Below are 72,089 nucleotides of genomic sequence, written 5' to 3' on the forward strand. Positions count from 1 at the left end.
CTGAAATTCTCAAAAATAGAGCAATTTGATGGCAAAACTAATGATTTTAAGAATTTATAGAGAAGAGTTTAGACAGTTAAAATAAAATTAAAGCTTCAGTTAACTGAAAAGAAAGAAGCTTTGGTGGGTGGGCAACTTTGTACAGTACTATCCACAGTGGTCAGTGATTTCCTTAAACACTTCTGCTTTATTTTTATCTTGTCAACAGAATTGATATGTATCAATTATAGGAAAGAGCACTAAAAAGTGAAGTAAAAATAATTGTTTACTAGTAAAGGAAAATGTCCACTGTCTAAGCTCAGTGAAAATTTTTCTTGCTATTGTTTCACAGCTATTCCACTGCAGAGAGATCTTCCTCTGCATCTTTCAGAGTACTAACTCTATATGGTGCTGGTATTTTCTGTCTAGTGTAAATAATGTCTTGGGTATAATGAGTGAGGATTTCTTGAAAGGATGCATTCAGGTTTTTATTTTTGCCCATAAACTATAAATTCTGAGCAAGTGGATCCTTCTTTTGACAGGTTTATTTAGGTTTTTGCATAGCTTCTAAAACAGTCAGTCAAACCTGACATTTTTTGTTCTATGGAATGGAAAGAGTCTTAAATCCTATTAACTTATAATAACTAAAAAAAAACTGTGATATTGCTTATTTTTCTTTCGTTTCATGAAGGGATCTGGAAAGATGCAGAGTAGGGTCTGCATCTACAGTTCTTCCATTAAAAAAGAGTAGTTTGTTTAAAAATTGGGAAAACAAATGTTATAAAGTTTCCTAGAAGATGAATATGCTGCCAACTATTTGAAATGCAAAATTCTGCAATTAAAGGGCATCTTGAGGAATACATTGGAAGCAACCTTCCAACTCAAATGATTCTATAATTGTATGATTCTATGATGGATGTCTTTTTGGATCTTTGAACTGTTTGTTATAATGTATGCTATTTTTTATATACTAAAAAGAGCTCTTTGTCTTTAAAATATAAATGCTAGATCCCACTCCTGAAAATGACTAACTTCTTACTTTGGATAGTTAAGAGAATATTAGTCCTCTATCCCAGACACTCTGTGTAGAGAATAGTTCAATTCGATATTAGAGATATTTTAGTTGTCTTAGAGATAAGAAATATTTATCCTGGCAATTACTAGATCTAATCAAGCCATCAGATACTGCAGTAATGAATTTCCTGTGGAATTTAACTCACAATTTCAATAGACTTGCATGTATAAATATATGTCTGGTGACTTATTCTGTATGGTTTTAAATTGAATTACATTCATATTGTCTTTTATACTAAAGCGCTGTGTACCAATGTTTAAATAATATGAGACTCTGAGGGGAAAGGGTTATAAACCCAAGATACTGTGTGGAAATTCTCAAATACTCTAGTAACATTATTTAAGAAGATAAAAGATAAAAGATAAAAGAAATCAATTAATTTCAAAGCAAAAGAGATATGGCACCAAACTTTACTGTGAGTTCCATTCATCATATAATCATTTTATAGACAGAATCTCTTAAGCCATCTATGGGGATTTGTGGTAAGATATCAGAAATGAAATACAGCTTATGCTTTGAATATCAGAGATTTATAGAATATAAGTATAAACTTGGATAAAAGTTCAATTGGCTGGAAAAATATATCCACATGAGTAAAGTAGACATGAAGGACCTGCAGGAGAAAACTTTGGTTATTGAAAGGTGAAAATAAATAAATAAATAAATAAATAAATAAATGTCAAGCTAAAAAGAAATACTGTTTTTAAAATTGATTAATTCATAGGACATGTGCTTATGTTTGAGTATATGTGTATAGACAAATATTCATATACAATACACAATAAGGATCTGTTCTTTTCAAATTAAATCATATGGAAATAGACTGCAAAATAGGTGAAGATGACAGGTCTGTATTCCAAAAGCAAGAATTTGGTTTGCTTTGTTACAATGAAGTACAAAAGGAATTGAAACACAATCCCTTCAACTAGAGCATACTTTTAGACATTTCTTATGACTACACATCCATCTATGTAATGTCTGAAATTATGAGTAAGGTATTACAGTTCACTTTTAATTCCATTCAGGGGCTAAATTTAGTAATGATTGCTTAAGTTTAATTAAAGGAAATTAGGTCTGATTTTTACTAAATGACCCTGATTGGTTTTTATCTAATTTTCCTGTACATTAAGAAAAAACATGCATGAGAAACTAAAAAAAATCTGTTGAAGTGCTATAAAAGCTACGAGGCTTATAAAAGTTAAGACACTGATAGACAGCCCTTTTGGGTGTCCAGGGAATTGACAAAAGGGCATGTGTTTAAAGTTTACCCTGGCAGGCAGCTAAGCCTTCACTCACTTGACCCCAGTAGGATGGGTAACAGAACTGGAAAGTAAAAGTGAGAAAACTTGTGGGTTGAGAAAAAAACACAGATAAAGCAAAATAGGTAAAGCAAAAATAGAGTGAGTATAGAAAATAAACATTCATTCTTCCCATCAGCAGGCTATGTTTAGCCATTTTCAGGAAAACAGGATTTTATGATGTGCAGCAGTTACTTGGGAACACAAATGCCGTAACTCTGAACACAACACCTTTCTTTCTTTCCTCCAGCTCTTATTGGTAAGCATGATGACATCTGATGTGGGACATCCCTTCGGCCTGTTTAGGTCAGATGCACTTTTCCCACACAGATTCTGATGCACTCCCAGCCTCCTCGAAGGGGGAAAGGGGAGTGTTGCATGAGAAGCAGAGACCAGCGAAGAATTCAGATTTTCCTTTTGGTGCCAGTGACCTGCAGGTAATATCGATCTATTTTCCATATTACTTTCAATTTTGTTCCCCTTGTGTTGACAGAATTAGTTTCAATTTATGATAGGAAGTAGTAAGACAGCTTTCTTCTTCTTCTTCTTCTTCTTTTTTTTTTTTTTCTTTTTTTTTTTTTTTCAGTTGCTTCGGGAGTAGATGCAGTGTGAGTGAATTGATTGCACCATTTATTTATTATTTTTTTCTCAAGACAGATGGAGCAGATGTAGAGGAATTAATGAAGCAACCACAAAATTGCAGGGGTCATTGGTGTACAAAAAACTATAAATTAGCTGGTTCTTATGGTAAATTACCTTCTACCTTTAAGGTGTTGGCATTTATAAATTCTGGTTTAACTTACGAAAAATAACAGCTTAAAAGCCCACGAAAGAAAATGTTGAAATCCCATCACCTACAGAATCTTCAGAAAAAAAAAAAAAAAAAAGGGCTGAAAGAACTTGTAACATAGTCATAAACATTCAATGAAAGCTATATAACCCTAAATTTCTTTTTGCATTTAGAAAAGTTGCCTGAACCAGACATACTGTAACAACTGTAGATCAGTTTTATATCTGAAGTATATAAGTAAACCAAATCATAATACTTTTGGTAAAATTTCTTCTTACTGTCTTTAAACAGGTAGCTATTAAGATTTGTATCGTGTTTGTAATGCAGTTCCTGCTCAGTACAGAAGCATTGCTTTTTTTCCTATAGTTTCTGTTGAGGAAGTTTTAGCATGAATTCAGAAATCTTATTAATCTCTTTAGCACAGTGCTTTGTACTACTCTACTTTGTGTCCTTGAAGTATTGAAGTGTTCAGTTTTTTCTAGCATAACATTCAGATTCTCCACTGTGTTCATGCTCCTGACTCTTTGCCTTCAACAGATTTCATTAACAAGTTTCTTCCTCTTCCATTGTTCCAATGAATTATATGCTCTAAGCTCGATCACCAATTGACAGGATTATAAAACCCATGGTTCTATCCCATTTATTCCCATTTCCTGTTTGTGACTAAAATATTACAAATCGAATACTCTTTTAGAACATTATCTAGATCCATGAGCACTATTATGACATTTCAGGGTAGGCTGCAATTGTTAATAAATACGCTATTATTAAACAGAGTAAACAGCACAGAAATATCCTCCATCAACTCAAGAAAAAGGCTAGAGATATTAACTCTGTCATTTGATGTTCCAGAAACTGAAAGTAAATAACATGGTCTTCTGTGAATATTATTAAGTTAATTATGATCTCAATATGTTGAATTTAGTGAAAAGTCATCTTTTTTTGCAGAAGGTTAAATGCATAATCTAAGAAGTGAGGTACTTACCTTAGCAATTCTTCTGGATCTAGCCTCTATTGTGTTTTAGTTAATTAGATCATTATGTTAGTGGAATAGATAAGATGATCATATGATTTGGAATATCTTAAGAAGTTTCACATCCCCAGCACAGTAAAAAAATCAATTCTATTTTTCCTTCATGCAGTGGAGGCTTTGAGTTGGATATTTAATCAGATGTTCTGTATTTTCACCTATCATTTACTTTGCCTTGAGATATCACAGAGTAAGGATATTTCTACTTTCCAAAAGCCCTTTAGCCCTTCATAATGGGTGGTAGAATATGAAGATCTTCCAAAATGTGGAGCATTAATGGGCATCTATAGTGATCAAGATAACTTTCTCCATATTTGGAAGTACCTCACTCTCTACTTTGGTGGACAGGTTGTTCAGGGAAGAATCAAAGAAGTTTAATTTTTATATTGAATTGAAGAAAAGCGTATACAAAATAAAAATTAGCAATTCTAAGTACATTAACTAACATTAAGGGAAATGGTGATTTCCACCTGGTGTATTAAACAGAATACAGAATCACAGAATCTTATGGGTTTAAAGGATTCTCTGGAGATCATCTGATCTGATCCCTCTGATAAAGACAATTCCTTAGAGCTGGTTGCATTTCATTGTCCATTTTACAGTTAGAAGCCAGATTCAGAGATTCTGAACTCTGAGAAATTGCAAGTAAAGCAATTGTTGTATACTTTACGGACATTCCCTGACTCGAACCTTGAAGAATTAACATATCATGAATTTCCACAAAGCATTTCTAATAGCCTAACAAACAGGAAGCTTCTCAAATAGCACTAAGTACAGGATGTAACAGCTGCTGAACATTTCTTCTTTCCTTCCTGTTCTTCTCTTTAAGAATTTAAATATACTGTCTTGAATGAGGTTGCTCCCAGAGTTAAAATGTAACCTTAGCAAGCTGTACAAACATCGCGGCCAAATATCAAAGTGTTCAGAGAAGAAAAGTGTATATTTATTTAAATATATATATATATATATTTGAGAAGGGAGTTCCAAAATGACTCTATGTACACTTGATGTCAAAGATGTGCATTCCAAATCTGTAGCATGCTTTTATTGGTTTATTGTAAAGGAATGACAAGCAATATTTGTTTTTCTGCTTTACTGTAATGCGTTATATTCTTGCTTCAGTTTCCATTCCATTTCTTCAAGGGCAGTAGTCTCATGACCCTTTTTCAAATATCTAGATTTTCAGTGTGGGTAGAAAATGTTTCTTATTAGGGCAAACAAGACTGAGAGATGTGAACATAGTCAGTTAAAATGCTCTTCACTTAAAAAAAATATGGGAGATGTTTCATAGCTTTTAATAAGAGATTTGGATCTTGTTTAGAGTTGTAGTTTCACTATATCAGTTTTAATGCTGACCACATTGCACTTGCAATAAAATGAAACTGCAAATATAATACCTATATAAACTGTTCTGCAGGAATGCTTTGCTAAGAAGATATTATTTATGCTGAGGCCATTCTTTCATTCAACAAGCAAAAAGTACCAAATAAAATCTACTTACTCTGCTGGTCTTGAATGTTAAAAATAACATTTGTTGATGTACAGCAGTTAATCCCTAAACTATGCCTATTTCTTCTGGATTCACTCATAATACATACTTGATTGTAAAAGTATAACATATTCTGTTCTGTATTGCCTAATTTAGTTGAGGGTAGTTTCCAAGAAAGAGAGTTTGATTGGCACAATTTATTTCAGTTCTGTTAACAAAACACAGAGAAACAGATATTGTTAAGTGTCATTACAATAATCAAACTTTTCCTTTGAAGAAAGTAGTTTTCAACTTGCATCACTTTGTCTGTAAATCTAAAGACTTTTGAAGCTGTTTTGGGATCAGTGACTAACAGGGCAGAAAATGAAAATGCAGAGCAGGAACAATATAAACCTCATGTGTTCCTTGTCTTTGAGAGATACACAGCAGGTCAGTGACGCCAAACAACTCAGCAGCTGTTAATTGTGCATGTGTTAGGGAAAAACTGTGAGATGTTCTCAGTAAAAAAGAATATAATCACAAGAGTACAATCAGCAATCAAAATGCCAGGAGGTGTATTTGGCCTGTTTAGGTAGGGAACAAATGTTAGTTCAGTTAAGAAGTTATTTTTCCTTATTGTTTCCTAGTAACAAATTCTGCATCTAAAATATGCAATATTTACCTGTTTCCTTATTCTTCACTACACTTTATGTTGCTGTACATGAGTGTGACTAAATTTATCATATTTTAATAACTTACTGAAAGTAAGTTTTAACTAGGAATGTTATTTAACATCAGGCAAAATAGAAAACTTCAAATAACAACTAGCCTGTTATCTAGAGGACATTTAGAATGTGGCTATATCTACATCAGTATAGTAGCTCAGATCACAAAAGGGGCATTTTGAGCTGAATAACCTTGTCATCCATTAGCTGTATTTTTGGAACAACCAATGTAATTATTTTAGAACAAGTGAAATGGATTCCCTTCTAACAGAACTGAACAGAACTGCACTCCAAAAGAGCACCTGGTATCCTCCTGGACATTCAGGTTACAGGCCAAGAGACAGGCCAAGATTTATAATGTGTATTGCAGGTGTTAGTTCCTCAGGTTCAATTTCTTTTTCTGCAGGAAAAAAAAAAAAAAAGATCATATTGCACTACATAGGCTAATATTGATAATGTAGCTTATTCTGCTTCTTGACATTGATGTAGTTGTACAGTTTTAAAACTGTACAAAATAGTGATAGGGTTCTATGATGTTACAGAAAAGCATATTTAATTCATACTTTTTAAATAATGGGAGAAGGTAACAGGCAATTATTTTTCAGCAATGTAACTCTTTTGGAAGTAGAAACAACCAAACTTTCTGTAAGCATTTAGGAGATGAGAAGATGAATAACAGATGTTTTGGATTTCTTAGAAGGAAATTGTATCGTATCAGCTTATCTCTTCACACTCATAGCAGGAAACTATGAGAAACATATCTTTAAGGATTTCATCTCATCACAAATTCTGATAAGGAAAATAAAAAGAACATCATTAAACTGTTATTACGTGTCTGCATAACTACTTAGAAAGCTAACTCCACAGATAATATTATCTATGCATTTTTTGTTGCCTTAAATAGTGTGGAAAACTTGAGATAGAGAGGGTGAGATAGAGCACATCTAGAAGAATAAATAAGTATTGGCTGATCATTTGAAACATTCAGATAAACATTCAGAATTTAATAATGTAGCGTTTGAACATTATTTATTCTGTATCCTGGATAATGAACCTGAAACAGACAAATTTTATTCTAGTTTCTTGAAATACATTGCTTTTCCCTTAAGAGATTTAGTATTGCAAGTTACTAAGGTGATATCAACATTAAGTATAATGTTTTGGTTTTACTGTCAGTTGGTTTTGAGTGTGCTTTTCTTTGGCGCCCCACAACTTGAAAAAAAAAAAAAATTAACTGAGTATTTCTTTCTCTAGTTAATAAGTATAGCAATGGTTTTAGGCTATACATACAGAAGCAATCTGTAGTCCAAACACTGAAGCTATTTAAAAATAGGGTGGACCAATTACAGTAATAAGACTTTCCCTGTGCCAAAAGAGAGAGTATACTCTCTAGCAGACTTTATATAGCATCTTAACCTAGAGAGTACTCTATTGGTGTCCCTGGAGGTGTTTAATAACAAGCTGGATGGGACCCTGGGCAATCTGATCTAGTGCTTGATGTAGCAGTTGGCAACCCTGCCTGTTGCAGGGGATTAGAACTTGATGATTGTTGAGGTCCCTTCCAATGCAAGCCATTCTATGATTCTATGATTCTATGATTCTATGATTCTATGATTCTATGATTCTGTGATTCTATGATTCAATGATTCTATGATTCTATGATTCTATGAGACTCTGCCAAATTATATACATGGCATCTATGAGGCTCTTTGAGAATGTCTCAGATATTCCACTACAGTCTTTTGATTCTACTTTCAGATCAATACAGATGTAGGCACATTTTTCTTCAAATGCTATCATAGATGTGAAAAGGAAAGACCTAGACATTGAGTACTCTTCTCCTATGCATGATGACCAAAACTTGTCTCTACCCTTAGAGGTTTCTCTTACTTCTGAGAAAATTTTCTTAACTTAAAAATAGTATTGCTTTTCTAAAACCTCTGATGTACATAATTCGATTTCCTATGTATCTTTTCTGTAACTACAGATAGCACTCTCAGTTTAGATTAAAATATTTTTCCTCTGCCAGATGTGCATATTCAACCTTAAAATCTGAAAGTTAAACCAAGATTTTGTTTGAACACTTTTTTTTTTTTTTGTCTCAAAACTTGCTTTCTGAGGCATTTCTTGTGATAAGACTCTGACTTGTCTAGGAGATGAAAGGATGGGTGTCGCTGTGTGGCAGCTGGCATCACTTTGTGGACAGTTTTACATTTGAAAGCATTTTTTTGGAGCTGTTTGCCTCTGGAAGAGAGCGCTCAGGGCTGTTTACTGGCAGAAGATCTGGCCTGTGACCTAATAACTTCAGCTTTGTGTGGGAGATTGGGAATGATACCATCATATCCTGTGAAAAACAGGATGCAGTTGGGTACCTCCCTGCTCACTCTTATCTGCTGGAAAGGATTGGAAGGGAACAAAGGAGTTTCTGTTGAAATACCAAAGCCCAAAGATGCCACTTCAAAGAGAGCTGAGTCGACCACTTTTGGACTTATAAATAAGTTTGTACAGTCATCGTTGTCATCATGATCAACTGAACAACTACCTCTGATGACCCATCACTATGGAAGATCAACATCTGCACTATGTGCAGTGCTGGACTCATAGTGGTGAATATCTGTCTTGCATTCTACAAAGACTACTTGCTTTTCTTTCCTATCTCTTTTCTATCTCCCACCTTCCCTTCCCCATCTCCTTAAGCAATTAGGATTTGTAATAGACTAGTCAGGCTAACATTTGACCCCGTTGTGTCTTAGTCTTGCCATTGGGTATATATGTATTAAAAGAACCACCTCTCCCTCCTATAAACTGTAGTGAGACAGAATTATCTTAAACAAAATACTATCTATCAAGATGGTAAGATTCAGGAGGTCAATTTATGGCCTCATTTATTCCTGTGTGACAAGATTACCTTAAATTATCTATTCATACGTACCTGTTTTCTTGGTAAGATTTCATAGGAGCACTTAATTAGAAACATACAAAAACTTGGTTCAGAAAGCCCAAGATGTGACATGATCTAGAATTCTGCTTGTAAAGTTAGCAGACAGCAGTATGAATATATTTAAAGTGCAGTGAGTTGAATAAGCCCTCAATTGTTTGTAATATGTACTCTCTAGGATGCTATCAGAACATTATTCAATTTCTGAATCAAGAGCTGAAGTTCTGAATCAAGTTCAGAATCAAGAATAAATCTGCCTCACTGGAATAAATGTTCCCTTTAGCTTTGGACATATTATATTTCTATCATCTGTGGTTTGTTCCTGAAGTAGGTGAAGCTGAAAGCCTGAGTAAAGCTGTCAGGTCAAAAATAGTAATACGGATTTTATAAATTTCTATTGTAACCTACCCAGATTGATTGACAGTTATTAATTTGCTGTTTTGAAAACCTTGAACTATCAAATTCAAATCTGTGCATTTAAATTAATGCTGAAATATAATGCTAAGTTTCAAAGTACATTGGAAAAAATTCAATAAATCAAGTAATTAATTTGTACCCTATTGGATCATTACCTTAAGATAATTTTCAAGCTACAAACACTATTACTAATTTGCATGTAAGCATTGCTATGTGAATTTGAGAATCACAATAAATAGATGGCTTGAGCATATTTTAAAAATTGTTGCAATGTGCAAAATGGGTCATCAGGCAATTAATTGAGAATTAAACAATTAAAAATTACATCATTGTAGTTGTCAGCAGAATTTTATCGCAAATTAATTTCTAAAAAATGCCTTATTCATTATTATTCATGTACTATATTTCCTTTGTCAATACAAAGATTTTAATAGTATTTAAAAAAAAAATAAAATTGAAATGCCAGATCGGGAATGTCTTATTTAGAGAACTTAACAGATAGGTGCCCATTTTGGTAGGACATTTTCACAACTGTGGTTGAGCACTTCGTCTTCCTTTCTTTGTCAAAAACAAAATGCTAGCAAGTAGATCATCTTCCTCAGATGCAGACTAGAGATACTTTTCACAAAACAGAATTCTAAGAGGCTTCCTAATGTTTCACAAATATTAACTATTTATGAAATTGTTACAAAACAGATTCTAATAGATTCTCTAATGCTTGAGTTATAATGGGAGATGAATTTATACAGTGGACAAAGAAATTTTATGAAAATGTATATACTTAAATATGCAGTTGTACTTCTCAGTCCCTTGAATCAACTCAAGATATACTCTGCCAATTTCTGAATCACAGGATGAGTTGTCCTCTATAAGCTATTTATATTCTCCCAATGTTCACATAAATCAGGATAGGAATGATCCCTTGCTATAAAAAAAAGTCTTGATTCTCCAGGACAGCAAGATACAATCACTGGTACTTCAGTGCTAAAGTCTTAACTTCCATGGCAAACAATAAACTGTGCAGCTGGTGATTACAGCCATACAACACATCTTCAGTTTCATTTTTGCCCCTTTTGTTCATTTGCAAGGAGGAAAAAACTCATATTCAAGTACAAAAGCAGTTTTGTACTATTGATAATTTAGAACTTTTGTTCTTGAAATTAAAACTATGATTAAAGTTTCCTATGCCCTTATTTTTTTTTCCTTGTTTTTATGGACGTTTTATCAATTCAACACTGTTACTAAAAGCTAACACTCCAGAAAAAAAAAGCAACATACAATCCAGTTATTTCATACCCAGAATCTGAGCATGTTCTTACACATCTACTGTATATACTACTATATATAACACGATGAATTTACATATAAAATATCATCAGAAAATATGATAAAAATCAAAGATGAAAGGAATTTAAGTGTGAATTATGAAGATTAACTAATTGAAACAAAAGAATTACCATATAGATCACTCCAAAAGTAATGCTCCTATTTATTTCCATAGAAACTACTGGGGATACGATGAGCACATCAACAGTAGTTGATTGATAGAGCAAATTCTCAGCTACAAAACACTAATTTTTTTTTTTTAGTTACCGTTAGTAATGAATTTTCACCAGCAATGAGCAAGAGCCTGCTTTCTGTGCTCATAGAATTCTTTCCCAGAGGTGACCCACTACTACTGTTGTCATTGCTGAAATGAACCAGTCACCCCTCACCATGCTCACATCCTCTGTTTGGTCTCCAGAAATGTTCAGCAAGCATAAGTGAGTGCAAGTGGGTTACATTTTTTTCTACATGGAGGAATTCAGTGACACACCTTTGATTCATACGCACTTCATATGAGATGCCATTCTGTCAGACTGCTCCTCTACTGTCATCTGTCACACAGCAACAGCATGTAACAGAATATTGGTGGGAAGGTTCTGCCTTTACTGTCATACCACCAACATCTACCCCTGACATCGTGGGTCAACATCATAAAATAGGAGGTATTGCTTTCAGAGAATGAATATGATTTGGACTACATAATAGGGGAAAATAAAAGTCAAAAGTATTTATTTTCTATGTAAGTCTACAAAGTGTATAAGAGCTCCTGTGGATACTCTGTATGCAAACATTTTCTAAACGTGTTCATTAAAATCATACACAAAAAGTCTTCTCTTAGATTTAGCATGACAACTACCTTGCCAAGAAAATGATGGGATTCTCACTATATTCCTGTTGTCACTTCCTTTAACATCCCCTATTTCCAAAATTATTTTGTTTTCCAGAAGGCCAAGTTTATTTTGGCTTTCTGTTGCAGAAATCCATAATGGCTTTAGATTATGCTGCATTTAAAATTTTAAGTCTCTATAGTTAGCAGTGCTTATTGCTGATGCCTATAACTTTTAATCTTCCTTCTGTTGGGTGAAATTAAAAGTGAAAGAACAGTCAATTAAAGATGTTTTCAGCTTTTGGAAATATGCATCTATACTTTTAGGGAGGTGACATTCCTATTGCCTCTAGATAAAATTTTTAGGTGCTCTGTGTTTATACAGATCTGTAGAATAACGACTACATGGTTTTTAGCCAAACATACATGTTCCAATACCGTGGTAAAGAGTATCCAGTTCAACACCACCCTGAATTCCTAAAAACAGTTTATTTCTTTTTCAGTACAGATATTTAAATAACATTTTCCACTTCCAACTCTGTTTTACGTAAAATGTATGTGTTCTGATCTTCTGGCTGACTGTTCAGTGGTTTGTGTCATGTTGTGTTTTGTCAGTCAAGGCAAGGTGACTGAAGCAAAGTGATATGACTCATTAACTACTAGAGATTTCAGCAGCAAACATCAAACCCAAATCTCACTACCTTCTTAAAACGTAATTGCTTTTTATTCTTGAAAATAGTGTTTTCCAACCTGTTTTTATAAAGGCAGATTGTTTTAAAATTGTCTTGGCATGGGATACAGATGGCTTTGACTTGTTTTTGTTTTGAAATGCTTAACACATCTCTAATTGCATGAAAACATTACTTAAGTGTTTGAATCTGCAACTTTATTTTATTTTGGCATAAAGTACAGTAGAAGCTTTAATAGCTTGTGATGGTGGAATGGAAATTAAAATGTAAATGTTCCTGTGTTAATAAGAAAAGCTTCTCATCTTAAACTGATTGCTTTTTTTTTTTTTTTTTTTTTTTTTTTTTGTAACTAGGAACACCATCAGAAGAAACAGAACAATGTAGCAAGAGGAATGAATCTTAACCATACCATCTAATTTGACTAGCACTATGCTAATTAAAAATTCCAGAGGAACAAATTGCTTTAACATTATTCACTGTTCAAAAAGATGTCAGTGTTATTAGAACCCAGATGTATATTAACACTTTTAATATAGTGTACAAAAAGAAGTATTTTGGTTTTGTGATTAATGCTTCTTGAAGACATAGGAAAAAATAATTCATCAGATTTCTTCTCTTATTATCGATGTCATGTTTTTTTCCAGATACAGCCAAGATATTTGAAGAGATTTTTTGTTTCACCTACTTTTCAGCACCTTCTAGTGGAAGGACCAGCCTTCAGGTACATTCCTATCTGACCCCTCTTAAAGTGATCCAATTCAACTTTCAGTACTTCTAGTGATTATGTGTTCCAACTTGACTTACTCTGATGGAACTGGGTTAGTATGGGCCATAATTATATACACATTCTGACACCTGAGAAGTTAGCAAATTCTGATTGTTAGACAGCTTTTGCCCCTCTCATCTGTATTTCTTTGAGTTGTTATATCAGTATACTTTTCTTTATCAGTTGAGAATACAAGCTGCTGTGGAGAGAATTCAGTTTGTTCTGCAACTGAGAAATACCCAGTAGTTGTTCGGAGCTCTTCTGCATTTCTGAAATGAATGAATTCATAGCAAATAAAAACAAAATGAAGAGTATTCTCCAACAATCTGTTATTGTAACCAGAAGCTGTTCAGGTGTGTTTGAAGTCTGCTTCTTTTTCATTGAAATTGGGATTTATAAGACAAGATGATTAATTAAATGATTCTGAGTATACACTGCAAGCAAGTTTTGAAGAAATTGTTAAAAAAAAAATCAAAATATGGACAACAGTTATTTCAGTATATATTTTTGTGTAATAGCAAACAGAAGAAAGTAGAACAGACAAGAGAATGTAATACTGCTTTTCCATCTACTTCAGTTTTGCATGTTGTGAAGGCTAGAGTAACCCTAGACTTCAAATAAGCTTGCAGTGTTCTCATAATAAACAGACTTTTTCTGGACATAACTGCCATTCTGGTTATAAGTTTATGGAATCCTGTACTTCTTGCATCTAAAAAGGTCCACAGAATTAGTAGGATACCTTCCTCTTCTTATACACTAGCACAAAGTAAGTATATGATGATTTGCTTTATTTTGACTAGGTGAGTCGAAAGCTATTTCCTAGTAGTTCACTGGGAATCTCAGGCATTTTGCATTCAAGATGAAAATATTCACATATGTTCGTGTGCAGATCTGCATTATTCAAATGGACTACAATTTCTAAAGTGTTTCTAAAGTGCTCAGTGAGAAAAGGTGCAGAAAGACAGTGTGGAAAGACATGCTGGATCTGAGGTGTAATTTCAGAGTGGGGAAAAAAAATGTAGGATTTGTAATGAAACTGATATCGAGTAGTGTAAAGAGCAAGCATTTTGAAGTTACTTGAACCTGATACATGTAAGGGTCTCTATGCTAGAAGCTGGCCTCTAGATAATCCATGATCATGAATAAAGAGGCAAGATCTCGTGGATGTCAACACCTCATACTCTGCATATATGCATTTCTAGAAATGGGAAAGTTCCATTGTTCTTCCTTGAGGCTGAGTGCCTGCACACAGCAAAGTGAGACAGCTACAGAAGCTGTCATGTGCACAACATCCCAGGTTAAAATGCCTGTTTCAGTATAGTTGATAAAGGCATAGTAACATCATCAGATCATACATTCATACATCCCATTCCAGTTTCTCAAGGCGAAGTTTAAAAAGTCATTCTCTTCTACCTTCCTGAGTACTTTTCAGTTCTTCAAACTCCTTATGAAAAGTTTCTTCTCTTCCTATTTCCTTTCAGATTTGTCTGTATGGACGTTTTCCATCATTTTTGTGATTCTTCCCTTCTTCACTTGGTCTGCAAGCTTCCTAGAAGTTCTCTCTTTCTCATCCCAGCTGTTTCACAATTTCAGAAGCCTTTTCCACAAAAAGCAAAATCTCCCCTCTGTTCAGAGGTTTCCAAGACTTTGCTGTCTTTGTTTATTTGTTTGTTTGTTTATCCATGGTCACCATAGTTGACAGGTGGTAGGCTGCCCCTCCTGTGCCAGTCCTAGGGATGTCTCAGCTGTTCTTGGCCAAAGCTGGGATTTGCAGGTGCTCTGTGGCTGAGTGCTCTACTAAATTCTCCCAGTATGGAGCTTTGAGAACGTTATACTCTTAAACTTGTTCATTTACTTTACAGGCAAATAAGTTGAAGTTTTTCTGAAGAAATAAATAGCATAATATTAAAACAATCCAAACTATTATTCACTATTTGTAAATGCAAATTGTTTCTTCAAGCCATTGCTTATAAACTAAAAAGTTTATCAAACCAAAGGCTTTTTGAAAAATGTATTTGACCTAGCAAACACCAAGTAGAGAGTAAATTAATTTAGATTAATACTTTTCCATGGAACGGAGAATTAAAACTGAATACTTACTCATATAATCAGAAGAAGGAGCCATAACCAAGAAGATATAATGAGATACAGTGCTTGAAGAAGTTTGGGGATCTTTCATTATTTACATAATTTACATCATTTTCTGACAATTACATTTTGCATGTAAGCCATCCAGTAAATTTTCCCCTTTAAATAGTTTTTTTTTTTCTTCTCAAATCTTCTCAAAAGAAATTCTAAGCTTCAGATATCTTCAAATATCACGTTATGAAAAGGCTTTGAGAGTTATTGCATCGTTTTATTTATACACACTATGTTTGAATTTTCATGATGTATAGCAAGGCTAGTATCCTAGTGAATACAAAAAATTAAATAGCTCCCTTAAGGAGGACAGAGCTTTCCCTTCACTTAAAGCCAAAATGGAAAATATCTGTGGACCTTGCCCAGAACGAAAAGAGAAATTTCTATCTACACTTCAATTGTGCTTCTATAGTCTTCTTCCAAAGATATGTATCTTCAGAGCTGACTTCTAATGCAGGCCAGGAATTGTAGTACCTCTGTTTGTCATAGCCCAAGGGAGGGAGAAAGTTCATTCCAAAATTTTAGATTCCTACTAGCATGGTTGTGGGCATGTGTCAGGGTCAGTAAACACAGTCTGTGCTCATGGATTTAAAATTGAAGGTGAATTTCAGCACTAAGTTTAATTTAGCCAATTTACACTTGGACTTTTGTACCTCTCATACTCAATATCATCATAATTTATATTCCAAAATATTTCTGTGGGAAATAGTTGAAGCATTTCTTGCTTTTTACTGCCTATAGTGCTTTTATCTTAAGAACTCATCAGTTATGAAAATTTTGTTTTCTTGAAAAAGGTTTTCTGGCAGTTCTGTGGTTGAAAAAGGAACAAGGATGAGAGAGTGTAAAGGAATGGGAAAATAGGAAAAGACCTTTCTTTCTAATGTTTTCAAAAATATTAGAATGGTTTAATTGTTCAAGGAACATTGAGAGAAAACTTCTGATAATAAGTGCCACTTGGCTTCTGTCTCCTCTAAAAACATATCCACTATTGATCTCAAATATAATGATGACATTAAACTGTTAAACTGCGGATACACTTATGTATTCAAAAATCTTTTTACAATTGTTTCAGGCCTCAAATAACATTGTCAGGAATTTCTTTAGCAGACTGTTCTTGTCCCTGCTCTCTGTGTGCGAGATTATATGCTACAAGAGTAAGAATGTATACAGGAGATTTAAGATTGCTTCATTTAATGACATTTTCCAATTTCAACTTCTGTATCATTTTATTTTTTTATTTTAATATAGTCATGGGTGAAAAAAAAAAACACAAAACACTCATCTTTGTGGGAAGAAGATTGCTTTCTGTTTTTCATATGATAGAGAAAAGTTTTTGTGTTTATACTGAAGTGATTGTAACAAAAACAAAATCCTGAAGGTGGAAGAATAGTAACAACTACAATAGAAACACTAGAAAAAATAAAATAAAATAAAATAAAATAAAATAAAATAAAATAAAATAAAATAAAATAAAATAAAATAAAATAAAATAAAATAAAATAAAATAAAGAGAAAATACCTTCTCTTTTCCTGTTCTGGAAATCCAGTTGACTTTAATGTCATCTGCATTGGTACAGGGAGAGCGTAGAAACATAGCAAAGAAGTGAAAAAATACAGACTGTTAGTTTTTGTACGTACGTTTTTTCCCATTTATCAGTCAGAAGCATTTTCTGCAGTAATAAATGAAATCCCAGAGATTAAAATCACAAGCCTCAACTGGTCGAGAAGAATCCTTTTTGTTAGTTTAATTTTGAAAACTGCAGAACGTACTAACACTTTTCATTTTTATTCCATACTGTTTAATGACTGTGTGCAGTTTCAATGTTAATACTTATAATTAAAATTAAGTAATAATCTGACACCAAGGAATTTCATATCTAAATGCAAAATGATGGAAAAAGTCTGCAACTGAGGCATTTCCACAAGTTCCCAGTTTTCAAAAAATAAGCCTTCAGGGAGCATAGGCCAACATTCTAAGCAGATTTCAAAAAAGCTATGAGTGAAAGAAACACTCTCCAGAGACTTGTCATTACAGCAGCAAGAAAATGAAAAACATTTCTGAGCTGTTAAAGAATTTGTGATGCTGCCTAAAGCTTTGTTATTCATTTTAAGAGCCTGATATGGAACACCTAAAATAAGGGTGATCATGATTTTTATTACTTACAGTAACAATGACAGTTTTATGAAAAGCATATCTGCCCTACCCAGAACACATACAGAAGCAAATTTCTTAAACTTGTATGCTTCATTAATCTAGTGCTACTGCACACAGAGAAGTGTCTGAATACCTCCTAACAGTACATCACAACAGCAGTGCAGAAGATCATTTCTTTAATATAGATGAACATTTTTTTGCACAAGGCAAACTATATGCACATCCACCAGTTACCACTCTTTGAGTAGATATCCCATGTTCCTGAAATTCAGCACAAATAAATAAATAAATAAATAAATAGATAGATAGATAGATAGATAGATAGACAAGTAAAATTAGGATATTCTAGTATCACATTTGATATAGTTAATTAGGAATTTCTACAATGACTCGATTTACTTGGGTAGCCCTCTTTAGATTCAAAGCTGACTCCTGTGATTACTGTCTTTCCAAACGTGTCAGCCATCCTTTTTTTAGTGAGAATAGATTGCTTCCTGACATCATTCAATGATGAAGTACAAAAAAAAACATGTCCCTGCTCATGCAGAATTTTTGCACCTCTGAGAAGTTATGTGTATGAATGTTTTTTTAATCCCCTTATTCAATGCTTGCAAGCAGTATCTGAAAGAGATTGCTCAAACATGGTCCCCAGAGTTCAATTAAAGTAGATGTTCTTGTCCTTGGATGTGATGTCCATAAAATCCTATTATATTGGAAATTTGCTGTGTTGCAGAAATCTTGCAGCTACCCCTCTTTCAACTTGCTGTCCATTGTCTTTGATCTAAGATTTCCCTTCAGATGTGTTTGGTTATTTAGGTGTCAGTAGTAGGGGAGGCTAAAAGTGCATTTCAGTGGATAGCCATAAATTATGTTTGCTCCCTCTTTTATTTTTGGAAAGTGTCCTGAAATTAATTGTGTTTATATGTGACTAAACACAGTTGTACACAGTAGTTAGCATATGGTAAAGTGTAGTTTGTGAAGACACAATTGCAAATTTGCAGGGCTACAGTTTCATTTACCTTGCACCACTGTAATCACAGCTCATATATGAGATGCTGATGTTCATTTGTTTGCATGAGGAAAAACACAAAACTTGTCTTGAATGTGCTTATTTATCAAAAAAGAGAAAATTTCTTAAATTTGAAAGTAAGAGTAAAATAAAAAACCTTTGTTCAACTCTGAATCTCTCATATGTTTATCTAAGCTCAAATTGAAATGTAAGATATAAAAACTTCCCAGTGATTTTCCTGCTGTTTCTACTCTCTGGAATTTTTTTTTCAGCCATTCTATTTCATTTCCATAGTCTAGTGTATAGCTTTGAGTCATATATCCAGTTGAGTTCTACCAATTCCTCTTGTACAATGTCTGGGTTTCCTTTGTATGAGTACTATCAAGAATAAGTGCAGAGTTTTTGATCCTTACTTTTTGTTTTAACATTCTACTTAGCAGAAAAAACAAGTTCTAGACACAAACTGCTGATTTTTGAGTGTGTGTTTTTATATGTGTTCTTGCTGTGTTAAACCTAGCTGGACATGAGTATAATGCTTCATTTTTCACACTTTGGAATTACATCTACATGAAAAAAACTAATTTTATTTTGCCACTGATTCATGTGTTAACAGGGTTGTAGAGAAAAATGTGATTAAAATGATTGCTCATATCTATGAAGGATTATGACAAAATTTCCTTAAGCTATTGACAATGCCGATTTGACCTGAAATAGGCTTCATTATAAACATAAATTTAACACATCTTTACTTATAATCTCTCTGGAGTGCTCATTAGCTCAGATGAAGTACTACACAAGTGCAGTTATCGAAATCAGGTCTAAAACTACCCAATGTCACATACAGATAGAATTCACCTGTATCAGAGGTAACTAGCTTTTAGATGTCTTAGAATACGATTCTGAAATGAATGACATTGATGTTCTCGTTAGTGTTTCCCAGGGAAAATGAAGAATCTCAGCGTACGAATACAAAAAGCCTGCAGAGCAAGAAATGCTGGGGTTATAACAGAAATTTTGTACAGAAGTAACTTCTCTCAATCTTTCTTACTTGCAAGATTTTCCAGGTCACATATCATCTTTGTCACTTGTCAATACCTTAATGATGTAAACATAGAGTGGTGTATAGGACTGCTTTAAACAATAAAATAGGCTCCTTCCTTTCTTCAACTTGAGAATAGCTAGGTATTTTACAACTTTGGGCAATTGCTATCTAAATAAGAATCATTTTTTCCCTCTTTCTAAGGGAATGAATGAAAAAAAAATCTCCTACTGTGTTGAATTTTTTCTCTTATCTTGTTTCTTCATCATCAGGATTAAAAAAAATAATAAAATCAGATGTTAAGGAAAAACACAGTATGCGTTATTTCGCTTTTTTTTTCATATGAGCCTTCTCTGAATCTAGAGGAATCGCATGGTACAAAACATTAGGTCCTAAGTCAGATTTCAGTCAGATTGCTTTGTAAACAGCAGAAGTGAACTTTCTACACTGTATTTAATACGTTTCTGTGCTCTCATGATCAAGATGCCCTCTTCATCCTTTGCCTCTGCTCTGATTTCACTTCGGAACTGAAACCATCCATTGGTAGGAAACTCTTTATGCAGTGTGAAGCTGTTTTCCTCTGTACTATTCAAGTCAGTACTTTAGGTGTCAAAGCTGTTTAGCCCTTGTACTTTTCATAATGGGCTTTTAGCTGAAGAGGTCAGGAGAAGCACACCACTGCATGCAATTACATTCATCCACCTTTCATGGGCTGTTGAATCAACAGCACTACCCTTAACTGAATGAAAAAGCACAGCCTTAAAAGGGAGAAGAAAGCCAATGTACTGACAGCATTAGGACTTTCAATAAATATATCTAAAATCAAACAAACAAAAAATTGCAATTAATATTTCAAAGATTTGGGTTAACAAAGAAAGCACAAAAATATTTTAAAGTGGTGCTAAATATGGCATTGAAATGTTGATGACAATTGCACATACATATTCATACAATTCCTACAGCATATCACAGATTACAAACAGTTTAAAAAATCAAAACAAGTACTTTTTAATATAAAATAACGTGTATTTTGTTATTTTTAAAACATTTACAATTTATTCAGAATACTTGCTACAGGTTTTAGACTTTTGTAAAATAGTTTAGTGTTAATTCTATTTATACTGAACAGAATAAGATGTGAACTTCAAAACATAACTTAAATAAAAATTAGTTGTTTAATGGGATGTCTTTTTCAGATGAGATCCTGCATTTAATTCAGTTAGTTTCAGTGTATCAGGGGTGATATGTGATTTGTTTTTTACAGTTCTTTGTTTTTTACAGAAATAAGATGATCGCTTTTTTTATCACCAAAGAATTTATTTTTTCTTAAGATCAATCACTATAATAGCAAATGTTGATAATTTTGATTACTTATGCAAAATGTTTTGCTCGGAAAATTAGATGTAGTCAGATATTCAATTTTTAAAAATAGTTCCAGGAAGGAAAAAAAAAATATATACATAATGATACAGAGAAGTCATGTTATATGTTTGAATTTACTCATTAGAATTGAGATTTGGGAAGTTTTTATGCCATCCATTAAATGAGCATTTTGAAAGCAGATTTTGACAGTTGTATGGCTATAATATGAATATATACAATTTTTTTTTTTATGGGGAAGAAGATAAAACTAGAATATCAAGACAACAAAATGACATAAGATTTAGAAATCTCTCTTCACATAGAAAGACTTAAATTGCTGTTTTAAGTCCTTCAAAATTAAGCAGTGCTTGATCATAGTCTAAAATTGCCTGTTACAATAGGAAAACGCCTATAATAGAGTGCCCTTTAATGTTTCAGATGAGCATAAAAAATTGCTGGAAGCTAAAGTCTTTAAAAGTTCAGACTATTAAAATGCATTTTACTGTTAACCATTAAAACAACTTATTTACAACTGTGGCATTTTCTTGAGATATTTCTTGGCTGCTGCCTAGAACAACATAGCTCGCACCCACTTAACCTGCTTTCATAATGGCCCATGCATTTAGGCAGGAAGTCTTTCAGCATGCACCGTGCCACCACTTGCAAAGATTTGGTCATAGGCAGCAGAAATAGCAGTTAGACAAAGAAAGGGTATCATAAATATATATGCACATTTATACATATACATATATATAATTATTTATTTCATAGGTTGTGGATAACTCAGTTGATAGCAGACTCATTTCTTTTGCATGCTTAAGCGGCTGGACTGCAATTTAAGGTAACTCATTCTTTGCTGGACATGAGGATAACTTCTGTACTCTAATACCACTTCTGGAAGTTCTTACTTTTTACTGTTGGTTCCTTTCTTTCTTTTTTATTCTCATACCTCCTCACAGCACAAATAACTTCACAGAAAGCAACTAGTTAATCTGATAAAATAGCCCTAGACCTAGGATGTATTTCCCATCTTCTCATCTTTCTGTTGCAGATATGCTGAACTGCAGATTTTGCAGTCTTTTTCTTTCTTCTCTTTATATAAAAAGCTTTGAATATCTTCATTGTTTTCATTATGAAATATTTTGAAAAAAAAAAAAAGGTGAAATATCTGATTTTAATCACACTCACTTCAGAAAAGTTTGTCTGCTTTGTTTTTAAGCACAGCATCCTTATAATGATGCACAGAGGTCATTTTTAGAATAATTTTTCATTAGCTGCATATCTTGACCAAATGCAGTTGTTTCAACAAGCAACAAGAAGTTGTGTAATTACAACATTACCTTGCATAACTGGTGTATTAATAACTTTTCAAAGCTCTTGCAAGATCTTGGTGAGATAAGTATAAATTGGTGGTCAAAAGAGATTTTTTAAGTAAAATAATAAATATTAAAGGAATAATATATTGTAATATTATTATTTATTTACCAATATACCATGAAATATCTAATATGTGATTTCCTTACAGCATCAACAAAGATATTTAAGAGACAAAATATCTATGAATTCTGGATAACTAACTCATTTTCAACTAAAGGTCAAAATGGTTGTAAAAAATCAACAAATGTCTTTTAATTTTCTTTGAGAAAGCATCTTCCTAGTTGGACATAAGTAAATTTACACAGAAGTGACCTCTGACTTATAGTTGGAGCTCAGGTATGTTTGGAACATCTTGTTCAAGACATTCTTTTTTGACAATTTCCTTGAATAAAGTGTTCTTTTTCTTGTTGTTGCTTATTTTCCTTTGTTTTCTTTAAAGATAATATCTCTTATCATTATATCTTTACATTGTTTCTTTCAGATCATGAACCATACTGGTGTGCTTAAGATGACAAAATTACAGGCTGTATGCTGTAGTTTAATGTGGCATGCAGTTCTGCACCCACAGACATTCACTTACTCCTTTCTCCCAATGGGGTGGGGAGAGAGCTGGGAAGGTAAAACCCAAGTACAATTCATGGGCTAAGATAAAAACTGTTGAAACCAGAACAGTGATAATTTTTCAGTAAGTCAAGCGTTCTGTTTTCAGTGTTCTGTTAAGCATCTGTTTAATGAGATACAGAGAAGAATTGGAAAAATATTGCATTTAAAGTAAAAAGCAAGAAACAAAATCTCATTAATTCTATGGCATATCAAGAGACATTAATTATGCATATAGACCAATGTACAAATTAATATCATAACAGATCCATTAATGTTGAGATGTTGCATGGTTGTCACTATTTTTGACAACATGACCTTCCTGAATATGCTTTTTTTTTTTTTTTTTTTTTTCCCAATAATACCTCTTTCAGTTAATGTCGTAAGCAATAAAATTTGATCTAAAGAGTTAAAAACTGTTCCCCTCTCCTATGTTCACCTAATTATTTACATTGTGATAATTTGTGTATTCGGTAATCAGAGTGTGGGAGTTTGGCAAAGGTTTTCTTCATTTATTCTGTGATTGCTTAACCTATCATGTGTTGCTATTTCAGGTTGTTTTATGAAAAGGTTCTAAAAGTCCAGCATATAAAACAAATAATACTTAGCAGCCAATTTAATAATAAATAACTGCAAATGTTTATGAGAAGCTTTACTGAAAATCTTTCTTTTGCTTGAGATACCACCCACTTTTGCAGATGTCCGTCCTACTCATTATATTCAGGAAGCAGAAATCTCACCATTTCCAATGGTAGAAAATGCTTGGGATCAGTCTTCTCAAGCTATGGTTTTTGCATGTCTAGGAGGTTTGATGACAAAATGGCTGTATTAACATCTTTCTTAACTTGATTCCTGTGGGGTTAAGGAAAACTCCATGGAATGTCATTATTCCCTTAAAGATATGCATTTTGCTTGACTGACAAAGTGGTTTGATTCCAAATCAGCACTTTTTGCTGGAAAAATTGGATGTCATCAATAAGAGATGGAGTCATTTTACTGGTTTGTTTTTATTTTCTTCTGAACTTTTTAACTAAAGTCAAAATAACTAGTGTGAGTAAAAGAAATGCACGTGCATTTAAAATATTGTTTATCAGAATTTTAATATGTTAAGATACTAGTATTATTTTTGCATTTCAAAACAGAAAGAACAAACTGATATAAATGTACTATTTTAAATATGTATAATAATTGCTTTCTCCCCACTTGATTGTTTAGGATAGTGTTAAGGAAGTAAATATAACAAAAGGGATGAAGTTTTTGAGCTTTAAATATTACATTTGAGCTACTCACTTTAGATTTGAAGCATAGTTAAGCAAAGAAATAACCACTTTTATGAACACTTCTGACACTTTAGAAAGTACTTTAAGATATTATCCGATATTAAGATCTTGTGTAAAATTCTATTTCAATTAACAATGTCTAACTCATAAAACTGTCTTACGAGTTTTTCTTCTTTATTACATCCAAGCTCATTTACTCTCAGGTTTTCTTTTGGAGATAATCAAATAATTCACTTAGAAAGAGACAAAACATTTTTTCATTTGCCTTCAGGCAGACACTGTATATGCATATGGATGTCTTCAGCCACAAGCATTCTTTAACTCTGTGTAGGTATATCACTGGTTGTCAAACTTTCACTTTTTCTTGCTGCTTCACAGTATAAGCTAATAAATGTATTTTTGGTGAACTGTGGAATTTCCTCCTATTATTTCAGGCTCTTTCACTTGAAAACAATAGTCCAAATAGTTGTGTCTCAACATTTCAAAAACACCTCTTGAATCCTGCAGAAGACTATTATGCTACAAAGCAACGGCTTTGGAGACTAGTATGCTCCTGAGGACACAACTGTTTTTGAACAAATTACTTTGGTATCCAGTATTCTATCCCAAATGTAACCCAGGAAAAAGTGTAGATGAAATTTATGGTGACACCCTTAAATAAAAATACTCACTATGTAGATCACTACACTTGGCAACATGAGTCCTGGTCTATCTTTCAGAGTATTAAAGAAATTATTTCATGATAATGCCCACACAGTTTACCAGTTTGAATGTAATAAATGCAACAAAACTTTGAGTTGCTATTCATAAGTGACAGTCTTTTTTCACTGTTGCCTTTAGGGATTGCTCTAAAAGGCAGTATTCTCCAAGCTGTATTAGACAACATAATTTTTGCTTCCTTTTTAAATGATGTGCCTTTAAAACTATCAGTGGCAGTCTCAAAGATTTGAAACCTACATGTATGGCTAGTTAGCTTATTGGCTGCTGACAGTTACTGCTATGGCATTCTGCTATGATGTGCAAAAATGACGCTTGTTTGACTTTTTTCTTTTATATCATTAGCTTTCATTATTTTTTGCATCGCCTTTTAGCAGTACTGTTCTGCTCTTTTTCACTAGTCTGAAACACCGTCATAATTACAGATGGAATTTTAGGAAAGGAAAGAATGAAAATGAGAAATATTATGTAAAATCAAGCTCCGTCTTTGTCTTAAGTGCTGAGTGTAGCTTTCATTCTCTCATCTCAAAAAATTAAACCTGGAACTCTTTCAAGAGTGACAGATAATCAGAGATTGTAATCGTTTTTGTATGAGTCATGACAAAATTAGCTTCTAAACTCAGCCTGAAAAAGAAATAACCAAAGGAAAATTAGAGAGAGATCTCAAATGTTATCCCTGGCAAACAGGAAGAAAACAAGGATCAATTTTTCACATTGTCATTCAGCAGAACAAGGAGCTAGTAGTTGGAAAATACAATAAAAAAGAAAAAACTGCATAAAAAAGAAAGGTAGTTTTTGTATATTTTTTCTAATATTTTGTAGTACAATGTTACAATGTAGAGTTCTGTACAATGTTATCAACATTAACTTCAAAAGAGTCATACTGATGCAGAAAATCCATTGAGACTTATTAAATATAAAATGACATTTCTCAGAAATAAAACCAGAAAAACAGAATTTGTATGATGGATTCTTCAGCTTTAATTCATTCAGTTCCACAGTTTTCACTTCTTTCTTCTCTCTCTTCTTTGAAAATATACCATTCTTATGCTTTATGTATGCATGGCACATAGAACTCTTCAAAGTAGGTTCTTTCTTAAGATTCCTTTAGCTGAAATAACTGAAACCTGTTGTAGCAGGATTCATGAAGTACTTCAAAATCACTGTCAATATAAAGATTAACTTCTTGTTTACTGTTTGGTGATCTATTCATCCTATGTAACTTCAACAGTTTTCAGAGAAATTTTAGTTGCACTACTCTCCCAGGGGGCACAAACACATGCTGGAGGCCACCCCACCACAAAGCACCTCTGCAGAAAAAGATGTAGAAGTTTTGGTACACACAAGCTGAACTTGAGTGAGCAGTATGCTCTTGTGTCTAAGAAAGGTGATGATATTCTTGGCTGCATTAGGTAAACTATCCACAACAGGATGAGAAAGGTGAGTGCATCCCCCAGCGTTGTTAAGACTGCAATAGGAATACTGTTCAGTTCTGAGTCCTCCAATACATGACTTCATAAAAAGATGAGAATATGTAATGGAGAATGACAGTCGGGTCACTGACTGACTGAAAGCTATATAGTGTGGCAGATAAATTCTGAGAAACAGAGGCACACAGAATCCAGAACTACAGTTCCAGATACATACATAATTTCTATAAAGAGAAACTATAGCCAAACAAACAAGGATATTTTAACTTTATATTTTCTTTCTCCAAAAGCTCATTACTGAAGAAAAGCTACTTTCTGGAAGATGTTTTACTTATGTTTTCCTACTGTCTGTCACAGTTATGAAGGATTAGTGACTGCTGTTGAGAGAGTTTTTGTGTAATTCTAAGAGCACAAAAATGAATATAAAGTATTGGGAAAAAGTCAGTTGTAAACCCGGCATAGGGCTGTGGATATTCATTTCAGGGGAGTTGGACTAGATAACCTTTGAAGGTCCTTTTCCAACTCTAAGGATTCTAGGATTCAAAGTTTGGGCTCCTTGCCTTTCTATGACAGGCAGAGCAAGGATGCTTCTGAGGATGAGCTACAGCATACAGAAAAATTCTGCAAGTCTTTCCTGTTTGTTAGGGATATAATTTACAGTGAGGTACTTCTGCATTTAGAGTGCATGATGGCAGCAGCTAAAGAAGAGATAACTGTCTTAATTCCATAGAGACTATTTATTCTTTAGGAGATTGAAAAAGCTCCAGATGTGGACCACAGTTCCCCAGACCATAATATTCTTGATATTCACTGATATGAACAAAAGTATCAGCTCAATAAAGGAGCCCTTACAACACAGAGAGCTTCGGAAAATTTAAAATTTAAGCCATTTACAAAAATACTTATTTCTGAATGAAATGCCAATCAGTGAATTAATCTTTCCTGATAAAAATTTTATCATTTCACAAGAAAACCCTGAAGAATTTGTGTGCTATATGTCTTCACATAAAAAAACCTCCTTCTTTACTGTTTTCTTTTCCAAGTCAAGAAGTTCAGAGAAATTAATCATATCTACTCTTATATAACTGCAATGAAAGAAGGTTTTATCTTCTGAAAGTTCTTGCTCTGTATGAGAAGCCTTGAATTCATCCTTTCTTGATGCCATTTAGATAGATATGATCATGCTATTTTATTCTCAAGAAGTGAACTCACATATTTTTCCACAGAGTATATCAGAGTATCATCAATTGTGTAAAGTTTACTGATTTAGGCAGTTGTCATATTTCATGCTATAATATGTCTAACACCTTCATATTAAACCACTGGGAGCTGTCACTGTCTTTGGATGTCCTTCATTTCACTTATCTCTTGGAACAAAACAGATCAAAAAAACATAGCCATGCATAATTTTTAACAAGCCATGTTTTGTAGTGATGCTGGAGCAGAAAAGGTTCTACAAAGTGACTGAAGAATACACAGTAAATGATGCATATGGCATCAAAACAAAAGATAGAGGTCTGGGATTACATTTTCATAGAATCTTATGTTGGCTAAAGACCTATGCTGCTTCATCAGTATTCAAAATCTAAGCACTTTTTTCTCTGAAACCTGAAAGCTGCCTAAGGTATTTTGTTCCATCTTCGATGCTTTGTTTTCCAGAATAAAACTTATCCCAGTAACATATCTCTCAGCCTCAGTAACCTCTATTTGTCTCTTACACAGGTTACAATTTGTTTCTGAATTAGTTATGACCATAACTATGGGAGATATACATACGTATCACATATATACTATATATATATACACACACATTTTCTTATTATGTTCTTTGTCAAATATATTATATAATTTGCATATGTTACTGTCTCGCTCCAATTTATAGGAGGGAGAGGAGGTTCTTTTATTATCTATATACCCGGCGTGAGATTAAGAAGCAACGGTTCAAATGTTGGTCCAACCAGTTTATTACAAATCTTAATTAGGGAAATGGGGAAGGGGAGGACGGACACTATTGTGAATTAGGGTAATGGGGAAGGGAAGGAGGGCGATAGAAAAGATAGAAAAGAAGAGGCAAGGAGTCTTTATAGGCAGCAAGAGGGACATAGTCACCACCATGGATCCAGCGTGGTTCGTAGTTCAGTCTTTGATCTTCAGTAGCGGTGGGTTGTCAGGCAGAGTTGTCCTGTTGACAACGACGACGACGCACCATGGCGATGATGTCCCCTTTTCAATGGTTTCAAAGTGGTGAAGTCAGCTATCTTTGGAGTGACAGCTCAAATCCAAAGTGGTTGAGTCAGCTTTTCTTTGAGTGGCAGCTTCTGGCTCTGGGATCTCAGCAGAAACTCCTTTGTTCCCATCTTCCGGGCCTTGCCAGCAGATAAGAGGGAGCAGGGGTGCCCATCTGCATCCTGTTTCTCACAGAACACGATGGTATCGTTCCCCAATTTTCCCACACCTAGCTGGAGCTGTTTTGTCACAGGCCAGATCTTCCGCCAGTAAACACTCCTGTGCATTCTCATCTGCTCTTCTACAGAGCAAGCAGCTCTGAGGGAAGGGGCTTTCAAATGTTCCCAAAGGGATATCCATTGTCACACGGTTAGCACCCATCAGTTGCCTCCTCAACAAATCACTCAGAATCTTATCACAAGAAATACCTCAGGAAGCAAGCTTTGAGTCAAAAAACAAAGAAGGATTCTCACAGTTACATACTTTACTCTCTTCAACAAACCTGAATTAACTCAGTTTCTATCTACTGTTCAAGGCTGTTTCTTTTTACTGATCAGTAACTGAACTTTTGTAGATTGCCTTTATACTCTCTGTGGCTTTTGATGTTATCTTGTTCTCTCAAAGACTACTGCTTCATAAATAACATGATTTCAGGCTTCCCTTTCCAGAATTCAGTATATGCACTCAGTTCTATGCATAGGTACAATGTAGGCCACAGTTAAATACATTTACGAGATGTGTCTGCTTATAAAAACGTGTATGTGCTCAGCAGCCCATTTGAGCTTTAGTTCTGGGAGTGCCATAAGGAAAAGGGCCTGACAGCCTCAGACCATCCCTGAAGGAAACGCAGTCCCAGGGGCAAGGTGCGGCAGGGCAACTTTCACTGTGCCCTGGGAGCACAGTGGACAACAGGTCAGAGTGGGAAGGTATTTAAGATAATGTAAGAGTCCCAAGCTGACCTATGTACATGTATATATATGTACATAACATGTGTTACACATACATACATGTTTTCCTTTTACACTTAATAAGATCTTGAGTGTCAAAATTTGGATATATGCATCCTAGGTGTGTGTAATCTCATAACATTCTACTTCTCTGAGAGGCCTCAGAAGTCAACATGCAGTTCACCAGCTCTAACTTCCAAAATGGTTTTTAGTCAGTTGTAAATATCATGAGACATTAGCAAAATGTGGAAAGGGTGAAAAGAAATCTGTTTTGGTAACCTTACTTCTTGCAGCTCTAATAATCCTGAGATTACATAATGAAGTAGGAAAGGAAAAGCAAAAATCTTTCCCTTTTTTTTTTTTTTCCCCTGATTGATTTTCTTCATTTAAATAAGAGTTGATATAATTTCAATTTTAATTTCCCTTGAACTCACTGCTTTATTTGGTCTGTTGTTCAAGGCGACATATGAACATGAAACAAGGCAACATGAAAATATGTAGCTATGCCTCTGCCTACCCATCATTATTTACACCCATACAAGTTGTGGTCATGATATTATGTGCTTGTCCACAAGCATAATACTTTTTTTTTTTTTTCTAATAGGCATGATTCTTTCTTTTTTCTCATCCATTATCTTTTATTTCACATAGGAAAAAAATAGTCTTTATGTTCTGGTAAGAACCTGAGACATTCTGAATCATTAGACTAGAACAACAGTATTGGAAAGTAAATTGTTTAGAGGAATATAAATAGAAAGGTAAAGCACAGACAAAAAATTACAGACAGGAGTTTTGGAAACACAGTCTTGGAGTAAATTATAGGAAATAATACAAGAGAGTTGTGAAGGTTCTTGCATATGGCACGAACAAAGCAAAGGGGTAGTATCAGTCACTGCTTCCAAAGCTGGCACAGAAATAAGGGGTAGAAAGCTCTATTGAATCCTGAATAAGTATATATTTGAAGAACTGAAGCCAAAAGTGTGATAATTTTCCTACAAGCTGAAAGAGATTCACTTTTGCATATAATACATTTTTTTCAGGTCATAGAATAGGTAATACATTTTTTAAATTACTGTAAGCTCAGTAACATATAGAAATTGATGTGAATCTCCTTTTATAAATCAGTTAACTAATTTTCATAGCCAAATAGATCTCTAAAGATAAATAATTAATTTAAACAATAGTTCAGGCTCATATTTTTTCTAGTTCATGTTCTAAATAGTGCTCACGTATAGCACTTAGGGGCGAAAACAATTGCATTGAATACACAACTTGTGAACCTTGCACGTGGACATCATCTGAATGCCCACTGAGCTGTAGAGTATCTGTGTGTGTGCTGTACTTGATCGTGTGTGATTGCTGTCTAGAGCAGCCTTTACTTATTACTCGAATAAGAGAAAGTGAATACAAATTCTCAGAAGTTTAAGAAGAGATCAGGTTCTCAGCAGTCACAATTCAGTGCATTGAGTGGACTTAAATAATGCCAGTGGATGAAAACAAACCTGAAACCCACTCACCACATATATTAGGGAGCAGCAAGCGTGATCTGCCAGAAGCCCACCAAGAATTCTCATGTGGGGTCCAGCAGGACCTACAGCCAGGTCTCATCCCATTGCCCCACTCTGGGGCTGAGGCTGGGCCAAGTCAGTGCTGCGATCTCACAGATGACTCCAAGTCTTGATGAGACTCAGGGTTGATGAGTCTGGGGCCTGGGCATGTGATGGAGCTCCAGTGATGGATGTACATGATGCCACTAATAACTTATTCAAGAACACTATTTGTACATACCAGAATTCAATATACTTTTTTAGGGGTGTGGGAGGATGCACAGAAAGTTAGCAGAAAGTTCCTACTTGTTACTATACTCCAAGGAAGAGGAGCACAACTAACTAGACAAGAAAAGGGTGTATTCTGGACCTGGATTTAGCTGGTACAAATTGGAATAGACTAATTCTATGCTGAGATGTTCCTGGTCTCTGTGGGCCATTTTGGCAGTGAACACTAATGTTGCTCCTGACATTCACTGCGAAGCATGAAGATAAAGAAATAAATGTTTGGATCATAGCAGCAATGTGTTTTTGCATATATAGGTTTGGACTTTCATCACTCATTTGCTGTAGGTGAGAGTTTTTTATTTTTATTCGTATTGGTGGCTTTTTATTTGTCTTATTTTGCTTTGTTTTTGTTACTGCACTGCAACTGCAAAACTGTCTGGCAGAAGAGTTATTATACATATTCCTGTTTATACTCAAGGCATCTATCTCTACCTTTTGCCAGCTTTATTTCTGAATATACACACACAGCTGTGGGCAAGATGAAAAAAAAAAAGCTACTTTTTTTTTTAATAAAATAGACTATACATCTCTTTGCATGTAAATAGTTAAGTCAGTAATAATTTCAGAAAAGAACAAGATCAAAGCAAAGGAAGCAACTAACTGAGAACCAGATGTTACTACTACAAATTTAATTTTAGAGCTGGCTGGACAATGATCATTTGTAAAAATAAAACTGGTGCTGTAAGGAAGTGCAATTTAGAAGTAGGAGGAGAGCTAACAATATAAGATTATACACTGCAGCTACTGAAATCTCATTCACTATAAATGAACTGATTTTCTCTAGCTGGGGCTACACTGTCTTTCAGGGTGACTTTGTCTAAATAGCAAAAATGTGTTTGGGGACTGATGAACATTAATGTACAGCTTTGGGTTTTGTTATTGTACAAAATTAAATATGCTCTAACCCAAATTGATTCTCTGAGGGATCTGTTCCAAAATATTTTTATAATCATTGTTGTGGAACTTTTTATGATCTTCAATATAGTCTATTCCCTATATAATGCTCCTCAAGTAATGAGTCCTTCATTAGTTCCATTTAACAATCCCAAAGTGTCAAACAGCTTGTAATATATTAGCAACACTAATTTTTATAAAAGGTGTGGCTCCTAGAATTCTAATAGAATGAATTCCATGAGGTATTCTATAGTCCTGGAAATTCTTTCAATTATTTACATGGAACTATTTCTTGATACTTCTGACACTGTCAGTAAAGTTTAAACATCATTGATGTTTCAGAAAATCAAAGTAAAACATTTTAGTTCAAAACCCTAATGAAGAACGATAAAAAAACAAACAAAACAATAACAACAAAAAACTATAATATGGTTGTCTAAAAGTTTATGAATTGTTATTTTTCAAAAATTAATTTCTTTATTACCTCATTTTTGTGACGGGAATATATTTGTGTTGACTTTCATCATTTTTAATCCTATTTTATTTATGTATTTATTTATGTATTTCTTGTCCACACTCTTTTTTTTTTTTTTTTAATATTTGCATTTTAGTTTATTTAAAATTTAAAATAAGTCAGTAGAATCAGTTTTTATGTGTACAGTTTTCTTCCACTTAAGATGGTAGTGAATACTGATAATAGTGAATACCAATAAAGCTGAAGACTAAGTTGACCAGTCCGTTGGATTAAATTAATGAACATCATCCAATCATTCAGGTAATTCTCAACCCAGGACACGATGAAAAAAACTACTTACATGCACGTGTCCCATACTGCCACAAGAGGAAGTGGGATCATGACTTGAAGGTTACACTTACTGCTCAAATCACTTATTTTTCATAATTTTACAAGTAACAACATAAAAAAAATTGGAATCTTGTTTTCTTTGCAAACACACTTTATTTTCAAATATGTTCTTCCATAGGCAATAAAAAACAGTGAATTCCTACATTGCATGAATCTGTTATGTGCAAGAATGAAACCTTCAGTCTAATAACAAAATGAGATTTAGTAAAGATCCTTAACTTCTGCATTTGAAAGTTAAATAGGATTTATCTGTAATTATCAGTATGATTGTTCTAAAGAAGAAATAAAGACCATAGAAGGAAAGAATGAAACATTAATATTGCTCACATAACCTCTATTTCCCTCTCTCCTAACACATAAGCTATAAACTATTGACGGGATTATTGGTTACAAGTAGCACACTTCTTCATTGCAGATGATGTGAGGAAACAAATTAAAAGAACATTTTTATACCTGCAAATAAAGTTGTGATAGCAAAAAGAATGCTTGTAACTAAGAATTCAATAACAAGGAGCAATCAGAATCTTCATCCACCAAATGAAGAATGCATCCACCAGAGCAAATTCTATCTTGAAGTACTTACATGTCTCTATTCTTACCATGGTTTCTGAGAGTGTATATTTAGCTTCATGTTAACCTTCACAGGCATATAAATGCATATAAATGCTTTTATCCCCACATATAGATCCGAGGCTTACATTCTCAAAGGAAATAAGGTTACTAAACAAAATGTAGACTTCAGTGAAAGACTTAGCTCTTCAGTCATTCATGACCTTGTTGTTCCAAACTATATCTATATCTAAACTATATCTAGCTTCTTACCAAATGTTTATTGCCCAAGTCAGAACTCTTTTTCACAGTCATGATATTTGGGTTACACATCTGACTTCATTGAATTATAGAGTAGGATCACTGCTGGTTTCTCTAGTTAGGAAAAGGCTTCAGTAGTAATTTCTCAGAAGTAATTCTTAAGAACATGCTCAACTTAATAGTAGTTCTGCCTCACTATTTGCATTTCTGTACTTCAACTATACACATAAAAAAATATCAAACAGCAAGAGCTAAAATTGTTTAAAGGTATCTAAACACAGAGACACAGTTGTTTTGTGAGATTATCAGATATGTCTGAACAACTAACTTAATAAAATCAACAGTGACTAAACTTTTGATAGAGAATCATGGTTGTTTTTATATCCTTGCAATTTGTGTTTAAGGAACTGCTTGTCCTGTCTGCTACCAAAGAATTGCATTTTCTTGCCATAACAGGAGATGTGGAAGACAAGAATAGGAAGCTGTATATTCATTTAGTCATCGCTTTAACAATTTCTTCTTTGAAATAATGACACTGTAATAAATCTACTGATAACAAGTCAAATTTCAAAAGGAAAAAAAATCACTCTTCCCAAAACAAGCATGCTATACTACTTTTTTTCTGGAGGTGTTAATAGTGACAGGATAAAGCAAGACTTTGATTAAACTGCACAGAGTGTGAAAAACATATTATTTAGTGGAAAAAAAAATTATCAAGAGCCTTGAATGTGAGTCAAATTCTTCAAAGGTAAGGAATCAAAATGATTATATTTAACATCACTTTTATAATCAAAATGTCCAAATTTCCTTCTCCTTTCTTTGAGTTCAAAAGAGTCAACATTTCAGAAACTTCTGAGTCTCTATTTTCAGACCCTTCTCACCATGGGAAATGGATTATTTTGGTTCTCCACAGAAAAAGAAGAAAAAAAAATTGAGTTCCAGCTGGGCCTGTAAACAAAGACTGTCCTTCATAATTAGTAAAAAAAGAAGTATAGAATATCATTAAGATGGGCAGTGTTATCTAGACATCACTATACCAGTGAGTTTTTAACAGAATGCAATTTATCTATAGTTAGCCAAGTCATTCGAGAAGTTTTCAGTTGACATTCAAACTAGAATAGCTAGGGAGGCTAATTTAATCATCTAATCATGAATAACTTGGCAAGGAAATCTTGCTGGCTGAAAATTTTATTCAATCAGTATCTAGTGCGGTTACTATGAAAAGAAAGTGTGTTCAAATGATATTAGAAAATTTATCCAATGTGACAAAGTATATACGTATACACTGCTAAGGATTAAGAAACTTTTGTTGTTTTCTTGTGACATTAAATACAAGATTATATATATTTTTCCATTATATATGCATGTTAAATGCAATACATACTCAATGTCCAATAGGACTGGGATTTCACTTTGTAGGAGATGCTTCCATCTTTTTCACCTGTAGTGCTAAAACTCAGCTGAGGACTATATTTGTGATATCAGTCTTAAATAAAAAATGGAAAAGGAGGAAGGTATTTTTGAACCAAGTCTACAGCACGTAGGGTAATATTTAAAAGACATGCTTAATCTTTATTGAAAACTGTTTCTTTGTTATTGCTATGGGCCATAAGTTTGAATAAATTTCTTTCGTCATTTTACAACAACCTGACTAGCAATGACAACGTTAAAAGCAATTTGAAAATTCTTTTGACAAGCATCTTGTTTGTAACTTCTGAATAAATTAAAGGCACCATAGGCTGCATTCTTGCCATCTTTCTCTCTATTATATACATCTATTTTTGTCATTTTTTTTCTTTTGAGTTTTGTGTATGATCTGTTTGATTTTCTAAGTCTAAATCCAAAGACAGTAAACTTGAAACTTATACTTGAAATCAGAAACTTACATTTAAACAAAACAAAAAAGGATCTATATGTTCATTCCTGTCTCATAGATCTAGAGGAACTGGTTTTTGTTCACTACTTTATTTTGAATGGCAAAGGTGTTTTTAATTTGTTTGTTTGTTTGTTTGCTTCAGTCAGAATAGAGATAAAAAGGAGATGAAATTGCCAAAAAACTGAGATCAACGAAAATAACAGTTAGGAAAATATCCTGATCTTCTTGATTGAACATCATTGTTTGAAGTAGGAAAGGCAGCTGGGCATTTGTATTGCTTTATAGATAAAATGAGTTCAGTTCTTCTGAATTTTGAAGTCAAGATTGATTTTAGTTCAGATTGATTAATTCATTCCTAGAAAAATATTAATCAGTGGTCTCTTTCAGACTTCTAAGTATTCATTAAACTGCAATCTTACATACTTATGTCTCCAAACATGTTTCATTGTAATTGGAGTTACAGTTTTTCAAGTATTGAAAATGTGCTCTGCTCCGTAAACAGGTTTGAAAGATCTCATTTGTAATTTAGATGTTAGCTCTGAGGTTACTGGAGGTGGGCTGAATAAGCAGTTTTGCAAATGAAGAGATAGCTCTAGAGAATGCTACTAAAAGAGGCCAAAACAATCATTTTCTTTTCCCCTGGAATTTTCTAGGACATCAAATCAAGTTTTATTCTTCTGAGTGAAATCATGAAACTATTCACAGAAAGAAATGTGTGTGAATGAAAAAAAGAAACAGTTCTTTCTACACATTCTCTCCTGGAAGTAGCTTGCCAGGTGGGAAGAACACACAGCATTACTGAGAAAGTGACCCAGACTCTGGCAGCAAATATCTTGATTTCTCTTTTTTGAAACTGTACATGCTACTGTTGTGGTTCTGTAGTTAGAACTCTCCTAACTGGAAAAACAAAACAAAACAAAACAAAATAAAACAAACAAACAAAAAAAACATAATCCAAATTGGGCAGTCTTTCATATGAAATTGAGTAGGTCACACAATACCCATGCATTTCACCAAATGTTGCAAAGAAAATTTTTGTGTTTAGAAGCTTAACTGAAATATGTATTTCTATATAAAAAGAAAGTAAACTGATAGCTCTGAAGAAATTAAAGATAAGATTTACTATACGTTTTTTTGTTGTTGTTTACTTAATTACTATCAATATCTCCTAATTTACTTAATTGAAGAGGAAGTTGATAAGGCATCTTCTGTAAAGGCTGGTCCTAGTTAAAGCTTTGAATAAACATGTTGTTAACTATGTCCTTAATGCTGTCTTTTCCTGAAAACAAAAATATAGTTGGATATTATTTGTTTATTCATTTACAGGATACTTTCAGAATGGAAGGAGAAGACTACCAATATTCTTCAGGAAGGTAAAGAATCAATGGGGAAAATAACATTGTCAGAAGTCTTTTGACTTACCAGCTTTCAATCTTCTATTTTTGTCTGATTGCATGTTGGGTGTTTATTCCTTTGTTTTTCTTCATCTCTTCTGTGCGTCTGGAGAATACTTTAAAAAGTTTCTGTTGATTTTAAGGCAACCTTCAAGAATAAATTAACAATTATTTTGTATATTGAAATACATAGAATGTATTTACTGATAGAACATTATAAGTTACTCAAACAGGTACAGTTATAAATTAGTTTTTGAGATTGATCAAATGCAAATTGCTACTCCAGGGCACTTCTTAGTTATAAATCTACTACATCCTGGAAACTGAATTATTTGAGAACAGTCAGTTCTCAAAATACTTCACATTTTGGGGAAGAAAATATTTTTATGATTTTGGAATTTATCACACTTGTGAATTATTTTAATTGAAAGGTATTTATTGAAATTGTTTCTTCTTATATTTTACTAAATCTTCATTTTTTGATATTTCCTCGGAAACCAAGGAAGCTGACTCTTTTTGTCACTGCTGCTTTCAATAACAAAGGTAGTTTAACTTCAAAATTACATCCATGAATTGGAACCTCAGAGTTCGCCACTGATATATACCAGAGCTGGCTGGTATTATAGACTCCAGAAAAATTGCTAAAGCAATTCCAGTAGCAAGCCTTGCAACATAACATTATCTCAGACAAAACAATTATTTATAACTCCATGTTTTTCTTGCTTGTTTGTTTGTTTTCCTTCACAAAGATTTTTTGTGAACAGTTACAGAAAACAAAGAAAGGAAGAGAGAAGCACCTGCTCTTACGAAAGTCTGTAGCTCCTCACCAATGAACTCATATGAGAGAATATGGATGCAATTTGCTTTGCATTACTTTTTATTTTTTTATTTTTTTTCCCACTGTCAATAGAGGCTGCAGAACTGAAGAACTGAGAGACTACAGCTTCTCCAGCTTTGAAGATTTGAAATAACACTGCTCATTCTGTCTTTAAAAAAAAAAAATAAAGACAACAACAACAACAAAAAATTGTCCAGAAGGAGAGAGGAGAGAGTTGTGGTTGTTAATCTTTTCTGAAAGGTGTTTTCTCCCTGGAGCTCTTAAGGAGCTACAGGAAGTGTTTCATTTAGAACTCTTGTTTCCAACTTTTCATCTCGTGGTATTGGAACATGCCATCTCTATTTACTTACCACACTGCCTGAAGTCATTATAAAGTTCCTGCCTCTTCTCATGCACTGTACGAGGAAATCAAATGTCAAACATATCTTGGGTATGTTATCATCTCAACAATCAAAGTCCACATATGCACGTTTTCATCTTTGCTGGTTTAAAACTGTAAATATTTCCCAAGGTATGCATTTAAAGGAAACAAGATCTTACCCCTTAATAAACCTGATTTTAACAGAGTGATCAAAACTGGACCTGTGAGATTAATACTCATATGGAATGTCAGTCATGTTAAATGACTCCACTGATCAGCTTATTGTAGCTCTCTGTGCTGAGGTTGTGAACACAAAGAATGGTTATATCCTTATATCACTTTTCCTGTTAAAAAAATATAAGAGGGAAAAATATTAGAATATTTCTTTTTTACTATCTCTGATCATCAAGTTCAAAAATCAGAATTAATTCTGATGCCTGCAATGAAGAAACTCTCATTTTTCAGAGAAGAGTCACAGATTTTATCTCTTCAACTCACCAATGAGTATATGAAAAAAAAAAAAAAAAAAAAATAGACAAAGAGGGGGAAATGGGATTGGATTTGAAATTTTTGATCTAAAGATAAAGCCTATGAAAATTCTCAAGAAGAAAATCTAGGTTATTTTCCAGTTCAAAATCAGAATGAATCACAGCCCTTTTGAATTCTTACGAAGAATATATAGAGGTTTCTTCAGGAATAAAGAGCTGTCCTTTCACTTCAGGTAGAGGATGTTTGTCTATTTTTGACACAGGGGCATCTATGAAGGTAATGCCATGTACTATTGTACATAAACATCTCAGTGAATTTTGATGCTTACTTGGAGACTATATGCAAATTGGCAGAATTATAACAGCTGCATCTAACTCCATACTTCTGATGAAGATAACCTTAATTCAAAGGCGCTGCAGCTGTCAGAATAAGATGTTAATGGTGGTAGAAGTACCAAATTCCTATACAAATATATTTTTAACTCAGCATTTTAGAAATATATGATTTATAGGGGAAAAACTGAAGCAGGCCAAAAATAAGTTTATGTTGCTGAATATGACATTTTGTGGTGTTTAAATCTGCTCAATACAGAGATGGAATACTTAAAAAAAAAAAAAAAAAAAAAAAAAAAAAAAAAAAAGACCAAATTAAAAAAGCCTTTTAAATGATGATAATAATATTTTTAGTTCTATCTGTTCAGACAAAAGACAAAATATTTTTTTGTTGTTATAAGTGAGTGTCACATTTTATGACCAAACCAAAAGCATAGAAAGAGAACCTTTCGGGGTTTCTTTTTTTTTTTTTTTTTTTTTTTTTGAGATTTTCTAAAGCCGGTGTCAAAGGAAGGGAATGTAACGTATGAACGTATGAGTAAGGAAAAGGCCCTTTGTGGATTACAATTTCCCCCAGTAAGCAGAGGCATTACATGCCCCAAAGTTCTTGTTATTCTCATATTTGCAAATAAAAGTGATGAAATAAAATAAATTGCTATTTCTTTTGCTGACTTTGTGTAATCCATCCTTCATCTCAGGACTTCACTTCTTCCTTAAGATCAACCAGTCCATACTGTATTTCTCAAGGTTAGACTTTGCATTTGGAGCTCTGTTTTAGCAAATGTATTCTGTTTGTTGTGTAGTTGATAAGCTCTCTCTTGACAAATTATCCAAGATATTTCAAAAGAGATAAAAGACTTATGATTCTATCAGAGAGAAGTTCTTCTCTGAAGGAGTTGTAAGATTCTGGAACAGCTTGCTCAGAGATGTTGTGGGTGCTCCAATCCTGGAGGTGTTCAAGGCCAGGTTGGATGGGGCCCTGGGCAAACTGATCTAGTTCCAGATCTGGTGCTTGTGGCCATGTCTTGGCTAGGGATTTGGAGCTTGATGCTTTTTGACGTCCCTTCCAGTCCAAACCATTCTACGATTCTATGATTCTATGACTTGTACTTTTTTGTTTTGTTCTTTTCTTTTCCATTCAAACTTCCTTTCTAAATCATATCCATATACATCTATGATGCAGATCTTGAAGATCTTTACACTTTTAATGACAGTATAATGTCATTTGTTCTTTTAATTCAATTTTTTTCCTTTCCAGATGAAAGGCTGGCTGACTGATTGCTGGGGCCTACCAGCCTGTCTATAATGTGATAACACTTCTTGACAGAAATAGGTGGGGCCTAGTGCCCTGTTTTTCTGTATCACAGAAAAAAGAACCTCAACCCACAACATTGCATTTGTCTAGAAGCATTTAAAAAGATGGATCTTGCTTTCCTCAGCTTAAAGTGCTTTTTTATCCTGTTGATATTGAATCTGCATTCATAAGGCTTATACTGCTGCAGTGTTCTAGTGTAAGAATGCATAAGCTGTGTTAGAGAAGACTTGCTGCCACACTATGAATGAACAGTCTTCATGCTTCTCTAATAGTGCATATAAATTTTGTTTGAAATCATACTACAGAAAAAAAAAAAAAAAAAAAAAAAAAAAAAAAAAAAAAAAAAAAAAAAACAACTTTGGCAAAGGATATGTTCCTGTATTTTCCTTTACTTCTCTAAATAAGAATTTAATGAAAATTCACTGAAACAAACTTGGGAGGGGAGGAAGGCGAATTGGCAGGGAATTCAGAAAATGAGAAAAATGAAGATTATATAGTACTTTTTAATCTTCTCAGTCCTCTGCTTTGAGATGGCTGTGGTCACTATTAGGAACTTAGAGGTTTTCAACAGTAAATTCTCAGAATGGAAACAAACAGCTTTCTAAAGGAGGTAAGCACAGGATACTCACTGACTGAAAGCTTTTTCTTAAATTACAGCTCTCAAAACATGCGTCTAACTTCTTTCCTCTCTTTTTTGTGTCAGCTCCTAGTATATACATTGTTGAATATGTACAGGAGGCACAATGTGCTTATCTATAATTCTATAAATTATCTTGCAGAATTATATTACATAGGATATCATTATTGATATTACTCCTGTGTGATCTGGATGTTGACTGTTTGATGACTGTTTTGTTTGTGGAGAATTTCTCTCAAATTCCTAAATGTCACTTCAGATGTGTATTCTAGTAATCATGACTAAATTTTTCAGCTTTCAGCTTTATCACTTGTCATATACTTTCAATGTTTCCTCAAGGACTAATAAATATAAACTCGTTAAACTAGATTTTTGTATTGCTGTATCCTCTCCCTCTTTTATGTCTTCCTATCTTTTTCTTTTTTCTAACTTGTTCATGGCATTCTTAGGACATTCCTCTGCTCCTTTTGCATGAGTTTCTCCATAATAATCTGACAAAATTCTTGTGCATACAAGGGCTAAATATAACTATAAAGAGTAAAGCAGACAGTCGTTAGATTTAGAAAGTTGAAAATATTTTCACTCTGAAAGGAATTCATGATACCTTGCCTCACAGGTTTTTAAATTACTTGGTTTGTTCTGCTGGCAAATGTGTGTTTTAGTGGTAGGAAAAGAAGGAATAGTTACCATAGTAACTGTCATACAATCCAGTGTGGTGCTAATGTTAGTGTACCTCTGAGAAAATACAAAGCTGCCTTCTTAATCCCTTTAGTGTTCCTGGTTGAATGGTGTATGCCTAGTAAAGTGGCACTTGTAGATCCCTTGGCTGTACACTGTATTTCCCATCTACTCCTCAGTAAAGTAATGGCCTCCTATAAGTAGTATGAGATAAAAAACAAGTCCAGCATGAAAATACAGAGAATTAGTGCTCTGCATGAAAAACACACAACTTTCCCCAAGACTATAATGGTTGTGATTTTATGAGCTTTTTTTACATCCTCCTAAAATCTTTAAACATTAACTGGTGTCAATGGAGATACAATGAACCTTGTTCAAAACATAGGAAATGCCTCAGTACAATTTAATTTCTCCTAAGATAATCTGATGTACTTAGTTTGTTGCTTTCTAGAGCCAGGGAGCAATGGGAACAAAATCAGAGAAACCTCATAAAATTAAGATATTGATGATCATTTCTCATAGATTTTAGCACATTTAATATCTCTTAAATTTCATCTAACACTGTTGAATAGCAGAAAGTTGTGGCCCTATTGGCATAGACAGCTTCAAACAAGGGCAGTATTTTTTAGCAAATTTATCATATAATCACAGAATTTCACTAGATTTTCTATATCTATGCTATTTTATCAATGCTTTATATATTCCCATTTGTACTTTCACTGGAGTGGAGACTGGAATCCATATCACATGAAAATAATCCAACAACTCACGTATAGGGAATTCTGTGGAAGAGTTTAGTCAATGTATTTTATTATTGCACATTTGATAACACACTTAAATATTTACTCACAGTGGTTAGATTGGTCACACCATCCCTAGACAGGGAATGGGGCAGGCAAAGAGCAATTGGGCAAGGGTGAGGGATAGCACTTAGGGAAAGAACAGGGACAGTCAGGCTCATTAGTACCATCAGAGGCTTGGTATTTATGTTCATAACAAGTGCAGATTCAAAGAATTTTTTCCATTAAACACACCTCTTTTATCTGTCGTTGGCAGAGTTAGCTGGTGATGTAAATCTAACATTTTAAATAACCAATTTTAATAGAATTAATTGTAAATTTGAAACATTATTTTATTTTATTGCCATAAACTGCTTGGAAATATAAGCACATATATTTCTCACAAGGAATACATATTTTTCTGTTTTCCCCCTTCAAATAAATCATGGTTACAATAAAACATTTATCTGTGCCTGAATAAATATAATATCTTTATTAACATTTAGTAAATTGTTAATATAAGACTTCATCAGAAGAATCAGAACATCTGAAGTGAATCTTCTTTAAGGTCAGCTATAATTTTTAGAACAAAATAGTAACTGTTTTAAATGTACAGTGATATAACAATAATTGTTCATGGCCATAGTCTATTCACATGTGTATTTCTCCAAAGGAGAAAGCCAATTCAGAAGACAATGTATATCCTACAACTGCTTCTAAACCTCTTTTATCAAAGGTATCCTATTCATCTGTATGAGTTAATAAAAGTCAGAAGAAATCTGAGCTGTTGATTTATTTCTTGCTGTCTCAAAGCTACATCTGTTGACATGCAGAGATGCCAATACAATGCTAATATTATACGTTATTACTTAAAGACTGCTATGGGCTGCTATATTATGAAAGGACTGTAGTTTCTTCAACTATAGCAAGGTTTTTGACGTACTTAAACTTTTAAAACCTAATACAAGCAAAAAGTTGTACAAGCCCAAACAAGTGTGAACTATTCACTACCACTATACAGTATGACAAATACAAGTATTAGCAGCACAAAGAATACTCTAAAAGTCCCCTAGTCAGAAGATGAGTTTGCTTTATAATCTTGGGAATTCAAACAAATAATGTGAAAGGAGAATAGATTTAGTTTTAGACAAGTCATCTTTATTATCACCCGTCTTCAAAAAACAAAATGGGATTTTTATGATTATAAGCATTGAGATTTAAGTTTTAGGTCTCCTCGGAAAGAGCATATCTGCACAAGATTAATGTCATTAACATCAAGTTGATTTTCGTGAACACTAGCATCACAATAGAAAAGAAATCAATTTTTCCATACCCATACCATTTACTGCAACATCTGGTGTTGCTCTGAAAGTATATTATACAGTTGTGACCTAATCTCCTATTTTCTGGATTTTTTAAGGCTTATTAACACATTGCCATTTAAAATATAATGATTTACTCTGGTTTAGTGCATTATTACTGCAATTTTATAACCTTGAAATAAAATTTAATTGAGTTTATATAAGGCTCATCATGGCAATTATGAATAAATTCAAACGTAAGTGATCTTGAAGATTTATATTTTATCCAACAGAACTGATTTATTTGAACAATTGTTTCTGCTTAGAAAGCAGAATATTTGAAATAAAATAATGGAAATCTACTCAATATCTTAAAAAAAAATGATTTAGAATGATATCCAAAAATATTGTATTTATTACTATTTAATACCTCTTTAACCTTGTACCGTACCTTACATAAATGTTTTGGGCTTTTTACTTTTACTGCTCTTTTCTTCATTCTGGAGTATTATTTGTGCACTCTTGAAAACGTTCAGTTTTTCATAAAATGTTTAAGATTCCAAGATACTTCTCTGCATAATAAAGGAAAGATGCATGACATATAAAACAGATTGATTTTAATGAGATATCCAAATACTTCCGCTTGATGTTGTGATCGTGAATATTCTCATAACCATTTGTTAATTGAGGTGCAGAGTGCAACCACCTCCTGTAGTCCCACTGGCCAGGATCACTCCTGCTCAAGTGCTGGTGTAGAGCCCCATGCCCAGGGACCTGGTGTCTCTACCCCTGCTAGTGGACACAGCTACTGCTTTCATCATCACAGGTTCAACACGTGGCAAAGTTGAACACAATATACCAGGGAAACACATAGACAAAGACAGGACACTTACATGACTGGCCACTCCAGCACAGAACCTCTGCTTACCTAATACCCTGACCCAGACACAACACCCTACTTCTTACCAGCTGCTCTGACTAAAATTTTGTGAGCAAGTACACCCTATTGTGTCTGCCCTATTCATACCAGGTGTGGGGAAGATAACGCCACACAGACACCCTCAGCAGATGGCACCATTGTTAGCTCACAAATTATGACTGTGGCAATCACTTCTCAGCTTTGAAGTCCTCCATCAAACCATGCTGGAGTGAGCATTCTCACATTCTCACCTACTCTTATTATTTAGAGCACAAGGGAATATAGCCATCACCACCTCTTTTTCTTATCATCCTGTTGCTTGGGAGGACACTTACAGAAACCAAATACTCTTAAAGGAGCCAGTACTCTCCTTCTACATATTGGTAGGCTCTTCATTTAAATGCAGAATAAACAGAAAGAAACAGAATGTATTTAATCATCACATATATATAAAAGAAAGATGGATTCTCAACAGGATATGGAACATCCTAGCAGTGTTCCATTTGTTTTTTTCCTTAAGGAGTTATTTTTGTAGAGTCATGTATTTCTTTTTTTTTTTTTCCTTTTTTTGTTTGTTTGTTTGTTTGTTTGTTTGTTTTTAATAAACATCACTTTTAAGTGTTAACTTTCTGCTTAGATTGTAATTTCTGGTAGGTTCTATTTATGTAAGTCCGCATAAAAAGAAGCATTACACTAGCAGAAGCATAAGATGCCCATACTAAATGAGTCAACAGTAAATTCATTGAAATTAATGTTATTTCATTAATATAAAAGTTGTATGAGACCACAGTGAGTTGTTTATTATGGTTCTTGTTGCATATGTTAGCCATATTTCAAGAAGTAGTTTGTTTTGTCTGTGTTTTGTACTGTCCTCCAAATAATGTAATTGTTAGAAAATGACATGTCATTATATCTCCCTGGATATAAATTTCAATTAAAATATCCTTAAAGAAGTGATTATAGATTCAGAAGTTGAAGGACACTTGTAACTCTTCTATTCAAGTGTTTATATAACTAAGGAAAGATACAGAATGATATACTGTGTATCCATCTTATGACAGGACTCTTCTCAGATAACCATTCAGATGATAAATCACTATTTGTGCATGTTTACCATTGTCTACATATTGTGAGCAATCTTAAAACGGTCTGAAGACAGTCAGACTTTTAACACATCTTGTAAATAGTGCATTGTTTTAGCTTAATATACCTTTTTAAGAAAGAGAAGCCAAAGCCTGGAGCAAATTGTCATGGACCGTATGAACATGAAAGTCAAGCATTGGTGACAGATACTCTAACAAGTCAAATATCAACACTCTTGGGAGGATCTTTATGCATTTACCTAGGTCAGTCTGGAACATGTTTGTCTTATGCTTCACAATACTTTACAGATAATTAGCCCACATGAGACCAAAACAGTTTTAGCTCAGACAAGCAAAAGCCAGTAAAGATTGTAAAAGTGTAATACATTATTTTTGTTCCCTATAAAATATAAGCTGTTATTTTGTATTATTTAGAGGAAGAAATAGGAAATACAATCACAAAACAGAGTTAAAACTTTAGATCAGTAATGTGGCCTAAGGAAATGGGGAAAACTAAAGCGTGAATTACTGCCATGGAAAACTACAAGACTGGAACTAAAATAAGTTTGACCAGCTCACCTGTAGAGACATAGATTATGTGAAAATTTGACTGTATAAGGATCCAGATAATAGCTTTTATCTTTAATTTTAAACTTGCATATTCTAGCTTAGTGTCTCGCTCCGATTTATAGGAGGGAGAGGAGGTTCTTTTATTATCTATATATCCTGCGTGAGATTGAGAAACAACGGTTCAAATGTTGGTCCGAGCAGTTTATTACAAATCAGGGAAATGGGGAAGGGGAGGACGGACACTATTATGAATTAGAGTAATGGGGAAGGGAAGGAGGGTGATAGAAAAGATAGGAAAGAAGAGGCAAAGAGTCTTTATAGGAAGCAAGAGTGAGATAGTCACCACCATGGATCCAGTGTGGTTCGTAGTTCCGTCTTTGATCTTCAGTAGTGGTGGGTCGTCAGGCAGAGTTGTCCTGTTGACAACGACGCACAACAACCATGGTGATGATGGCCCTTTTTCAATGGTTCCAAAGTGGTCAAGTCAGCTGTCTTTGCAGTGACAGCTCAAATCCAAAGTGGTTGAACCAGCTCTCCTTGGAGTGGCAGCTTCTGGCTCTGGGATCTCAGCAGGAAACTTCCTTTGCTCTTATCTTCCTGGCCTTGCCAGCAGATAAGAGGAAGCAGGGAGGCGGCAACTTGTATCTTGCCTTCACAGGATACAATGGTATCATCCCCCAGCCTTCCATAGCAAACAGGAGTTATTTGGTAACACTCTAGATCTTTTGCCAGTAAACAGTCCTGAGCACTATCTTCTGAAGGCAAACAGCTCCAAAGATGTAAAATTGTCCAAACAGCAATGCTGATTGCCACACAACACCCATCACTTGCCTCCTCAACAAAATACCTCAGGAAGCAAGCTTTGAGCCAAAAAAACAAAGGATTCTCACACTTAGGAAATAAGAAAAATAAATATTTTAAAATGGCATCTAACATAATATGTAATAAAGTAGCAACATAATCATGTGTGGTAAGATACAATGTTTAAATATTCATTGGGGTATTGGAAAAGATGATGGGACTGTGAAAGGTGATAATTTATAGTATGATAAAATGTGAAAGTTTATAGCAGTTTCTTCATTTACAAATCAAGAATCTCTGTGAACTTTGTGTATTTGTTTTCTAAGAATGTATTTGTGGTTATACTATCATGTGTACAGCAGGAAGCATATTATTAAAAGAGAATCATTAGAAGCAATAATTTGCAGTGGTAAATTTTGGGGATTTTTGTGGCTTTAAGGTATCTATTATATGTGAAAAACATAAGTTTAAAAAGAGATCCCACCCATACTTGTTCTTATTCATTTTTTTCTTTACTTACCATTTGTTTTGTTTGTGAATGAAAACATCGGTCAACATCTGCATTTCGTTTGATTCCCACCCAGTGTGTTGGATGTTGACAGTTAAAGAATTTTCAAAGCATTTTGTATACCGCTTGCAATATAATAATCCCTATTTATTCCAATTTTTTGTTCCTATTTCTTAGGAAACAATAAACAGAAATTAAATTAAAGAGATACTACACTCTAAAATCTGTAAGTATTTAAGTATGCTTGTTGTACTACTTATTGTCTCCTTTGAGACATGATTGTAGGTGGCAGAAAACTAGTCATGATTGTAGGGGGCAGAAAGTAAAAATCATTTATAGGATTTTAATTAACCTGAAGAAACCATCTAAAGGTGTAAAAGATAAAATTAATCACAAAATGTTTCCATAAGTTTGCATAAAAATGTGACAAAAAATTAATGAAAATTACTTAAAGCTCTGCCATGTCCTGAATGCACCAGAAAGTTCTACTTAGCCTAACCAGACTGCAATCATCTCTCTCTGTAATTCTCTTCTGCAGACTCTTCCAACTCTGTTGGGACTTTATCTGCTAGTGTTTGATGTCAGCTCTTATACTGTCAAGCTGTAAAACCTCGGAGCAATTTCAGTGAAAAAGATAAATTTTGAGTGCAAGCTGTACAAGACCTCATGTGGGTGCCCATCCATGTAATACCAGCTGGCTGCCTGAGGAGTAGCATTTGGGCTTGACAACTTTTGAAGTATGACAATTTATACTACTCAGTAAATATATATACATATATGTATGTATATATATATGTGTGTGTATGTATATATGTATGTGTGTGTGTGTGTATACATACATACTCTGTGTGTGTGTAGCAAAAATGGCCATGTTAGAATACTGGTATATAAAAGCTATTACAACATAAGAACAGACAAAATAATTTTGGATTAGTATCTGTAGGATAGTGTGTATGTAAAGTTGATGTATGGGTGTCAGTATGTTAGCTGAGTAGTGCTCTATTCATTAAAAGGCAGCTGTTCTTTAAGCCCTTTTCCTTTCCTTATGGTGAAGGAAATAAATGGATTGCTATCCAGTTTATTTGTTCTTAGCCTATTCACAATTGTTTTATTTTTGCAGTAGCCTGATACAGATTCCTGGTTTGGATGCCCTCCCATCATTCTGCAAACACAATCAGTGTCTGTAAAACTGAATTTTTTTTATACCTGCCAGTACTTACTTTTTCTCAAATATGTCATCAGGAAACATATATGTAGCCTTTCTATTCACCCAGCTGGGTAAATTGTGCTTTCATTCTAGTGTTATTTTTCTGTGGCGGTCTAATGAGCTTTACCCAATGACAAAATAACTTGGCATTATATGTTTTCAAGTTAAGTTTGGAATCTGAGTATTCAATATACGTACACATAAGGTTTTCTTCTACTTTTAGACTAATGCATCAGGGATAGCGCAAGCAACACAAGGCAACTGATTAGTTTGATCAAATTTCATATAAATACAAATATATTTGCATTAGGAAGCTGAACTAGGGATATATCTCTCCAGAAAATAAATAAATAAATAAATGTTGAAGGAATAAACTTTTCAAACCTGCAACAACTACAAGAATTCAATCTCTGTAAGGAGCAACTGCAGAATGCTTGTACAATTACTTCGATAGAATCAAAATCTTTAAATGCATTTGTGAATTACACCTAGAATTAATGTACTGCATTTATAACTGATTCTAATCTCTACAGATATATGTGCTAAAATGCATTCAAATAAATATTTGAAAACATGCTAGCTATGTTTGTACATAGGTATCTATATATATTTTCTACTTTTTATACAGATTAAAAAATAAAAATTCTTTCAGGACAGTATATATATATATATTTAGCTTTACTCAGAGAATGAAATTCTACATAGAATCATATTACTTCATAGACAGTCATTGCATTATAGTCATTATCAGTGCTGATGGACAGATTTGCATTTGTTATTAATGAATTATTTTAATAAAGATGCTATTTTAAGCAAGCTTGATTTCAGTAATTTTAAATAGATGAATTTACTTAATGTCACGTGTTTTGTTTTTATTTCATTTCAACATCTTTTATTTTTCCTCTAAATATAAACTCACCTTTATAGTCTTTCCTAGTAGGCATACAGGCACAATGCATGCTTTCTTTTATTTTCCATCTTTGAGTAGGAAAAAAAACTTCATACATGCTTTGTTCATTCCTACAAATCATCTGAGTATGAGAAACTTAGCACCATCATCTCCAAACTGCATTGGAGAATTCAGCATTTAGAGGTGAAGAACACGAGAAGGTGTATACTGATTTTGTACCACTAAAAATCTACCCCACTATTCTCCCTCTCATGAAGAACAAAAGTAGATGCATAGTTTGGGATATCTATACTGCAGCAAGAACATGACATGCATATATGATATTTTCTTCCTAATGTTCTTCCAGCCCCCAGCTGTTTTGAAGTATTTTCTTGGCCTTTTGAGGTAAAGTCCTTGAATCTCTCTCAACAGTTTATTGAAATGACCTACAAAAGTGCATATTATTTCTCAGAAGATGTACTTTAGAAGTGAATTCTATGTGTGTAATTCTTGTTGCAAGAATGATCATCCTTATTGTTTGCTGTGAATGTGAATCTTGTAAGTACAGCCACATATGTAGGTTCTTTCCCTGAGAGTTCAGCAAATGCTTAATTGCTTCCCATAATTTGGTTCCTGAATCCAATTTTCTATCAAAGAAGAAATAGGGAATTTATAGTGAATTGAATGATAGTAGATAAAGGTCTGAGATGAAAAGAAAAACCTATCTGTGAACTGGCATATATTAATTGCAGTAAAACATATGCTATTATTGAGGCACTTTCTCAATGTAAAATAGAGTCTCAGAGTTAATAATTCTTATTTGAAATGATCCATGTCTAGGACAACACAATTTCAAACATCTAGGCCTAACTTGACCCTGACAGGAACTGTGGTTTTATGAAGTATAAATGGTGTAAATGACACCTTGCCTTGTGTGTGCAGTGGTGAGGCTTTCTTCAATAAGATCATTTAGTTCAGAGACCAAATGCTGTGCAGACAGAGTCAGAGAGAAACCAGGATTCGGATCTGGTCTTCCAGTCATAGCCAACTTTCACTCTCTGAGAGAAGCAGGTTGTATGGCAACGTCACCTATCCTTAGGGTTGGTGATGTGTGCATTGGTGGATGAAGCACTCCCTCTGTCCAACCTATTAGAAAGGTGCATACAGGCCAAACCCAATTCAAAACTTCTGAGGTGTGAGAATGGCAGCATGATCAGTCAAATGTATGCCTTTTCTCAATGAAAAAGATTTCACGCTGGGTTTGAATGTCAATTGAACTATTACTCATTGAGCCTTATTTGTTATGTCCTAACATGTATTAATAAGGAATATGCCGTCTTCTGGAAATGTGGAGGGAATTCTAGTGAATAAAGGGATAATTTTTTCCACTTTTAAAATTGTAAAAGTAGTTGAGCATGAACAATGTGAAAGATATGGGGTGTCTCAACCATAACCCAAGGAGCCTGCTGATTCGTCCAAGGAGTCACATCCTAGAAACCATCCCAGAAACTGAACCAGTTGAAGATGGAATACTTCCTCAAACTACACTAGGGTCAGAAGTACACTGCAAGGATGACATATGGCCTTCACCCCCATGACCACCGGGGCGACTACCAAGAGGCACCATGCATGCATGGAAGCATTAGTTAGGGGTGGAGTTTGGGTTGTAGAAATGACATGGAATATTGTAATGAATTCCTAGAATTAATTGTAATAGCCACTCCTTGCCTTAGAAATAACATCAATATTCTTTCCATAAATAAAGACGTTTACCTGCTTTCCATGTGTAGGCTAGGAAGGAGTTATCCCCCTGCATCTAGCGCTGACTAAACATACCTGCTTTATAACTACTTTATATGTTATAGGTTGTTCCACAAGTCACTAGAAAGCTGTGTTATATTTACCCTGTCATACTCTAAAAAGGTTGCAGTCAAAGGACTGTGATGTCCAGTAGAACAAATTATTAGTATTTACGAATTCCTGTTTACAAATTCATGCAAAATCTATGATCTTAGAGCAGAAAGGCAAAAGTTCTCTCAGTCTTGATTTTGAGGATATTTACAGACTATGAAGGAGGGACCTTTGGGCATTAAGCCTTCTGCCAGAATAAGAGGTCTCAGGGGTAGGATTAGCCATGTATTGCGACATTGTTCTGTTTTCTATGATGACATAAACATATGGTATGTTGCAATGAAGGCTGGATGCTGCCCCTGGGCTGGGGCACTAGGAACTCCCTGGGCAGCATGATTCAGCACAGTGAGTAAATTTAAACAATGCTAGTGTTGGAAAGGTGTGCTGAAGCCCACACACTGTATGAGTCTAGAAGCACACCTGTCTGAGGCCAGGACGACTGGGCTGGATGGGAGAAGGCTGGGATTTGGAGCCTGACATTGCTAGCTGACAGCCTGGGGTTGCAGTGCACAGGAATTAGCTCTGGGGCCAAGCGGGGATGGTCAAAGATAACAATGCACTAATACTCTTGTAATACACCTCTCTCTGTAACCTTGTTTTATCCACACAGACCTTTTGTTGCTATCTGTAGACTGGCATAATAGGGCAGTGCCTGCAAAGCAGCTCTAAAAGCATAAATCTGGCTCTGCTGAGTGGGAGTGAGGGCAATCTCTCTCCTTGTAACTAATTGCCATGAGATTTCAGCAGCTTAAGTAAGTATTCTGTTTATTAATTTCCTTTAAAAAATCTAGTTATTTTTCTTGTTTCCCTGTACTTGAACTAACCAGAAGGAAGAAATGGTCTGTTTAACATGAAGACAAAATATTGTAACTGTTTTACTACTGATAAGAAAATTTCACTGTCATCACTATTTAACACAATCACAGAATCACACAGAATCACAGAATCACCCGGGTTGGAAGGGACCTCAAGGATCATGTAGTTCCAACCCCCCTGCCTAGCAGGGCCACCAAACATACACATTCAGATCAGGTTGCCCAGGACCCCGTCCAACCTGGCCTTGAACACGTCCAAGGATGAGGCATCCACAACCTCCCTGGGCTCCCGTTCCAGGGCCTAACCACTCTCCTTGTAAAGAACTTCCCCCTAACATCCAATCTAAATCTTCCCTCCTTCAACTTGGATCCATTTCCCCTAGTCCTGCTGTTGTCAGTCCTTTTGAAGAGTTTACTCCCCTCCTGGGTGTAGGTTCCCTTCAGGTATTGATAGGCTGCAATGAGGTCACCCCGCAGCCTTCTCTTCTCCAGGCTGAACAAGCCCAACTCCCTCAGCCTGTCCTCATAGGGGAGGTGCTCCAGCCCCCTGATCATCTTAGTCGCCCTCCTCTGGACCCTTTCCAAAATCTCAATGTCTTTCTTGTACTGAGGGCTCCACACCTGGACACGGTACTCCAGATGGGGCCTCACAAGAGCCGAGTAGAGAGGGACAATCACCTCCCTGTCCCTGCTGACCACCCCTCTCCTGATGGAGCCCAGGATCCCATTTGCCTTTCGAGCTGCCAGAGCGCACTGCTGGCTCATGTTAAGTCTCTCGTCCATCAGGACCCCCAGGTCCTTCTGCAATAATCTTAAACGATCTTCTGCAATAAAAGCTTAATTTTTTTTTTTTTTTTTTTTTTTTTTTTTTTTTTTTTTTTAAATTGCTAACTATCAGATTAGTGTCAGACCTGTGGCACAAAGAAGAACTGTTAAAAAAAGTTACTGGCTAATAAATATTTATAGACAGTTTCTTCATTTTTTTCTTCCTCGGTGAATATGTGATTGAGAAGAGAATATTATTTGCCTATTGCCCTTGAGTTAAGCTATAGTAGTAGTTTGAACAACTTAATTAAAAAAGACTTTTGCTACTAGGACTAATTTGCATAAGGGTTAGATAGGTTGGAAAGCCAGAAATAAAAGCTGCTGAAGAACAGAAGAGCTGACATATGAAAAATATACACCATTACAAAATACGCCAGTATTGCAGTACGTTCAAATGAAAATGAAAGTACTGGGCTTTCCTAAATAGAAACAATAGTGAAACACAATAACAGAAGAATCTACAAAAGGGTAAATACTTCATACAACAAGGACTCTGATTATTACTAGAAGTGAAGGGAGAAATGCAGAAACTGACACATATTATTTCTTTCAAAACTATTATTTTTGCAACATGAGGGACTTTCCAGAAATTATGGATTTTTCTCTAAAACGTATTTATCTATTTGTAATACAATTTTGTTTTCCTTTGAGCAAATGAAGAAAATATAAAAGATTTAGAAAAATCAAAAATCCTTAAGTTGTCTTAGGAACAGGGTAACAACTAAAAGTAGGAATTTAAAAGTACTCATAACAAAGTACTGTTGCTATTCTTATACTTTAAAAACTACACGTATTTAAAATAATGTTTCCAGCATGTTTTCCCTCTCTTTCTACAATCCTACAGGGTATTTATACTTGCCAGGTATCTCACTGTTGTGTGTTTATGTCTAATCCCAGTCCAACTGAGAGCTTGTTTTTCTGTAACAAGACCTTCTTGGATAATATATCTCCGTTATAAATAGAACCAAAATTATTGCACCCAGCTCAGAGTCAACAAAAAGAGGAACTAAGTGATGCTATTTACATTCTGACTGTAGGCATGGATTTGATAATGTATTCTCAAAGCTCTTTGGAAAGCCTCAATGTAAGTTGCATTGCTCCAAGGAAGAAATGTGGCCTGTATCATGCTGCCATTGAATGGCTTTGTGCTGCTTATGGAGGAGATAAAAATCTCCTAAGCATCCAGTGATTGCTCTCTTAGGCTTAAAAATGCATCTTGCAAAGGAGAACATCCTAGCATAAAGAAGTAAAGAGCATTTTAAAGATCTGTTTCTAAACTTGCCTGTCAGAATTCAAAGAGAACTAGATAGGTTCTTAATCCACAAGATTCTAGTACAGATTGGATGACTTTTCATTTTTATTTGTTTATTTATTTTATTTTATTTTATTGTTGTTTTTTTTTTTTATTTCATTTCTTATTTTTTCCTTCTTTGGTAGGTTTTCCGTATGTCCAAATTTAAAGTAAATAATAAATGTAAAACACATCTCTGTATCCAAACAGCATTCAGAGAGAAGAGTTAGAGTGACTGTTATCTAAAAGTAAATTAACCCTATAGTGAGACAGAAAAGTTAGGAGTAGTAGTGCTATACTTGAAGTATTGCTATACTTGAAGTATTAGAAGTTACAATAGAAGCCTTCAGAACCAGTGTTATGATCCAGCAGTATTGTAGGCTTTCTAAAGAACACCTGAATGTAATCTTATTTTTAAGACTGGATTGGTAATACTTGAAAGTTCAAATCCAGAAGTCAGCCTCAGTGTGGTTTGCTACAGTGTTTTGAACTTCTTCCTGTTAAGGAAAATACTGATACATTGTACACATAGTCTGGAAGACCCAGTTAAAGAGCTTTTTTTTTAAGATAGTGTTGCAAAACCAACAAAGGATTGTAAGTAGGAGGCACAAAGATATCTTCTTCACAGCAGGAGCCATGATCTCCAAGGGGACTTACCAGTCAGATCTGAATACAGTGCTGAAGTATCTCCACGATTCCCAAATGAGTCTGGGAGCAATAACCTCTGAAATATCTGTAGTTGCTTGCACAAGATATAGCTATAATGAACACCTATGGCATTGTTTCTAGAAAACTATTTGTATCACAAAAGTGTCTACAGCTAGATTACTGTAGTGATATATATGTATAGTACTAGACTAGGTGAAAGCAACTATAATTGCAATAAACCACACTTCATAAAAAGAAGGTATGATTGGGAATCTCCCTTAAGTCCATTTTAATTTTATGTATATGTATGTATATGTATGTATAGATATATAATTCAAATCAACAAAATGTTTTAGGATTCTAAGGAAGAGTATACTTGATTTTCCTGAAAAATTAATTTAGCACTTCCAAGATAATCTGAACAGAATTATATAGCCAGAACTGAAATACTGAGAAGTTATTCAGCCCTTCCATCTCCTCTTCAGTTCATTTTGGCCAGTCTACTTCTGCCTTCTTTTCCCTTGGAAGTTATTTCTCCCTTTTTCTCCCTTAGCAATTCACCTAAATTCAGTCAAAATACTGTCGTATACACTAAACATTTTCCCCCAAGGCTATAGATGTAAGACCTGAAATATTAAACAGTAGCTTGCTGCTTCCTGTTACTGAAAAGGCATTTACTTAGGATGACCACTGAAAATAGTTACATACACTCAAAGTTTTTCTTGTTTGATCTATTGGCAAGCTCTGGAAACTGTATTAGTGGTGATCATTGCCGACACAAAAAAAAAGTCTAATACACATAGCAATGCTATGTATTTTGTGTAAATTTTATCAGGATTATTCAGTGTTAAGTGGCTAGGAAGCCTAGCAGTATATAGTAATTGTGGAGAACTTTTTCCTGCCACTCAGGAACAGAAGTACCGTTGATTGGTTTTACAAAATGTAACACAGAAAATTGGCAATATGACACAGCATTACTACTAGAGTTAGAAAAGTATCTGTCTTTCAGCTAGCTTCAGAAATAAATTAATTAATAAATAAAATTATGAAGTGCATAGAAATCTAAGAGTTTTCCATGTAGAAATACAAGATGTATAGTTCTATTTTACGTCATTCTTTTGAGCTTATTATCCCATATGCAACTTTAGACAATGTACAATCAGCAAATAAATTGATGCAAAAATTAGATTGTATTTTGATATTTTCTTTCTCTTTGTTTTTACTCTTGCATATAAACAGTGAGGATATAATTGATATATGTTGTATCTACAATTAGAGACATACTCTCTAATTTGTCCTTGAGGATATCTACCACCTTATGGTATAAATTCCTTTCCTGTCTAATAATATATAAAAGTGGAATAACTGTATGATTTCATATTAAAAAGCTGAGAATTTCACAAAATTTAAGTTATTTAGTTATTACACTTCTGCATAAAAAAGCAAACTACTCTTAGTGAATAAATCTACTTTTAATGAGTTCAACATAAGTAGATAAATTTCTAATTGAATCATCTCTCTCAACACTTCTTATTTAAAGCGCTGCTACAGAAAGTAATTTTGAAAACTGATTTTAACATAGCTGTTCTTCCAGCATGTAACAGTTCTAATGTCATTTTACTGATTCCATAATTGTCTTTAATAGGAAAAGGATCAGGAGAAAACAAATAAGGTATGAATGAATTGCTGTGGTTAAATTATTTACCAATCTTGTTGAAACAAACAAACAAACAAAACTGCTAAAAGAACAAACAAGCTTTTCCAGCCAGGCTTCTAGAGAATTTATTCAAAACTATAGGCTTATGACTTTGAAGATGTACAACCAAAATTTATATATATAGATAAGGAAAGAGTTTGAGATAAACATTTTTATTTTCATAGGATAATAGAATGGCTTGGGTTAAAATGGATCTTTAAGATCACCTAGTTCCAAACCCATCCCCATCATCACCTCGGCTATAGACAAGGACATATCCCTCTTGACCAGGTTGCTCAAAAGCCCCATCCACATCAAGCCTGGCCTTGAACACTTCCAGGGAGAGAGCATCCACAACCTCACTGGGCAACATCTTCCAGTGTCTTATCACACTCACAGTAAAGAATATCTTCCTAATTTCTAGTCTAAATCCACCCTCTTCCAGTTTAAAACCATTTCCCTTTGTCCCGTCACTACATTCTCTCATAAAAAGTCCTTCCCCAGCTTTCCTGCAGGCCCCCTGAAGGTACTGGAAGGCCACTCTAGGTTCCTCTGGAGTCTTCTCCAGGCTGAAGAGTCCCAGCTCTCTCAGTCTGTCCTCATGGGGGTGGTGCCTCAGCCCTCTGCTCATCTTCGTGGCCATCCTCCGAACTTGCTCTAGCAACTTGTGTTGGGGACCCCAGAACTGGACACAGAACTCCAGATGGGGTCTCACAAAAGGGACAGAATCACCTCCCTCAACCTCAGTCATACTTCTCTTGATATAATACAGGATGTGGTTGGCTGTATGGGCTGCAAGCACATGTTGCCAGATCATGTTAAGTCTTCCAACAACCATACCCCTAAATACTCCAGAGCTGCTCTCAAGCCATTCTCTGTCCAACCTGTTTTTGTGCTGAGGATGCACTTGATGGCACTGTCCATGTTGCATACAAAGATACTAAACAGCACTAGTCCCAGCACTGATCCCCGAGGAATTCTACTTGTCACTGGTTCCTACTTGGACACTGAGCCACTGACTACAACTCTTTGAGTGTGACCATCCAGCCAATTCCTTATCCAATAAGCAGTCAATCCACCAAATCTATTTTTCTCCAATTTGGTAACCAGAATAGCATGCAAAAAATTGATAAATGCTTTGCACAATTCCAGGTGGATGACATCAATTAGTCTTGCTTTACCAACTTATGCTGAAACTTCATTATGAAAGACCATCATGTTTGTCAGGCATGACTTGCCTTTGGTGAAGCCATATTGGTTATCACCAATTACCTCACCTTTATTTTCCATGTTCCTTAGTAGGGCTTTCAGGAGGATCTGCTCCATGATCTTGTCAGGTACAAGAGTAAGAATGACTGGCCTGTTATTTTAATATTCATTGTTCTCATAGGGACCATCTCTTGTTACCCAGACTGAAATTTCTCTTCATTTTGTAGCAGTTTATCTGAGTTTTCTCCTAAAGTCTGGAAAGGAAAAAAATTTGAGGGACTCATGATATTGCAGCTTAATCCATTTGTCTGGCTACCTGTCTATCCTTCTATCTATTCATCAATCTATCTTTAAGAGATTGGTTTGATGGGACTATTTAAAAGTCTGGAAAAAACAACAACAACAACAAAAAACCTGGTAAAAACCTGGTTTATTAAAAGTACTTTTCTTTTTAGTGCTTAGTTTTCATCACTATCTATACAAGAAAAAAAAAAAAAAACCCTCAGATAATAAGTGACAGTTGTATTCTAATTTACTTTAAAGTGTGCATTATCATGGGAATGACGCTGTACAGACAGCGCTGATGACTGGGACCCTTTCTGATTATTAGTCACTAAGGTCAAAGTGATAAAAGTTGTGAGATCCTCAATGAGAGAAGTCCAAAAAAAGATGGACGTGTCTTCCAATTTTATTCTTTATTGCTCAATACTGTTATTATCTCCCCAAAGAAGAGAGATCTCTGCTCCTCACATAGCTTGTTTCCACTCATCTTGTCAAGAACCTTGTGCTTTCAGCAGGATGCCTTGCATATTTCTCACCCCTTTTTTTCCATCTTTTCCTGCCTGGAAATTTTGTTGCATGGGTACCTTGGAGGTATAATTTTCTCTTGACTCTGTGACGATTATATTTGTCATATACTAATATAAAATTTTCTCTGGCTATGCCACTGTAGCATTGTAATATGCAAATATAATATTGTTAGTTATGCCTCTTTAGTAAACTTGCATTCAGGTTTAAAGCAAAATGAAATATTAATTATATTCTCATTACTATTTATCACTTATGTGTCCAGACCTTTGCATTGAGTTCAATTACAAGGTTGGTTATTACCTACAGATTAAAACTACAGTTTGAATTTAGATTGTCAGTGTGAACTAACATCTTGGTAGGGAGACAGTTCACTTTTAAACAGTTTACGGTGTCCTATTATATTTGTAGCTGGTAATTACTGCTATTATTAGATATGAAATATAATTTTCCAATGGCTTTAGCTTCTGCTTGTCCTTCTTTCTTCCCTGATTTATGTGCTAGCTCTTGGTATTTTATATGAGGCTAAATATTTTTCTTAAAAAAGCAGTGTTTTTTTGTTTGTTCTTTTGTTTGTTTGTTTTATGAAGGCGTCCTGTCTGTTTGGTGAAGTGCCCTTGTGAATGCCAGCATGACTTTTACTTTTTGCAGACCTCTATGATATTTCCAAGAAGTTGTTCAGAAGTGTTTTACTAACTCATTCCTCTGTCATTGATTTTGTAAGTCTTTTGGTTGACTAGGCTTCTATTTCCCAACTCAGCATCTTCTCTTCCAGAAAATTTCTCAAGGGAAGGATTTTTACAATCCCTTAACAGACTTTTAACCTAAGTTCCCTGTAATGAAATTTTAAAGGACTGAGGCACTCAGTCAGTTTTCAGTGCCTCTGTCAGAAAAAGAAATAGCAAACTGCACAAACAAAATTATAACTCTTCTTTTTCTTTTCTCCGACATAATCCTTAAAGAACTCATTAAGAAACTTTCAGTTTCTGAGGAGCTACTTTGTCTGGTTTGCTGCTGTTCTTTTATATGCTACTAGAAATTGTTAATGGAATACAACAATTTATCCTAATTCTTAACTATTAATGAAATTAAAACAAATAAAAATATGTTTTCATAATGCAAAAAAAAAAACAAACAAAAAAAAAAAAAAAAAAAAAAAAAAAAAACAGAATAAAATGTAATTAAAATCAAAATCAAAAACTGACTTCATCCTTGCTTGAGAAGATGCATTTTGGGTGCATAACATGGTCTGCATATGGACATAGGCATACACAGTGGTGTTAGTGCTCTCAAGATCTAGCAGTATTTGCATTGTAATCGTAGGGTATGTCACTTGACAGCCACAGTAGTGGATTCAGCAACTATTCTGCAGCCAGAAGAACTTGTAAGTTAAAGTTACTTTTAAAAGCTGTAGTATTTGATTTCAATATGCCATTCCATTAATACCCTCACTATTGCTATTAAAGATAACCCTGAAACAGTGTATTAAATTATGAACCTCACTCAAAAATTGCCCAAGCATTACATTTTACAATGTGAAATGTGAAATGTTGCATACTTTCACATGCTCTACTTGTTTTTATGAAGGCTTTGTTTGCTTTTCTATGTGTCTTTGCAGTCTGTGTGAAGGATATTTCTGAAGATGCAGTGACAAAGAGGAACAAAATTAAAAACTGAGTCTGAGACATCAGAATTTTTAAAGAGTACTGCTATTGGTAATAAATTAATCAAAAATATGATAATATATTTGCCAAAAATTTTTCAAATATTTCAGCAATACTCTCTTTGAAATATCACAAATTTGTTTCAATCAATCCAGTAATTTTTTTTTTCTTTTTTTAACAAGGATTTTAAAAATTCCTACCAATATTCCACTATATCTTTTTATCATGTGACAGATGACAGCAGAGGGGCAGTCTGACAAAATATAGTCTAACATGGAAGTACATATGAAGCAAAGTTGCTCTATGAAATACCATCACATTTATCTTTTTATCTGTTGTAGTATCCATGGAAACAAATAGGAGGCATTACTTCCAGACTGAGGAAAAAAGCTGTCAGGAAACGCATCCTCATCCCATGAAATTAAGATTTAAATGTGGAGCATGTTTCTTTCACAAAAGAAAAAAAAGATCTATCTTCAACAACAAATATTATTATTATTTTTTTGAAAATTGAGCAGTGCTTTATATGTAAGTATTAAAAACTTGTTATTTTTAATAAATTAGCTTTATTAGTCTTAGATAATAGTAATTCAAGAAGAGCAAAGTAAAAATGCTTGAAAGGAAAAATATCTTTTTTTTTTTTCCTGCAACTAACATTTTCCTTCTAGTGATAGGTGAAGCTGTATCTATAGACAGATATAACTGTGTGTTTTCAAAGATTGGTCCATATTCTAGATATATCCAAGAATAATAACTGTCATCTCCTTAATAGGGCTTTCTTTGGTCTTGACATTCACTTTTTTTTTTTTTTTTTTTTTTTTTTTTTTTTTTTTTTTTTTTTTTTTTTTTTTTTTTCCCAAATAAGAAATATCAGTCTGCTCTGTTTTCCTCCAAAATGATAAAGAAAATTTTTTTGAGAATTCAGAAACAAAAGGAAGAGTAATCAACTTTAACTATCTCTAAATATTTTTTGAGAAATTAAATTAAGAATACTGGAAAAAAAGGGGGGGGAGGGGAGCATTATATTCATCAGATATATGATTTTTGTTGTTAGAGCAACAGTGAATTCAACATATAAAATATATATATGAAATATATATCTGAGTAACTTTGTCTCCAATGAGGAAATAAAATCACAGTTGTTTGAAACAGTAGTAAGTCATTATTCTGACTAATAATCTTTAAATATTAGCTTACTAACTTGGTCAGACCTTTTATACAAAAAGCATTTGTCCTCAGCATCCCTCTGAAAGCAGGGTTAACCCCCAGACATTCATCTGAGAGTTGAAACAAAACACTACTAGAAATTTACCATTGAAATCTGCTCACTAGGTAAAACACACATATTGAATATGTGACAATGGATACTTAGTAATTGATAGTATTCATCTCTTCCTCTCTTCTGTCAAGACATCTGAATTTCTTTTTGTCTTAGAGTAGTAGTGTTGATAACATTTTGCAACTTCAATGGGATCTTCAGATTCAATGTTATAGGCAAGTGAAATTCATAGTTTTTAGATACTCAGCATTTGTCCCTTCCAAAAGTTGTGTATATACAAATGTTAAAAGGTATAAATTTTCTTCTCAGAAAATTTGCTTAAGAATATAGAAGTATTTTTAATACTCAAAGTAATTGAGAAAAGCATGGTGGTATCATTTGGTAAAAATCTTTTAGACCTACAGACACAAGGTGGTAGTATCATCCTTTAGTACTAACTGTTTAGGTTAGCCTTCCTTTTACTTAATAGTCATCTTTCTTTTTTCTTCAAACAAGGGCAAGAAAAAAACCTCAGCATTTCATCTCAGTCCTACTGACATTCAACATGTACCCAGAGCTACTCTGCATCAATTCAGTAGTAAACTGGCAAATTACACAAATACAGCTGAAATCTGTGTTTAGACTTTCATATCTTTCAGCAAGCTAGAGAAATGTTATATTTTTCTGGCTTACTGCATTTCTTAATAATTTTTGAGACTACTGAAGAGCAGAATATAAAGAGAAATAAAAGAAGGTTATGAGTTGAAACTCTTCAAAGAAGAACAGTCTATCTTAACAGTACCTATCAAGTGGTGAATAATTTGTCAAGAATCTCTAGACATTTCAGTCCAGAGAAAACTCACAAAGAATAGTAATCCTGACAACTAGATATTTCTAACCACTCTTTCCCCCTTCCCCTCTTCCCCCCCTTTCCCCTTGCCCCTTGCCCCCGCCCCCTCAGGAATAAATACGCTTTTAAAATAGTTTTCCATTACTTTATGCCTTTTAAATACTAATGAGCAAGATTTTAGGTTGAGGCATAGGCTTAAGATTTAAATTGTTTCTCTAGAGAACTGTCTGTAGTATGGTATCCATCATCACATTTCTTCATGTTTCTTCAGTTAACAAAGTGAAAAGATCACTTTTCTTGATCTGTTGGTAATGCTCTTTCTGAAACATCCAAGGAGACTGTTGACCTTCTTTGTTTCAAGGAAGTATTTCCTGATCATGGACACCAGGACCTGCACCTAGTCCTTTCCAACAAACCTGCTTTCTGAAGAGTCAGGCTTCAACATGTACTGGTACCTGGGATTATCCTTCCCCAGGTGCCAGACATTTCATTTTGAGGTATTCATCTGTCTATTTCTCTAGACTTTCAATGGTCTTGTCAAGGTCAGCACAACCTATCCAGCACTATGTTTATCCATTCAGGCCTCCTGCTGGCTCTACTTGATTTCCTACTCATGCAAATGGAATGTTAATGATCTCAGAGGAAGTGATCTTTGAAAATCAGTCAGCTCTCCTTATCTTCTCTCCAGAGCTATACTCCATGGAACTCTTCCAAGCAAGTCTCTCAACAGGCTGTGCTCTGCTCTTGTGAGATCAAGGCATACTATTTGACTCGGAATCCTGTATAACATGAGCCTGCCTCAGTTTTCACATTTCTAATCAGTTGACAAGAATCAGAGTCCAGCAGAGCCCTAGCTCTAATTGACTCTTTGGCCACCTGTATCAGGAAGTAGTTCTCAATGCAATCTAGAGACCTTCTTTTCACTTTTTTAAAATGTCCATCTCTTTTAGTTGCCTATATATTTATCCCATCTATGCTGTACTATTAAGTAGCATTCATGATAGTGAACTTATCACGTCAGGAAAGATTATCTGGTGTTCAATACCTAGCATTTGATTTTTACAGTCAAAATACTAGAATTGTGATATAGAACTTGAGAGTAATTGATGTGTATGGGAAGTAGTCTTTTATTATAGAGAAGGTCTATTAGACAAGGCTTATCTTTGAACACTGAACTCATGTTTTCTGGAATCCAGCTTTCTCAGGATACACATATTCTAATAAATGTAATATAAAATAAAGCTTATGTCTGTATTTCAACTTCTTTGTCCATAAATTGATAAAGCAGATAATACTTAGCCAACCATTTATTGTATGTGTATGGATAACAAATGATACTGTACTCTAATTACTTTATTGGCATGAGCTTAGCATTCCTTCATTACTTTTCTGACAAGGCTACAAATCATATTTGCCAGGTTCTCCCAGATGCATATCAATAAAAACCTGTTATGAGACACAAGGATGGATTATCTGTGACAGGATGATTGACCAATAGCTAGAGGATGGATGAGTAAGTCTAACTCCGGGAAAATCAGCCCAAATATCAGATCAGTTTAATGAGTGAATTTGAATTAGGAACATGGAGTGGTTTCTCTAGAACTTTGTTTGAACTATGCACTTGTATGACTTAATTTAATTAGATGAGAACTATGAAAATTCTAATTTATCTCTAGATTAATTTTAGTGCAATTAGAAATGAATGATATTAGAATGATAATTGTTATCAAATCCAGCCTCTCTACTGACAGCAAATCTGAAGGACTTGATATGAAGATTGTAATATCTTAGTAGATTTCTAAATTATTGTAATATTTTAGTAGATTTGTTGAGAGTTTATTTCTTAATCAGACTAAATCCTGCTATCAGAGTTTTTCTTACATTCCCACCATGTGAGCCAAAACTAGATTTCAAGATGCTTCTGAAACAAAATTGGACTCCTGTCAAGTCTGAAACACAAAACTATTCTAACTAATTCTAGAACGTCTAGATGTGGAGACCTAGATTTGTAATTTGAAATTCCTGAGGTCTGAATCCAAGCTTCTTATTTTTAACCACCTCTGCAACTTGCAGTGCTAATATGAGATGGAGGAAATTCTAAGATTATAGACAGACATAATTTCTCACAATTCAGATTTAAATGGATCAATACTTCTTTCTTAAATTACGTTTTCCTTGTAGGAGGGAGACTGCCAGTTATCATATGTTGCATTAATACTAAGTGCTCCCAAATTTCAGAATGAAATATTTGCATTAAACTAATGCATGATTGAAAATAGTTACATTGGTTACATTGGTTTAAGCTGTAGTTCTGAGACTGGAATTTGCATAGTTGACAGCTTTATAAAATGGAACCTTTTAATAAATCTAGAAATATTATACAGAAAATATATAATAATATATAATATAATATACATATATAATATAATATATATATATATAATATAATACAATAATATATATATTATATAGAGATATAAAGGAGAACATTTCACTGTTCCATACTGCATTTAGTAATAAGAGTAACAGAAGCACAACCAATTTGAAAATGCTCTGATGTATTATAAAGATACATTTATTCTTTAGCATTCTTTTCCTATACATGTGGAAATGTATTTCTAGAACAAAATTTCTAGAACAAAATTTCTAGAACAAAATTGGAAAAAAAAAAAGTTTACTTTAGATTTAGGTGTAACAACTACATTGAACATGAGAAGAAAAAATAAATCAAACAAATTTTTGCAAGTCTGAGTAGATTGGATACGGACATTGAAGAGTGGGACCACATTTGGATTTCACTTCCCAGAATGAACCAGTAAGTTCTCATGTAAGACAAACGATTATAAAATTTTATCTTAATAACTAATTTATGCCAGGTTTCCCTACTCCCCCGTTCCTATACTTGATCTGAAGAGGTCTGGTTTTGGTTAAGAAGCTCTAGAGTTTCTATTTTGTTTTTGTCATTAATGTTTGTTTACAGTTGTGTCAGTTTTATCTTCCATTAAAATTTACTGTGGATCTCAAAGTACAGTCGCTCCACTTTGTTTCATGATTTAACTATCCCCCACACTGTCTGAAGTAGTGTAAGTAGTGGATCGGGACTTTTCCTTTCTGATATTTCTGTTGCTTAAGGAGAGTGTAAATTCCCACTCTCAGATTTATATAAATATAAGTCTTGTACTGTTCCATTATATAAATTTGTAGTGCTATACCTTAAAACTGACTGTGTAGCACAGATCTTGCTTCTCATAAGAGAATATTAGAATATCTTTATTCCTTAGCAAGAAGAACCATAGCTTTACATATAATATTCTCTGTGCTGTCCTTGAAAGGATGGTTTGCTTATGAAAGATCCATACGTCCTGGTCTGATGGTTTTATCCTAAATAGTGATAGTTTCAAGACTAAAAATCAGAGGATAGATAATTCATTACTCATTTTTGTTGTTTAAACCTGCAGGTGACTCAGCACCACAGTTGTTTGCTCACTGTCCCTACTCAGTGGGATGAGGGAGCAAATTGAAAGGAAAAAAAAAGCAAAAAGTTGTGGGTTGAAACAAAACTATTTACTAAGATAAAGAAAAGGAAAAAGACAACAATTATGCCAAATATATATATATATATATATATATATATATAGTAAGTGATGAACAAGGAATTGCTCACCATACCCTGACCAGTGTTCAGCTAGTCCCTCAAGCAGTGGAAGAGAGTGAGATGAACTCCCTCTCCGTTTCAAATTCTGTCCACTGGATGTCATATGGTATGGAATGTCCTGTTTGCCAGTTTAAGTCAGCTGCCCTAATTCTGAACCCTTACAGCTCCCAGGGTCCTTCACTTCCAATGGCCTTGACCCCGTCCAAAACTATTTAGCAGTAATTATAAACATTGGTATGTTATCAACATTGCTTTTTTCCTGGAATCAAAACATAGCATCTGTGAGAATCCTTCCTTGTTTTTTTAGCTCAAAGCTTGCTTCCTGAGGTATTACTTGTGAGAAGACTGACTTGTCTAGCAGATGAGTGATGGGTGTTGCCGTGTGGCAATCAACATCACTGTGTGGACAATTTTAGCTGTTTGCCTTCAGAAGATAGTGCTCAGGCAGAAGATCTGGCCTGTGACCTGGGAGACTGGGGAACGATGCCATTGTATCCTGTGAAGGCAAGATACAAGTTGGTGCCTCCCTGCTCCCTCTTGTCTGCTGGGAAGCTAGGAAGATAGAAACAAAGGAGTTTCCACTGAGTTCCCAAAGCCAGAAGCTGCCACTCCAAGGAGAACTGACTCAACCACTTTGGATTTGAGCTGTCACTCCAAAGACAGCTGACTTGACCACTTTGGAACCATTGAAAAAGGGCCACCATCACCATGGTTGTTTTCATTGTCATCAACAGAACAACACTGCCCAATGACCCATCACTACTGAAGATCAAAGACTGAACTACGAACCATGCTGAATCCATAGTGGTGACTATCTCCTTCTTGCTTCCTATAAAGACTCCTTGTTTCTTCTTTCCTATCTTTTCTATCACCCTCCTTCCCCTCCCCATTACTCTAATTCATAGTAGTGTTCGTCCTCCCCTTCCCCATCTCCCTGATTAAAATCCGTAATAAACTGGTCAGACCAACATTTGAACCATTGTTTCTTAATCTCACGCTGGGTATACAGATATTAAAAGAACCTCCTCTCCCTCCTCCTCACTCCTATAAATTGGAGCGAGAGAGCATCATACCAGGCAGTCTTGAAGAAAACAATTCCATTCCAGCTAACATAGAGGCACTCATACTTCATGGCCCAGAGAAACTTTTTTTTTCCTAAACTACATTCAAAGTGGTCAGATTCTTTCTTTCATACATAAAGCAAGAATGGATTATAACTTTAGGTAAAGTTTAAGCCTTTGAAAGGGACAAAACCATGCTTAGTTGCAACTTCTTCAAAAATCCAAGCTATTCTTCTCTAGAAATGATTTTAAGTATTGGAAATATGTGTGCCTTTATTCAGAAACAAATTTGTGTTCCATCTTTATGAAGAGTGCAGTTAAGTGGCATCTTAAATAAAGGAATATTTCTGTATTTGATTTGCCTTTTTCTCCCTATGTAAAATACACCTAGTATTTATGGGAAATACTGATGTTAAATGCACAAAAAATCACATACTTGATTTTCTTAAGAGTAGGCAAACAGTTTTCAACAGACACCAGTCATTTTACTCACTGTTACCAATAAAGCCAGGCCATAAAAAAGGATTGTGTAAGAAAGAATGGGGAATGAACACTGCAGTCTTGCACTTGCTGTCTTATATAATCAAACTGATGAATAAATACTGGCAATGCACAGTAAAAAATATTTTTCTAGGTGGCTTTTACATTTGATATTTACTGTTTGTTTCAGTTTTACAGCTGAGAGAAGAATCAGATCATCTATGTGTGGACAGTGATTCCATGAAGAACCATTTTTTCTGTGCATCCCAAAAGGTAAGAAAAGTAGATAAATATGACTCACAATGTTTAGATGCAATGGTATTATTTTACTCACAGTCTAGTACTGTACAACTTAATGACCAAGTCTCAGTATTTAAAAAAAAATCCTAATTGAAAATATGAAAGTATTTTCTATTGCACTATCACCTGGTACATGAAATACAGGATAGGAAAGTAAATGGTAGACCTTGGAACAGATGAAAAATATAAAAAGAATGTGGCAGAGTATTGTCAAAAAACAATACTGGCAAATATGAGACTTGAATGGGAGGTTCCATGGTGAACATGAGAGCATTCAAGCCTAATTCTTGCTTGTCTTTTATAATAGTGGAATCAATACTTCAAAACCACATCTGGAGCATTTCCAGGTGTTTTTTGTTGGTTTGTTTGTTTGTTTGTTGTTTTTTCCTTTCTTTCAATGGAGGCAACCTAAATGTTACAAACATGGTGAAATATCTGTCTTCATTACAAGTTAAATCTTACCCAAACAAGAAATCCCATGTTCCGAAGAAATCAGCCATATTTAATATCCATTAGTTTTCAGCAGTTCGGCTGTCTGTCTTTTCTGTTATAAACTGGAACAACTAATTGTCATAGATATTATAGAAGATAAAGATTGGGAGAAAGAGATAGGGAGAATAAAAAACCTTGCTGCTTACCTTTTGATTGCTGTAACTAACACTATCCTCTGTATGAAGTGTCAAATTTACATATGGAGTTGTCATTGTGTCAGATTTTGCTTGTGTACCTTACAGTGATTCAACTAAAAAAAAATGAATTGCAGTTCTTAAAAGCAACATCTTTTTACCATTGACAATGTACAGTTATGGTTCCTCTCTATTTTGGAGAAGAAAATGTTTAAATGGTCAAATACATTGTAAAGTAAAAGAATGTCATTAAAATAAAACAATACAAAACAAAAATCATAGCTTGCTAAAAATCGATTGCACCACTCAGCTTGGTGCCATCTGCAAACTTGCTGAGGGTGCACTCGATGCCATTGTCTATGTCATTGATACAGATAATGAAGAGCATCAGTCTCCCAAGACTGACCCTTGGGGGACACCATTCATGACTGGCCTCTACCCTGACATAGGACCATTGATCACAACCCTTTGGATGTGACCAGCCAACCAGTTCTTAATCCATTGAACAGTCCATCTTTCAAATCCATACCTCTTCAATTTAGAGAGAAGGATGTGGTGAGGGACTATGTTCAAGTCTTTGTAGAAGTATAGGTGGATGACATCTGTCACCCTTCCCCACTTCACCAATGCTGTCACTCCATCATAGAAGCCCACCAGATTGGTCAGGAAAGGTCTGCCTTTGGTGAAGCCATGCTGGCTCCCTTGGATCACCTCTTCATCTTGTATGTGCCTTAACATGGCAACCAAGAGGGTCTGCGCTATAATCTTTCCAGGCACAGAGGTGAAGTTCCCCTGCAGTTCCCCAGGTTTCTTTTCTCCCTTTCTTGAAAATGGGAATAAGATTTCCCTTTTTCCAGTCATAAAAACTGAAGTGATTTCAGTGAACTCAAGTGAACTGTCCCTAATTACATGCATTCAGCTTGAATTTTAAATATAAAGAGAACACAGGAAATCAGAAGAGTATTTTGGAATGTGTTTGGTACATTAGAAAGAATAAGAATCTCGCAAAGGAAAAAGTAGGCTACTAAAATATTAACCAGAGTGAGAATTATCAAACTGGCAGGAAAAGAAATTCCCTCCCTTTACTTCACTCCATTCCCCCTGAGATCTCTTTTAAAAGGTGTTAGACCAGAAATGTTAATATGCTTAAATGAAATAATTCTAAGCATTTAGATTTGGTTTAATGTAATTCTAATCTAAAGGTGCAAGTAAAGCAAAAGACAGTTTGGCTTATGTGCCTGAATTTAGTGATGTAACAGGAAATCTTGCTTAAAATTACATTGGAATACAATGGAAAAAATGCTCAGCTCTCCTCCTGCTATTCAAATAAGGAATTCCCCTTTTCATAGTCCCCTTTTAAAAGGAAATATGTTTCATTTCTAAATGTTGTGCACTTCAAGGAATTGAATGTTCTGTTTTAACCCACTATCCAGTAAAGAAGAGTATCATAACACTTCTTTTATTCATGAAGTGTAAGGGCTCTCACTTTCTGAACAACATGTGAGGTACAAAGCTCTATCCTGTGGGGTATGACAAGAAGACATATTTTATTTAAGCCAAGCACCCTGGCCTAATTAGTTTCCACTCTTCCTGGAATCAAGAAAGAAAGAAAGAGTTGTGAGAATAATCATTCTTCTTGTGTACTATCTTACATTCTCTTTATCTTTTAATGACATGCACGTATATGCATAAAATTTTCTTGCAGTGCCATGAAAAAAACATGGAGCTCAGTTCATAGAGACTCTTCAAAATGAATACTGTTCTGTTCTGTTCTCCATGCTGCATACCATCATACAGTGAGGTATATCACCTTGTATGATTCCAGGACTGTAGCAGTATATATTCACAGAACAGTATCCACAGTCCTTAACAGTTGAGGTAATGTACAGCACCAGAATCCAAAAGATAAATAAGGATCGTCAGAGGTCAGAACTATTTTAGAACAATGATTTTTTAGGTATTTCTTAGTTTTCACATTCCAAATTTCTAATACTAGAAAAAAAAGTACAGGAAGGACAACTTTAGGCATGTTTTGGCAGTATTCTGTTAAATGCAACTACTAAAAAATGCTTGTATCAAATAAAAGCAATTTTGGTAACTGGAAACTCCATTGAAAAAAGAGAGTTACCTTTTTCCAGTCAGTTATGATACAGTACCCTCAGGAATAGTTAGAAGGAAAAAAAAAAGTGTCTATTTTTGTTTTCACAGCACATATTATTTTAAAACAAATAAATGAATTCTCATAGCCATTTCAGATGTAGGAACAAGAGAGAGTTATAGTCAAAGTAAAATCTACATTAACAGCTCAGCAGTACCTTCAATGCTCCTATTTCAGATGTGGTTATTTTCTTGTGTTATTATTTATAATCTCCTCAGCTACATTCAGGACAGATAGTTGATGAGAGCATTATTAATTACTTCTGTGTGTTAGAATTCATTTGCTGGGGAGCAGAAAATGAGAAAACAATACTGAGAATTTTCAAGGCAAATACAAGGGTTTCTCTGAAAGTAATAACTCAAGTTTGGTTACGTTGGCCCACGATGTCAGAGGAGAATGTGGTGGTATGGCAGTAGAGGTTTAAACTTCCCACCAATATTCTCTTAAATTTTGTTATGTATGACAGATGGCAGCAAAGGAGCAGTCTAACATAATGGCGTCTGACATGGAAGTGCAGATGAAGCAAAAGTGTGTCATTTAATTCCTTCACGTGGAAAAAATGGCACCCACTAGCATTCACTGACGCTTGCTGGACATTTCTGGAGACCAAATAGAGGATGTTAGCACAGAGAGGCAGTGGGTGATGCGTTCCAGTGTTGTCTGAAATCTGGGAAGAAAACAGAGTTCAATTTCTACATTTAAACAGCTAAGACATACATATGCAATACTTTGGCATACACATTCATTCTTTTCCATTAATATATGTTGATGTCCCTCTGGGTATGTGTGATAGCAGACTTTGGTGGTCTTCGACCATTTACTTTCTCTCCATTTCTCCATCATCAGC

At 34.3% G+C, this 72,089-nt stretch overlaps 1 long non-coding RNA gene across 9 annotated transcripts; it reads left to right on the top strand.

The window, feature by feature from the left end:
• The first annotated feature begins 8,768 nt into the window (after window positions 1-8,768).
• LOC128072937 (uncharacterized) lies at window positions 8,769-38,288 on the top strand. 9 transcript variants are annotated; one of them, XR_008202540.1, is made up of 8 exons: window positions 8,769-8,971; window positions 13,206-13,282; window positions 21,803-21,872; window positions 22,557-22,744; window positions 22,890-23,093; window positions 34,641-34,760; window positions 37,215-37,261; window positions 38,193-38,288. It is a non-coding gene; the product is annotated as an uncharacterized LOC128072937 (long non-coding RNA). The 9 variants fall into 9 exon arrangements; XR_008202538.1 differs by having other exon boundaries at window positions 37,215-38,288; XR_008202541.1 differs by lacking the exon at window positions 37,215-37,261.
• The last annotated feature ends 33,801 nt before the right edge of the window (window positions 38,289-72,089 follow it).

The sequence above is a fragment of the Tympanuchus pallidicinctus genome, unplaced genomic scaffold (genome assembly GCF_026119805.1).
Source record: "Tympanuchus pallidicinctus isolate F22 unplaced genomic scaffold, pur_lepc_1.0 scaffold10, whole genome shotgun sequence".
NCBI lineage: Eukaryota > Metazoa > Chordata > Aves > Galliformes > Phasianidae > Tympanuchus > Tympanuchus pallidicinctus.